Source organism: Engystomops pustulosus, chromosome 6, assembly GCF_040894005.1.
Source record: "Engystomops pustulosus chromosome 6, aEngPut4.maternal, whole genome shotgun sequence".
Taxonomy (NCBI): domain Eukaryota; kingdom Metazoa; phylum Chordata; class Amphibia; order Anura; family Leptodactylidae; genus Engystomops; species Engystomops pustulosus.
In genome coordinates, this window is record NC_092416.1 from 18,707,350 (window position 1) to 18,779,438 (window position 72,089).

The following is a 72,089-nucleotide window of genomic DNA, read 5'->3' on the forward strand; positions in this document are numbered from 1 at the left end:
AGTCACAAACCACTTGTCCGGTTGCTGCTGAGCAATTTTCCGATGCCCAGGTTTTCCACCGGTCGCAGTCTGTGGGTGATGATGACATTATTGACGTAGTGGAAGAAGTGTGTAAAGAGGTGTCGGACGATGAGGAGACACGGTTGTCAGACAGTGGTGAAGTTGTCAGGGCAGGAAGTCCGAGGGGGGAGCAGACTGAGGGATCGTAGGATGATGAGGTGACAGACCCAAGCTGGGTTGATAGGCCGGGTGAACACAGTGCTTCTGAGACGGAGGCGAGTCCTGTAACAGAACAGGTTGGAAGAGGCAGTGGTAGGGCCAGACGGAGAGGCAGGGCCAGAGCTGGTGCATCAGCGCCAAATGTTGCCCGTAGTCAAGCTCCCGTGGCGAGGGCTAGATTTTCAGAAGTCTGGAGGTTCTTTAAAGAAACACCGGATGACCGACGGACTGTGGTGTGCAACCTTTGCCAAACCAGGATCAGCAGGGGTTCCACCACTACTAGTTTAACTACCACCAGTATGCGCAGGCATATGAATGCTAAACACCCCACTCAATGGCACCAAGCCCGTTCACCTCCGGCCGGGCACACCACTGCTCCTTCACCTGTGTCATCTGCTAGTCAGCCCCCTGCCCAGGACCACGGTCCAAACACCTCACGTGCGAAAACCCCATCTTCGCCTCCACGATCCTCCACAGCATCCACCAGCGTTCAGCTCTCCATACCCCAGACGCTGGAGCGCAAAAGGAAGTATAGCGCAACCCACCCACACGCCAAAGCCCTCAACGTCCACATCTCCAAGTTGCTTAACCTGGAGATGCTGCCCTATAGGATGGTAGAGACCGAGGCCTTTCGAAAACTCATGGCGGCGGCCGCCACTCGGTATTCGGTCCCCAGCCGCCACTACTTTTCCCGATGTGCCGTCCAAGCCCTGCACAAGCACGTGTCAGAGAACATCATCCGTGCCCTGACCAACGCCGTTTCAGACAAGGTCCACCTGACCACGGACGAGTGCTGCCGGGCAGGGCCACTATGTATCGCTGACGGCACATTGGGTTAACTTGGTGGAGGCTGGGACCGAGTCTGACCCTGGGGCTGGTCAAATACTGCCGACGCCGAGGATTGCGGGGGCCTACCTCGGTCCAGGTCTCAAAGGCCTACTATGCCTCCTCCTCCTCCCACCCCTCCTCCACCTCCTCCTCCGAATTACCATCCGTAGGCATGGCGCCATCAGTCGGTAGCTCTAGGCACAGCAGCAGTGCCGTCGCTAAGCGACAGCAGGCGGTGCTTAAACTGCTGAGCCTAGGCGATAAAAGGCACACCGCCCAAGAGCTATTACAGGGCATCACAGCGCAGACTGATCTGTGGCTGGCACCGCTGAACCTGAAGCCAGGCATGGTTGTGTGTGACAACGGCCGTAACCTGGTGGCGGCTCTGCAACTCGGCAGACTGACCCACGTGCCATGCCTGGCCCATGTGTTAAATCTCATAGTTCAGCGTTTCCTCAAGACATACCCCAATCTGTCTGATTTGCTCACGAAGGTGCGCCGCATCTGTGCTCATTTCAGGAAGTCCAGCACAGATGCTGCCACTCTCAGGGCAGCGCAGCGCCGCCTCCCACTGCCCGCTCACCGACTGTTGTGCGACGTGCCCACGAGGTGGAATTCAACATTAACCATGTTATCCAGAGTTTACCAGCAGCGCAGAGCGATTGTAGATTGCCAGATGTCAACTTCCACCAGAACTGGTAGTCAGGTCAGTCAGCTTCCTCAAGTCTACAATGAGGAGTGGACGTGGATGTCTGATATCTGTCAGGTGCTGAGTAACTTTGAGGAGTCAACACAGATGGTCAGTGGCGATGCCGCCATCATCAGCCTCACCATCCCGCTGCTTGGCCTGTTGAAAAACTCTCTGGTCAGCATGAAGTTGGAAGTTTTGGGCTCGTCGCAAGAGACGGGGGAAGAAGATTCCCTTGTTGATAGCCAAAGCATCCTTAGGTCTGTTTCTCAGCGCATATCGGAGGAGGTGGAGGAGGATGAGGAGGAAGAGGAGGAGAATGTTGGCGAGACACAAGAGGGGACCATTGTTCAGTCCTTCACTGTTCAGCGTGTATCGGCAGAAGAAGAGGAGTTAGAGGAGTTGGAGGAGGAGGAAATGGAGAGTCAGGCCAGTGAGGGGAGTGAATTCTTGCGCGTTGGTACTCTGGCGCACATGGCAGATTTCATGCTAGGCTGCCTATCCCGTGACCCTCGCGTTCAAAGAATTTATTCCAGCACCGATTACTGGGAATTCACTCTCCTGGACCCACGGTACAAGCAAAATCTTTCCACTCTCATCCGTGGAGAGGAAAGGAGTGTGAGAATGCATGAATACCAGCAGGCCCTGGTGCACAAGCTGAAACAGTATTTCCCTTCTGACAGCGCTAGCGGCAGAGGGCGTACTTCTGCGGGACAAGTAGCGAGGGAGAGTAGGCGAGCAGGCAGCTTTTAGAGCACTGGCAGGGGTACGATTTACAAGGCCTTTGCCAGTTTTATGTCACCCCAGCAAGACACTGTCACCTGTCCCCAGTCTCGGCAGAGTAGGGCTGATCTTTACAGAAAGATGGTGAGGGAGTACGTAGCTGACCATACCATCGTCCTAAATGATCACACAGCTCCCTACAACTACTGGGTTTCAAAGCTGGACATGTGGCACGAACTGGTGCTGTACGACTTGGAGGTTCTTGCCTACCCTGCCGCTAGCGTGTTGTCCGAGCGGGTTTTCAGCGCAGCTGGTGGCATCATCACCGATAAGCGTACACGCCTGTCGACTGACAGCGCTGACAGGCTGACGCTTATCAAGATGAATAAAGCCTGGATTTCTGCGGATTTTCATTCTCCACCAGGTGAAAGAAGCTGAACCTGAATAATGTATGCACTCCTCCTCCTCATTGTCCTCCTTCTCCTCCTCTTTCTACACTAAAGCAGAGGAAACTGGCTATTTTTTGCCAGGGCCAACTGGCTCTAGCTATAGCACTCTATTTATTTAATTTTTCTGGAGGGCCACCTACCCGGTCCTCTGTTTTAAGCAATTTTTGGGAGTGCCACATACAGGCACTCAATCTATTTAATTTTTCTGGAGGACCACCTACCTGCTCCTCTGGTTTGAAAACTTTTTTGGACTGCCACATACAGGCACTCAATTTATTTAATTTTTCTGGAGGACCACCTACCTGCTCCTCTGGTTTGAAAACTTTTTTGGACTGCCACATACAGGCACTATCCAAATTAAATTGTCTCCATAGCAGCCTCCACATGTCGTCTTTTTAGCTGGCTCCACACGTTGTCTCCATTGCTTACTCCACACGTCATCGCCATAGCTGCCTCCAAAAGTTGTCCATATAGCTGCCTCCATACATGGTCTCCTTATCAAACGAACTATGTCAGGCAAAATTTTGGGTTGTTTTCATGGCTTCCACATAAAACTTGTTAACTTTGTCGCCACCCTGCTGTGTAATCCACAAAATATACTAGCAAACTTTTATCATTTACCGATATTATTTCAGCGCTTCTTGCGCATCTGTTTACATTCCCCTCACCCGCTATAACCCAAACTTATAAGAACACTACTACACTTGATCTTATACAATAGGTTCTTAGAAGTGCTGTTTGGGGAGTAGCCGAGAGACAGGGGCTTGGACAGGCGAAAGCTCGCCTGGCAGCGGAGCGCCAGCTCCATCTCAAGATCCAACTAACATAGTTTTAACTGCAGCACCTTTAATCTACTACTAGTTCACTGCCTCCATACATGCCCGCCTTATCAAACGAGCTGTGTCAGGCAAAATTTTGGGTTGTTTTCATGGCTTCCACATCAAACTTGTTAACTTTGTTGCCACCCTGCTGTGTAATCCACAAAATATACTGGCAAACTTTTTTCATTTACCGATATTGTTTCAGCGCTTCTTGCGCATCTGTTTACATTCCCCTCACCCGCCATATCCCAAACTTATAAGAACGCTACTACACTTGATCTTATACAAAAGGTTCTTAGAAGTGCTGTTTGGGGAGTAACCGAGAGACAGGGGCTTGGATAGGCGAAAGCTCGCCTGGCAGCGGAGCGCCAGCTCCATCCCAAGATCCAACTAACATAGTTTTAACTGCAGCACTTTTAATCTACTACTAGTTCACTGCCTCCATACATCGTCCCCTTATCAAACGAACTGTGTCAGGCAGAATTTTCAGGTGTTTCCCTAGATACATAGTGGAACTCGGCCCATCTGTCGCCGCCATGCTGGAGACCTGAAGTTGCAATCATAGCAGCGCAATATGGATGCCCCATACTGTCGCACTTAATCATGGAACCATTTCCGTAAAAACAATTAAAAATAGAACCACTATGCTATTCCATTATTCCTAGGTGAAATATTCAAACGAGCCGGCCTGCTTTAAAAATTATAATTTTTTCAAAGTAAACGCTTCTGGCCCCCAGGCCCATTTTGGGTGGGGAGGAGCTGAGAACCAGGGGCTTGGACAGGCGAAAGCTCGCCTGGCAGTGGACCGCCAGCTCCATCCCAAGATTAGGCAGCCTCAGAGGCATCCATGCATGCTGCCCCTGCTGTTTCCTGTCCATTTTGCCTCCACGATCCTCCACAGCGTCCACCAATGTCTCATTTCAACTCTCTATACCCCAGACCCTGGAGCACGAGAGGATATGCAGCACATCATCCCCTTATCAAACGTGCTGTGTCAGGCAGAATTTTCAGGTGTTTCACTAGATACATAGTGGAACTCGGCCCATCTGTCGCCGCCATGCTGGAGACCTGAAGTTGCAATCATAGCAGCGCTATATGAATGCCCCATACTGTCGCTCTTAATCATGGAAGTCGTCTCCATGGCTGCCTCCACATGTCGTCCCCTTATCAAAAGAGCTGTGTCAGGCTCATTTTTCGGGTGTTTCACCAGATACGTTATGGAACTTGGAACTATGTCACCACCATGCTGTGTTATCGACTAAATATACCGTCAACCTTTTGTTCACATAGGAAATCATTTCAGCGCTTCTTGCTCACCTCCTTTGGTGAAGCCTGAGTCCATTTAGGGTATTTCGCCATGACACTCTCTAGCCTGCCGCTGCTGCCGCTGCCTCTGCCTCTGCATGCCGTCCCCTATAGTGTCAGGGTCAATTATTGGATGTTTTAGATGCTATCTAGCCTCATTCTGTCACTCTGTCATGGCCATGCTGTTGCCCATAATTTTGGCATAATGGTGCGATTAAGCAGCCTCAGAGGCATCCATGCATGCAGCCCCTGCTGTTTCCTGTCCATTTCCGTGGGGTTTCCATCCTTTTCTGAGGTTCCCAGGTGTTTGGCCAAGCTTCCCTGTGCAGAGCCTTGGTCCCCTTGAAAAATGCTCGAGTCTCCCATTGACTTCAATGGGGCTCGTTATTCGAGACGAGCACTTGAGCATCGGGAAAAGTTCGTCTCGAATAACGAGTACCCGAGCATTTTAGTGCTCGCTCATCTCTAGTAATTTTAGGTATTCCTCCAAGCTACGTATGTTCCACCATAGTCTGGTGATGGTCTTATGTGCATTAGTTAGGTCATTGGATACCTTGGTGAAGTCACATCGACAGACGGTTCAGTCGTATCATTAAAGATGCTTGTAAATTGGTTGGTCCATGCTGCCTCACGGGCCTGTAAGTCCATCTCCTTCCCACAAACAACAGAGCTGCTGCCAACTGAAAAAATAATGAATAAAGTATATAAAAGCATCTACACCTAAAAGTCAAGGGGATGAGATCCATGGAAATCCGAAATTAGGGACCCTCGAAAAAACAGGCAATTAGAACATCCTGTTCAACACAATTAGTAAACTCACAAGAAAATGGGTCAAAGAGAGTAATGACAACATCTGAGAAATTGGATCAGAATTTAGAAAAGCGAAAAGACAGATGTTATAGACAAAAATAAACTCTTGTGAGTTGGATAATTTTTTTTCCCATTAGCAAAGAAGAAGAAGACGGGAAATGGTACAAAATCGCATCTACTGTAATGGAAAGGGACTCCTTAGAGGAAACCTACCATAAGGAATTAGATCCGATTGCATATTCCACCTGTCTCTTCCTTTATCTGTAATTTAATAATCCTGGAACATAACCTAAATTGTTTAAAAACTTTATTTTAATTGCATGTAAATTAACTGCAGAGCCTAAGGAGGCGTGTACTAGTCTGGCCGGGCACTCGGAGCTAAGGCTACTCCATTCTGTGGGTAGATCTTCTTTAAATGACATCAATTTTAGTGAGTAGTGATGTAATGATGGGTCAGTGTTATCTATATAGAGGTCATTGTACAATGAGGAGGAGATAAGCTGTGACATCATCTATTGTCAGTAGTGATGTAATGATGGGTCAGTGTTATCTATATAGAGGTCATTGTACAAGAAGGGGGAGGAGATAGGCTGTGACATCATCTATTGTCAGTAGTGATGTAATGATGGGTCAGTGTTATCTATATAGAGGTCATTGTACAGGGAGGAGGAGGTGATAAGCTGTGACATCATCTATTGTCAGTAGTGATGTAATGATGGGTCAGCGTTATCTATATAGAGGTCATTGTACAATGAGGAGGAGATAAGCTGTGACATCATCTATTGTCAGTAGTGATGTAATGATGGGTCAGTGTTATCTATATAGAGGTCATTGTACAATGAGGAGGAGATAAGCTGTGACATCATCTATTGTCAGTAGTGATGTAATGATGGGTCAGTGTTATCTATATAGAGGTCATTGTACAGGGAGGGGGAGGAGATAAGCTGTGACATCATCTATAGTCAGTAGTGATGTAATGATGGGTCAGTGATATCTATATAGAGGTCATTGTACAGGGAGGAGGAGGAGATAAGCTGTGACATCATCTATTGTCAGTAGTGATGTAATGATGGGTCAGTGTTATCTATATAGAGGTCATTGTACAGGGAGGAGGAGGAGATAAGCTGTGACAACATCTATTGTCAGTAGTGATGTAATGATGGGTCAGTGTTATCTATATAGAGGTCATTGTACAGGGATGGGGAGGGGATAAGCTGTGACATCATGTATTGTCAGTAGTGATGTAATGATGGGTCAGTGTTATCAATATAGAGGTCATTGTACAGGAAGGGGGAGGAGATAAGCTGTGACATCATCTATTGTCAGTAGTGATGTAATGATGGGCCAGTGTTATCTATATAGAGGTCATTGTACAGGGAGGAGGAGGAGATAAGCTGTGACATCATCTATTGTCAGTAGTGATGTAATGATGGGTCAGTGTTATCTATATAGAGGTCATTGTACAGGGAGGAGGAGGAGATAAGCTGTGACATCATCTATTGTCAGTAGTGATGTAATGATGGGTCAGTGTTATCTATATAGAGGTCATTGTACAGGGAGGGGGAGGAGATAAGCTGTGACACCATCTATTGTCAGTAGTGATGTAATGATGGGTCAGTGCTATCTATATAGAGGACATTGTACAGGGAGGGGGAGGGGATAAGCTGTGGCATCATCTATTGTCAGTAGTGATGTAATGATAGGTCAGTGTTATCTATATAGAGGTCATTGTACAGGGAGGAGGAGGAGATAAGATGTGACATCATCTATTGTCAGTAGTGATGTAATGATGGGTCATTGTTATCTATATACAGGTCATTGTACAGGGAGGGGGAGGAGATAAGCTGTGACATCATCTATTGTCAGTAGTGATGTAATGATGGGTCATTGTTATCTATATAGAGGTCTATAATGTAATAAATGTAGAATTGTCTGTTTAAAAAAACCCTTCGATATCACTTATTATCAGGTTATTATCTCCATCCTGGCAGTGGGTAATGCTCCGCTGATGATGATTGTAGGAGTGACGATTCCCTGGGTAGATCTCTGCATTATATCACTGCTCCGGAGGAATATGAAGTCAGCTAATGTAGATACTGAAGAGTTGCGAAAGAGAAGAGACTTTCTGGGAATCGGGCCAACAGGATGATAGACAGTGGAAGTTATTATTCCCAACAGCCTGGGGCAACTATTAAACCATGTATGAAGGTGAATTGTCTAATGCTTGAGCAGATGTATTGTGACACTTGCTCAATATTAATCATTGATGATTGTGATCATTCATCTAGAAAACAAATATTTCAACACATTCTATGGCGACAGATATTGTAGTGTGTATAGCGCTGGGTAACAGATTTTCACACTAGAAGCTTCAGTGGTTTTCTTACATAAAATCCATATTCAGAATTCTGGGAATCTTAGATCCATAGTGGGTTAGGAGAAAGGTCTATACAACAGTCAGTCCTTGGACCCATAACATAACTACAGCCATTTGACAATGGAGCTTCAAGAAGATCCCGTTGTCTTCCAAACTTTCATCAACGACATTGACTCATGGAGCCCAGTCTAGACCTAGGATCGAAAAAGATGTATCTAGGCTGTCTGATGTGATAGACCCAAGGCCGGAAGGAATAAGAACCTTTGAGTCCTTACAATCCAATTTCCATTTGCCCTTTGCAGGTATTACCACACTCCGTCCTCCATTGTACTTTTTGGACAATCTCAAGTCTTCACTCCCAACCCAATTGACAATCTACAGCTTATACAATGTTTCAATTGGGTTGGGAGTGAAGACTTGAGATTGTCCAAAAAGTACAATGGAGGACGGGGTGTGGTAATACCTGGTATTGGTGGCACTGGTGACACATTCCTCGAGCCAACCCCCTTGGCAATTGTAAGTGGTCCAATACAAGATTTTTATCGGAGTATGTCCGCATGGTAACTCATATGGCAGAAAGCAGTAAGACCTCCACTTGTGCACTCATATACTGTAGCCTCAAATGTGCATAGTATGAAGCCTTCCAAATGCATGCTGGGAACATACTATAGAAGCCGGGACACCGCATCATCTGAAGAGGATCGGGAATTCTGGTCTATAATAATGGAGGCCTCTGAGAAAGTCGTATAGTTACAAACCTTAAAGGACATCTACCACCACGATAAAAGATAGTAAACCAAGCACACTGACATACAGGTGTGTGCCCCCTCCAGCCGGGTCTGCTCTTCTTTTAGATTGGTATGCCCTTGTTTTGAAGAAAATATGGCTTTAAAAATGATGCAAATGAGCCTGAGGGGCTCTAGGCTCCATAACATCTATGCTGCCTGGAGCACCACAGGCTCCTTTGTATTATTATAAAAGCCTCTTTTTGGCATAAGAAGCTAAAAGAAGAGCACATCCTGCTAGAGGGGGCACACACCAGTATGTCAGTGTGCTTGGTTTACAATCCTCGATCCTGGTGGTAGATGACCTTTAAGATGTCTCCTTCATAGAACAACAAAAACAAGATGCCTGGTGCAGCATAATGGATGAAATCCTCCTCACTGACTGGATATGATTTATAATCACCGCCAGAGCTACTTAAAGGGAACCTGTTATCAAAAGCCCTTTTTCTGGCTCCCCCAGGTCCCCAAAGAGTGCACATTGCCAAAGAGTTTTTATAATAGTTTTTTTTCTGAATAAAAGATAAGTTAGATGAACGTTTACCTTTCTATATGCCGAGCTGTGTCTCTAGTCCCATGGGAGTGGCCAGTGAGGAGCGGGGCAGACATGTATGACGTCCTGAGGGGGGAAGCGACGGGGGTTATGGGAGTTTTTAAATTTGAAATCGATTTATGACAGAGAGGTTTTTCTGAGGGTGGAGGCGGGGCTAACACTCCTTACTGGCCACTCCCATGGGATTAGAGACACAGCTCTGCATGTAGAAAGGTAAAATTTCATCTAACTTATCTTTTATTCAGAAAAAAAATTCTATAAAAACTCTTTGGTAAATTGTGCACACTATTCTCTATGGGGACAGGGGGGAGCCAAAAAATAGGCTCCAGATGACAGGTTCCCTTTAAAAACTTGAGGCCTATGTGGGACCTTATCCACATTTGTATCAGTATGATACCAGGGACTTATGACTTGTTGCTGGTGAATTTACACAGTTTTACACAAATGTTTCCAGATAGAACATATCCCTTATTAAAGACACATTCTAGAAAACGTTTGAAGAACAGATTTCGGGGTCAGTGGAATTGTTCATGTAATTGGACAACCCCTTTAAACCTTGTAAATATGTAGAAAGACAGTCACATGCAAACTAAGATGTATTTTATTAGTTTTCCCATTAGGTTTTAACAATTATAGTTTTTTTTTAATAAAAAGCAATGACATCAATCAATTGAAAAAAAAAATCAACCAGCTTTTGTGTTCCAGCGATTATGAATTTGTTAATATGGTTTTTAATTATGCAGAATTATTCGGATATTCCATATGACCACAATTTTATAATATTTTGCACACAAGGATTAGGTTTAGCAGAAATATGCAGATTACATTGAGATGTAATGCAATTTTTTTTAAGGGAATGACCCCACCAGCGAGCCAGGTCTAAGCTTTGGTGGGACATTCACATGGTTTCACACATTTTTTGCCAGATAGGACATATCCCTTATTACAGACACATTGAGCACGACAGGGGATATCACAGTCATCAGTAGTTGTTGGGTTGTCACATGTGGGTTGGCAGCCGGATGCATAGGTCACAAGGTGCTTGTTCTCACTACACGTTATGTTACACTTTTTAGGTCGGACACATTGTACAGATGTTCCATTAGTCCCAACCTGAGCCAGGAATCCATCATTACACTTACAGGTGGATACTGCAAGCGCTATACAAATGTCTTCAGGAGAATAGGTTTCTATATTGTCGCAGCGCAAATAACAGACTCCAGTTTCTTTATATGTGCTGTTCTCAGGGCACTCAGGAGCTGGACATGAATAGGGAAATAAACCAGGAGTTAACCAGAGTTCATCTCATTATGAGCTTATTATAAAATAAACAAAAAAAAAAAAAAATAACAATAAAATAGAATAATAACAATTTTATAAGAATATAGTGATAAATAAAAGCACTAGACCAGTGATGGCGAACCTTTAAGAGACTGAGTGCCAAAACTACAACTGCAATAAAGCAGAGAATAGTCCCAGGTACAGCTGTCACTTTAAAATAGCACTGAGCACAGCGAGTCCTGGGCTGTCTGGGACTGCAGGAAGATACCTGGAATCATCTCTGGTGATGGCCTGAGTGCCCACAGAAAGGGCTCTGAGTGCCACCTCTGGCACCAGTGCCATAGGTTAGCCATCACTGCACTAGACTGAACAGACTTGCATCTCTTAGACGCCTCTTAACCTACAATGTGAACTGTAGGCCAAAGGGGATCAGCGATACAGCTTATTCCTGAATTCAAAAAGTATTGGAAATACAAATCCCAAATGGGCCTCATGGTGCTTGGATCTAAGAGATAGTGTCCCCGGTTTACGATTTAAGTGCAAGGCAAGTATCACTGACGAAAGCCCCAACTAAAATAGGTCACTTATTTGTGGCAGGTGGACGCTCACATTTTGATAATATTGCGAAATGAGAGACCAAGAGATTTATTATTTTTTTAAATATTTTTATACTACAGTACTTAGTGCCATCTCTGAGATCATGCTGCATTCTATCTATCTATCTATCTATCTATCTATCTATCTATCTATCTCCTATCTATCTATCTATCTATCTATCTATCTATCTATCTATCTATCTCATATCTATCTATCTCATATCTATCTATCTCATATCTATCTATCTATCTATCTATCTATCTATCTATCTATCCATCTATGTATCATCTCATATCTATCTATCTATCTATCTATCTATCTATCTCATATCTATCTATTATCTATGTATCATCTCATATCTATCTATCTATCTATCTATCTATCTATCTATCTATCTCATATCTATCTATCTATCTATCTATCTATCTATCTATCTATCTATCTTATATCTATCTATCTATCTATCTATCTATCTATCTATCTCATATCTATCTATCTATCTATCTATTTCATATCTATCATCTTTTTATCTATTTATAGCAATGGAATAAACGTCACCCTGGTGTTTTATGTAAGTTTGCAGAAAATATAACTCACAATCTATGTAGAAGGCATGTATGTGTGTATGTGTGTGTTTGTGTGTGTGTATGTATGTATGTGTGTGTGTGTATATATGTATGTATGTATGTGTATGTGTGTATTTGTGTGTGTGTGTGTATGTATGTATGTATGTATGTGTGTGTATGTATGTATGTGTGTGTGTATGTATGTATGTATGTATGTATGTGTGTGTATGTATGTGTGTGTGTATGTATGTATGTATGTATGTGCATGTGTGTATGTATGTGTATGTATTTGTGTGTGTATGCATGTGTGTGTGTGTGTATGTGTGTGTGTATGGAAGTGTATGTATGTATGTGTGTTTGTATGTGTGTGTGTATGTATGTATGTATGTGTGTATGTGTGTGTGTATGTACATATGTATCTATGTATGTGTATGTCCGCTAAAGGAATCTGCACTGTCGCATTTACAATCAACAAATTTTGCACAGCCGCTCTCTGTGACTCAAGGAAAGTCATAGACTTGGTTTTGATCCAAAATCTACTTACTACCCCCCATATATAAGAGCCGTTGTCTGCCGCTGCTGCTGTGGCAGCTGGAAGCTGAGCCGCGATTGGCTGCTGTTCTACCACAGGTCATAAATATGAGATTGGCTACTGTAGGCAATGAGTATAAAACACTTATGTGTGAGGTAAAAAGGAGAGAGTGAGTGACAGAGAGATAGACAGGAAGAGTGAGTGACAGAGAGACAGTCAGGGTGAGTGGTAAACAGAGAGACAGGCATGGATAGTGAAAGACCGGCAGTGAGAGAGAGTGAGAGACAGGTAGGGAGAGTGAAAGAGAAACAGACAGGGAGAGTGTGTGAGTGACAGAGAGACAGTCAGAGAGAGTTAGTGACAGGCAGGGTGAGTGAGTGACAGGCAGGGAGAGTGGGAAACAGAGAGTCATGCAGAGATACTCAAAGACAGGCAGGGAGAGAGAGTGAGATGCAGGTAGGGAGAGTGATAAACAGACAGGGAGAGTGCATGAGTGACAGAGAGACAGGCAGGCAGATAAAGTGAATGTAAACCAGGCAGAGAAAGTGAGTGAGAAACAAGTAGGGAGAGTCAGTGAAAGACAGAGAGACAAGTAGGGAGAGTGAGTAAGAGATAGAGAGATGGGCAGGAAGAGTGAGTGAGTGTGTGAGAGACAGTCATGGAGTGAGAGACAGAAGGACAGGATCTATCAGTCTCCTGTCTGAGCTTCTTTCATTACATTATTTTATTACAGAGGTACTTACTTGAATCACTTGCCACCTTCCACTGCAACACTACAAGAAAAAACACAATCAGTATTAAGAACTTCATGGGACTTCAGGAGAATCTTTTTTTATTGATTTCTAAAAGATTTGGACACAAATCTAAACTTTACTGTAATTGTGCATCCCTATGATGTACCTGTGCTGGTGCTGAGTCGGCATTCCTAAGTCATTACAGTACAGTGTCAGCATTATACATTCACATTAGATTGTTGAGTCATCCCATAATGTTAAGAATGAAGGGACTTGGCAGCAAGTATAGCAGGACTTAATATTATGTAAAGACAAATCTCTTCCTGGAGCTTCCTTGTCTCTTCTTGTGGTTATGGGATTCTGCCTAGTGCTTGGGCAATACAGAAGATATTTGACTTCCCTTAGACATGTTTTATTTGATACTTTACCTTTCAATTATTACATCACAAAATAATAATAATAATAAAATAATAATAATAAATGAAAACAAATTAGTTTAGATAAAAAACAATAACACATAAGGAAAATACTTACTGGCCACCAAGAAGACTGCAGATAACATGAAGAAGCGCATGTCTGTGCTGATAGGAGATCTCCGTGCAGCTCAAGTCACTGATAACGTAAGATAAAGACAAGATAATACAGAGAATAAAATATATCTAAAATCTAAGTGTTGGGCAATGACCCCCTTTGTGCTCCTTACCTGTTGGATTTCAGGCTTTGGGAATACTTGCTGTGCTCCTGCTGCCTCCAGGTGCGACATTTATAACCCCAAAGTTGGGTCGGACCACACATATTTACATATTTACATATTTAATATTTCCATCTTTGTTATTATGCAATTATTTCTCAGCTTTGTGAGACGCTGATGATGCAATTGACACAAACACCTTCTTCAGAAGGATCAGGGTGCCCGGGGGCTTCCGTGCGAACAAATGGCGCTGCTGTTTTTTTTTATAGAAGTCAATAAAGCCAGCGTTACGCCATCCGTACCTGACAATAAGAATAGGAGCATTGTCCATTGTCACCGGCTATAGCACCGGAGGGGGGGGGGGGTGCTGAGTATCACAGGAACTTGTCCTAAGAGAGGATCCATACTCCAAACAGACCTGAACGGATGACCTTTACATTGGATATCTCTCAGTTTTGGTGAATAAACATCAACCAATTCTTTGGATTTCGGCTTTTGGCAACCAATTGTCACCAATTTTATCTCAAATGGGTCAAACAAAAAGATTGTATAAAAATGTGATGAACTGAAGCATTTTATGGGCACAATCTCTTCTTCCCAAAAGTAATTGGACTCATTGAATACAGGCAGTCCCCGGGTTACATACAAGATAGGGTCCATAGGTTTGTTCTTAACTTGAATGTGTATGTAAGGTGAAACTGTATATTTTATATTTGTACTTTTTTTTGCTGTAACGGGACCAAGGATTATCAATAAAGCTTCATCACAGACACCTTACAGGCAATCATTTCAGTCTGGGACTATAGTAACATCCAGAGAGGTCACCAGAGGTCACAGTGGGCAGAGGGTTCTGTCTGTAACTAGGGGTCTTCTGTAAGTCGGGTGTTCTTAAGTAGGGGACCGCCTGTAATTTGAAATAAGATGTAACTTTCTAATTATTTTGACTCCCTGAAGTCTTGTACTCACGGACATCGCTCTGTCTCCTCTATTACTGCAGGTTTTAGTTGCTGTTTGTTTGTAGCCTTTCTGTCTGAAGTTTAGGGAAAAGCTCAGCCTGGTAGAGATCAGGGACTGACTTGGCCATTCTAGAATCTTCCACTTAAATTAAAGTCTTGGTTTACTTTGGTTTTATGTCTTAGGTCATTGTCCATCTGTACTATGATACACAGACCTATCAGTATGGCTGGGTTTAAGGTAGGTTTAAAGGAAACCTACCATCAGGGATGTACCTAACAAGGTAGATATGAAGGTAGGTTCCTATTATCCAGCTCATCCCCATACTGTATGTGGCTAATATTACATTTGAGCCAAATCTAAGAAAAACTGATCTTATATCTATGCAAATTATCAGGAGCAAAGGCTCCTCCTCCCTATAGACAAGGCCAATCCCTCCTATCAGCGCATCCCTGCCACGCTCCTATGTCTTTTGACATGCGCACAACCCCAGTTTTACAACTATTTAAGGGTAAGGGTGCGCTGGTAGGGGGATGACATGTTCAGCTCTGGCTTTACAATGAGAATGCAGAAAAGAAGATAGGAGTGGATCAGGGACACACTGAAAGGCGTTGTCAACCTACAGGTGCTTGGATTAGTCTTCGATCCCGCTCCACAGCTCCTAGTAGCCTGCAGCCAATAAATTGCATAAATATAAGATACAATGGGGCACATTTACTCACCCGGTCCAGTCGCGATCCAGCGGCGGGTTCTCCAACGCTGATTCGGGTCCGGCCGGGATTCACTAAGGTAGTGTGCCCAATGTCCACTAGGTGTCGCTGCTGCGTTGAAGTCCACCAGAGTTCACCATCCTATCCTGCGTACAGGTAAGCCCGTGTCAAGCGACACATTTTTTCGGGTTTTCTGACGGCCACGCTCCTCGATTCCCATCGCATGCATGCCGGCGCCAATGCGCTACAATCCAATCGCGTGCGCCAAAACCCCAGGACAATTCAGGGAAAAATGGCGCAAATCAGTAATATATAGGAAACCCGACAAAAAAATAGCGATTCGGGCCCTTAGTAAATGACCCCAAATATTTAAGATAAGATATTTTTCCTAGGTTCTGCTAAACCCTTTTATTAACTATGTATTGGGATGAGCTTGATCTACCTAATTTGGGATGAGTAGATCCCCAATGGTAGGTTTCCTTTAAGTCTCTGAATACCTTATAATTCATCTGGCTACTCCTGTCCTGTATCACATCATCAATAACCACTACTGAACCAGTGTTTCTGCCAGCCGTGCCCCAGCCTCCTCCGTGTGCCGATACATGATGTGCCTTCATCTGTCCAAATAATGTCATTCCAGAACTGTGCCGTTTTTCTAGATGTTTTTTAGGCATTTTTTTCTTGAGGCTTGTGAGTGAACCAACTGTAATTAATTTTTTTATGAAATCTTCAAGTTATGGAAAATTTGAATTTGAGCGTTGGTCTTCACCAGTTTCTCTTCACCATGGAAGTTGTTCTGTGATCATCCACCACTGTTGTCTTCTGTTGGGGCGTCCAGTTCTCTTTGCATGTACCAACTTTCAATTTTGCCACTCCTAATACTGTAGCAATTTCTTTGATGTTTTGCAGCCTAGTGATGGCTTGTTCCACCTGTAGAGCTACTTCGACTGCTGTTTTCTTCACAGAAAAATCTTCCAAATGCAACTCCACACCGCAAATCAACTCCAGGCTTTTTACCTACTTAATTAAGACATAATGAGGAATTGCCCATGAAACAACCCAAGAGCCAACTGTCTAATTACTTTTGGTCCCTTTACAAGGTATCACATGGTAAGGAGCTGAAACTCCTAAAGCCTTCATCCAATTTTAATATGGATCCCTCAATTAAAAGTTGAAAGTATTCACTTTATGTCCATGTCCATTATATAATTATAGGGGGCAGAGAGTGGCAAGGAAGGACAAGGATAGAGCGCTAATAGTGTGACACCTTTTTAGAAAATAATCACAGTAGATAGGAGGGAAATGTGCTCACCGTGTGTGGTTGTGCTAGGAATAGGCACAACACTACGTTCAGGTATTACAGGTGCTGCCTTCAGATTGAGATCTCCTACGTGTCGTTTGCCAATAACGACACGGGAGATGTGGACAGTATTTGAAGAGGGTGGTCAAATCGAATAGCGCACTCTGTGATATTGGAAAAAGTTTTTTTATTGTTATGGTCTTACAGTCACAACGCGTTTCGGGGCGCAAGGACCCCTTTATCAAGTGGAAAAGACTTGAGAATGCTGTAGTTACACTGATGCAAAATTTTTTCTTGTTTAATCCCCGAGTTGAGTTGTTTTGCAAGACCACAAGGAAGTATACCATTAATTTATTCACAAGCCTAAAATGCCAGTGAGGGGATCTTTTGCGTCTTCACTACTCTAGAGCACGATGGATGTCACCAGTCAACCGACCATCACCCCAGCTTTTCAGGCTTTTGCTCCCGCTGTGTAGTCCAGGACCTGCAGTTGGTCTTCTCTTTAGAACAACAACACCCAGCTGGGTGTTGTTGTTCTAAAGAGAAGACCAACTGCAGGTCCTGGACTACACAGCGGGAGCAAAAGCCTGAAAAGCTGGGGTGATGGTCGGTTGACTGGTGACATCCATCGTGCTCTAGAGTAGTGAAGACGCAAAAGATCCCCTCACTGGCATTTTAGGCTTGTGAATAAATTAATGGTATACTTCCTTGTGGTCTTGCAAAACAACTCAACTCGGGGATTAAACAAGAAAAAATTTTGCATCAGTGTAACTACAGCATTCTCAAGTCTTTTCCACTTGATAAAGGGGTCCTTGCGCCCCGAAACGCGTTGTGACTGTAAGACCATAACAATAAAAAAACTTTTTCCAATATCACAGAGTGCGCTATTCGATTTGACCACCCTCTTCAAATACATTATATAATTATGACTGGGACATGTTTTTTACCAAGTATACAGTTGTATATAACTTTAAACAGTTAAAAAACTTTTTTTGTGCCATTGTCCAAATATTTAAGGAACCAACTGGGTATTCTAGAATTTAGGATGTAAAAAACATAGAACACCTCCCCTCCATGTCTACGGTAGAAAGGGGCAGATTGAGTATTAAATGGATGTTTTGGATATTTTACTATTTGTCAAGTTTCATTATTGATCACAAGGAAAATTGTAGTGTGTTTTTTAGGCTCTTGGAATTGAGTGTAGTGTGTAGGGACATGATTTTTGAATTATTAGAAAGTGGTGAATTTGCTGAAGGGAGGTATAGAGTCTTGCTGATGGCAACACCATTTTAAAATTGTTGATCTGCTTCAAGAAAAATATTGAAGATTAAGGGTGTTTTATCTTGCACATCAATTCAGGATAATCTCACTTTGAAGATTTTAGGATTATTCCTGATTGTAAATACTGTATAAAAAGAGGTATAAAGTATTGTACTCAGATTTGTACAAAAGGTCAGGTGCAGAATTTTAAGGATTCGAGGAGGTTATTTGGGATGGAAGAGTCAGGAGTCTTTTCCAAAGATCGATCTCTTTGAAATCTTTCATGCGTTTTGTACAATTGATTAAAATAGGTTAAAGGAAGAGACTCATGAGTGTATTGAATTTATTAGGTTTTTGATCAGTGGTATTAAAGTTTCCTCTCGAATTAATAGATATTTGGTGGATGCACTTTTTTATTAGGATCCTTTTACCGGCAATACAGAAATGGGTCGATGGTTTGAATTCCGAGGAGTGGATTGGCGCGGATCCTTCTAAAATGGGGGTCATTTACTATTTGCGTTTTCCCGACGTGTTACCCGAATATTTCCGATTTGCGCCGATTTCCCCTGTATTGACCCGGGATTTTGGCGCACGCGATCGGATTTTGGCGCATCGGCGCTGGCATGCACGCTACAGAAATCGGGGGGGGGGGCGTGGCCAAGCGAAAACCCGACGGATTCGGAAAAACCGCCACATTTAAAACAAAATAAGTGTCGCTTGGGACGCCCTTACCTTCACTTGGTCCGGCTCGGTGAATTCCAGTGCGGAACTATGCTTTTCAGAGCAGCAGCGACACCTGGTGGACGGCGGAGGAAATACCTTAGTGAATCCCGGCCGGACCCGAATCCACCGCAGAGAACGCGCCGCTGGATCGCGAACGGACCGGGTGAGTAAATCTGCCCCATTGTGCAAAGACTGACAGAAAACTGGGGCATGGCTCTTAGGAAATGTGCCCCACTGTTTCTGGTAGACAGGGTATTCCTAGGAAATGGGGTAGGGATGTTCCACTGTCGGTTCCAGAATGGTTGTCGTTAATTAGGTAAGATATAAAGCTGTGAAATGTTTATAGCCTCCAGGGAGGGTTTGCTTGGGTAATGGGTTAGTTTGGGAGGTGGGCCAAAAGTAAGATGATCTCCCAGATGGGATTATGTGGGACCCACATAATGGATTTCTGAGACCGGAAGAGAAGGAAAGAGCTTGAATTAATTTGTGGGGGATTTTTTGACGGTCGAACAAAGAGGTGAGTTGGACACATTTTGGTGATGCTATAACATAATTTTATGGGGATTTATGATATTAAAATGGTTGCTGAGAATTGTTATTTACTGTCTTTTCATTAAAATGGTATTGTAATATTTATGTTATGTATATGAGAAAAGAAAAATTCAATAAATAAAAAGCAAAATGGAAAAAAATATTGGAAGATTATGTTAAACATTATCCAAAATAGCTTTTAGAATGACACTAGTGGGTTATGACTGCTTGGTGGTTATTTTACAGTTCCGGTTCTTGGGGCAAGCTATAGCTAGTGTGCCGTCGTGGGTGGTCCCTACCCAATCTGTGGCTCAGCGCGGCCTCTTTCTGACCCTCTTGATGTAGAGCTGGAAAAGTAGGAAACTAGTACAATCCTAAATAAAGACCCCCTGTCTTTTAATGTACTTGATAAGATTTTATCTATCTCAATATTTTATCTCAATTAGTCATTTTTTTCTTAGTATAATTTACTTAATCAATCAGTTACAGTGCCCGGGTTACATACAGGATAGGTTATGTAGGTTTATTCTTAAGTTGAATTTGTATGCAAGTTGGAACTGTATATTTTTTTGGTCACTGTGACAACTAGATTTTAACATTTTTGTTTTTTCTTAAGAACCAGGATTAACAATAAATTGCAGACACCTGTGATAACTGTTACATCTGATCATTGTAGCCCAGGGCTAAATTAACAAAATCCAGAGGTCCGTTTGTAACTAGGAGTCGGTGTTCTTAAGTCGGGGACCCCCTGTTTTGTGTTACAATGATCATTGCTTTACTAATATTATTTTTAATTATGAGTTCATTCTCATCAGATATTAGGTATTAACAAAAAAAAGTTATGTTATGGATTGATAGTTAAGAATTTTTTTTTTTACTGGAATAATTAAATAATAAATCGGTAACCCTCAGACGAAGGTGATTAATGCCGAAACGCACGTTGGGGAGGGTGTTATCCCCGATGCAGACGTGTGCTTAAAGGGGACCTACCACCACGAATCTACCTATAAAGGTAGATTGGGTGGTAGGTGGATCAATAGGACGTGAGGATAGCCCTTTTAAGGGCTAATCCTCACGTCCCCGCACTGTTTTGTGAACTTATATAAAAGGTTTATGCTAATTTTGTTATGCGGCTACTGGGGCGTGGAGTAGCCGCAGCTGTGGCTACACGGCGCGGCTACTCCACGCCCCAGTAGCCACTTTACCCCTCCTACCCACAATCTTCGGCGCGCAGCTCCTTGCAGCTGCGCGCCCTCGTCCGGCGATCCTGCCATCTGCGCAGGCGCAGAACAGCAGGCCCGCGCCTGTTTCGGAGCAGTGACCGCACAGGATTCGTGGTGGTAGGTCCCCTTTAAATTTGAAACATGGGTGAGATCATTTGTTTGCATTGATAGTGTAAATAACATTTGATATACTTCTTGGTAACCTACAAAGAAGAAATGAAAACAGAAATTGTACAGGAATGTCTATACACTTGTAATAGAGACTGTACACAAATTTGCACCAAATGTTAGGTGCCTCATATGTAGAAAAAATACACAAAAATCCTATAGTACCCCTCAGAATGAGGGGAGAAAATATGAGGCAAAGAAGATTGCTGACATAATAAAAAAATTCATGTTTTATTAAATATATGGTTAAAAAACATAGCCAAGTTAGAACAAGTTGTACAAAAAGATTACAAGATGACAGGGTCATGGAGTGAAAATGCAGCAGAAAAGAACAGTCATACCCGGACACAGCACTTTAAGCCAATGGTAAGCCAAATTGGATGCAATGTGGTATATAGGTTTGAGGGTAAGAAAAGGACAAAAATGCAAGTTTAGACGTAATGGTATAGCAGTGCTCGTGCCTTGAGTCAGCCACAGTAATGGAGCAAACAAGTCCGTTCTTACCAAAAGAATAGTTGGAAGTGCAGAGTGTCCGGGGATGACTGCCGCCCCGACGCGCGTTTCGGCTCCTACTGAGCCTTCGTCTGGGGGTGGCGTCATCCCGGTTACAGAAAGTATTTAAAGAGATGATGGACCAATAGAATCCTGGTATCCTGTGTATCGCGAGAGTCGATGTCACGTGATCAATGTCACGTGATCACGGTTGGCTTTGCGCACGCGCAGTTAAATAGGTGTGTATGTAAGACCCACTGCTGAAGCAGCGTGTCGTCATAATCGCGCATGCGCGATAGCTTCATCAGCCGGTACCCTGTATAAAGAAACCGCACGTATAGAGGAAAGCCAATATGAAACTGGATCACAGGTAAGTATGTTTAAAAAATCAAGGCCTATATGGACATTGAAAAGATTTTCTTAAAGTGACTCATGCTCAAAGTATATAATCTAAATATCTATGTTACCATGATATTGTGATAGCCAATTCTTAAGTGAAACATCATTAATAAATAAATTAATAAATAAATATATACAATATCTATGTATTCACTGTTATTGTGATTGCCAATACATAAGTGAGACATCATAAAAAAAGATATATAAAAACAAAGCTTATTATGGGGTGGACAATTTTGCTATATAGACAAAAACAAAAAAAAAAAAAAAAAAAAATTTTTTTCTTATATAAGAACATCTATAGTTGAATGAATAGCTGGAGTGGTGAAGTGCTCAGTACATGGGGGAGGGAAGATGAGGGAGGTGAGGTGGTGAGGAAGTGGTGAGGAAGGTGCTGGAGTGAAAGTGAAAAATTGGTGACAACAATTAAATTACATTCAAAATATGTAAAAGGGAAAGGTTGTTTCTGTAAATAAAGTCGAGGACAAATTAACTAGATTGAATACACTAATTATCATGAACATGACTTCCTCAGGATAAACACTTAGGTCACGTTGGTCATGGTAACAAAATTCAGAGGTCCACAAAGGCGGGTAAACGGGAAAGTTGTAGCATCTGTGTGTTTCTTGACATATAAAGATCTAAAAACTTATGTAGAAAAAAGAGACAAAAAACTTCATTAAACAAATTAAAACAATGCCAAAAAGAAAGAGATTTCTTTAATCTTAAAAGTCCTTCATTATTGGACGCCATACATGCTAAGGGAGCGCTGCGCAAAAAAGGGGGGGGGGAGGGTATTGTTATAATGAGAGGGAGATGAGAGATGGAATGGTGCCTTATTGAAGGAAGGGGGCAAAGCTGATGGTTTCATTGAGGCCCTTGGGATGGATAGTCCCAAGGGTCCATATCCACCTTGATTCGCATTGGGCCAGTTTGTTTTTGATTGGCCCCCCTCGGATTCCCAATGTGATTTTATCAATCCCTCGGACTTTTAATAGTCCTGGGTTGGAGTCATGTCTTAACTTAAAATGGGCCGCTACTGGTTTTCCTTCAGGATCAAAGTGAGGGTCGGAAGTGGCTTTGATGTCTCTCATATGCTCCCTTATCCTAGTTTTTAATGCCCTCGTTGTGAGTCCTATGTAAATAAGGTTGCATGGACATGTCGCATAGTAAACCACTCCTTTTGTATTACACGTGATTGTATGAGTGATCTTAAACTCCTTGTCACCTGCTGAGTTTGTAAAGGTAGTAGCGCATTCAACATTGGGGCATGCTACGCATTTGCCACAGGGCTTGCACCCCCATGCGGGTGGTTTGACGCCAAAAATTGTCTGCGTTTTCCCTGAGTCATAATGACTCTTTACCAAGTGGTCTCTTAAATTTTTGGCTCTCCGGGCTGTCACAGCAGGGTATGATGTAACATATTTTGTTAGGGTTGGGTCACATTTTAGAATTGGCCAATATTTTTGCAATATTTTACGCATCTGTGGCCACTGTGAGTGATAGGTAGTGATGTATCTTACCTGTTCCGATGTTCCTTCCTTGTTTTTCGTTATTAGTAGATCCTGGCGTGAAGTACCTTTTGCTCTCCAGTATGCTTTCTTAATTGCCCGGTTGCTGTATCCTCGTTGCTGGAAACGTGTCCACAAGTCTTTCGCATGTTTCTCAAAATCTTCATTTGTCGAACAATTTCTTCTAATGCGTAAAAATTGGCCAATCGGGATGGCTGAAATGGTTTGCTTTGGGTGTGCAGAGGTAGCATGGAGAAGTGCATTCACTGAAGTCTCTTTCCTATAGACTTCAGTCTGTAAATATCCTTCGGAGTCCCTTCTTATGATCACGTCTAAAAAAGGAATACTGATTTTGTCAGCACTATAGGTCAATTTAATGTTGAACGGATTTTTGTTTAGTCGTTCGAAGAAGGTGTTTAACTCCATCATGTCCCCCCTCCAAATGATCAGGATGTCGTCGATGTACCGGGCCCAAAGTAGGACCCGGTCCATCGCGACATCCCGATCATCACCCAGTAGGTCCCTCTCCCACAGCCCCAGGAACAGGTTGGCGTATGAGGGCGCACAGGCCGCCCCCATCGCCGTGCCCTGGAGCTGCAGGAAGAAGGACCCACTGAACACGAAAAAATTATGGGTCAATAAAAACTCCAGTAGCTGTAATAAGAATGTCGAAAATTGTGGTGTCAGGTTCTCCATTGCTAAAAAGTATTTAACTGCTCTCAAGCCATCTGGATGTCTGATGCTGGTGTACAGCGACTCTACGTCACATGTAACCAGCAAAGTATCGTCCTCGATGTGGATCCCATCTAATTTTCGTAGGAGGTCCATAGTATCCCGTGTGTATGATGGTAAATTTACAACCATTTGTTTCAAGTAGTGGTCAACAAACCTACTCACCTTTTCAGTCAAGCTTCCTCTCCCGGATATAATAGGTCTTCCTGGTGGTGTCTTTGCATGTTTGTGAATTTTAGGCAGAAGGTACAGGGTTGGGACTACTGGGTCATCTGTCTTCAGGCTGTCATAGACCTCGTTGTTAATTGTCTTATCCTTCTGTGCCTGTAAAAGTATATTGTTCAATTCACTCTTGAATTTTGACATAGGGTTAAATGTTAAGCGTTTATAACACTGGTTATTATTCAATTGTCTATAGGCCTCGGCCTCATACATTTCCTGCGGCCAGACAACAATATTACCACCTTTATCTGATTGCTTGATAACAATGGATTTATCCTTTTTTAGGCTGTTAATACATTGTCTTTGGATATTGGTTAAGTTGTTTTTACTCACCTGTTGGTCTAATTTAGTGAATTCGTGTGTCACTATTTTAACAAATTGGTCCACCGCAGGACACATGTTTAGACTTGGAAATTTTTTTGACCTTTTTCTTATGCATTGTGGGACAGACGTGTCCTCATTGTGTTCTCTTTGTAATTCCTCCAAGATCTTCACAGCTTCGACCTCTGTTTCCGTATCAAAGATATCACTCGGGTCCTTCGTATCAAACATGTTTTTAAATACCAAAGACCTCCCAAATAGATGGAGGTCCTTTACTGCGGAGAAAACGTCAAAATTATTACTAGGAGAGAAAGTTAGTCCTTTTTCAAGTACTACTAGTTCATTTGGGGTTAGTACCCGTTTCGAGAGGTTGATTACCTTAAGTTGGTTGTCGCTGACAACACTACGGGTTTCAGGTCTTCGTTTGTTGATGTTCTGAGGTTGACCGTATTTACGTTTAGTTCCTTGGTTGTTTTGACCCTTCAAAGTATCACTCTGATCGTGATTCGAGGTTATTGATGACATAGACGAGGAACGACTAGTTGTACGATTGGTTCTTGCCTGTCTTCTGTGACGTGCTGTCCGTCCCCAGTGATAAACTCTTTTTTGGGAATAATCATATTGATCACGTGAAAATTTTTTTGTTTTCTTATCACAGATTTCCTTTTCCCATTTTTCAAAGTCAGTCTCTAATGATTGTTCAAAAGTTTTGACTTCATCTTGAGTCTGTAGAGAAGTTAGAGTTGAGCGAGTAGACTCAATCTCTCTGTTGATATTTTCTAAGATAGTCTTGTTATTTTCAATCAGTAAACGCATAAATTTATCGGAGCATTCTGAACATGATGCTTCCCAATTCGATATAAATGACTCATTATCAATTTGAAAGGATGGAAAAACTTGAACACGTAAACCTCTCGGAATTAATTTCAGTTCTACATATTTTTCCAAGAATGCACCATTCCACCAGACTCTCAATCTCCTGTGTAATAGATTTTTTAAGGCCCCCTGCGCAGCGCTCACGTTTGCATGTACTGCCGCATCAACACCGGTTCCTGTATCTTTGAAAACATGATTCAATTTGGTTCGCCAAGTCTGTTCTCTTGACAAAAAATTCATGGTGATTTACTGTTTTCCTTGTTCTGTGGAAACCACAGTAAAAAAGTTAATTCACAAAGAAGAAATGAAAACAGAAATTGTACAGGAATGTCTATACACTTGTAATAGAGACTGTACACAAATTTGCACCAAATGTTAGGTGCCTCATATGTAGAAAAAATACACAAAAATCCTATAGTACCCCTCAGAATGAGGGGAGAAAATATGAGGCAAAGAAGATTGCTGACATAATAAAAAAATTCATGTTTTATTAAATATATGGTTAAAAAACATAGCCAAGTTAGAACAAGTTGTACAAAAAGATTACAAGATGACAGGGTCATGGAGTGAAAATGCAGCAGAAAAGAACAGTCATACCCGGACACAGCACTTTAAGCCAATGGTAAGCCAAATTGGATGCAATGTGGTATATAGGTTTGAGGGTAAGAAAAGGACAAAAATGCAAGTTTAGACGTAATGGTATAGCAGTGCTCGTGCCTTGAGTCAGCCACAGTAATGGAGCAAACAAGTCCGTTCTTACCAAAAGAATAGTTGGAAGTGCAGAGTGTCCGGGGATGACTGCCGCCCCGACGCGCGTTTCGGCTCCTACTGAGCCTTCGTCTGGGGGTGGCGTCATCCCGGTTACAGAAAGTATTTAAAGAGATGATGGACCAATAGAATCCTGGTATCCTGTGTATCGCGAGAGTCGATGTCACGTGATCAATGTCACGTGATCACGGTTGGCTTTGCGCACGCGCAGTTAAATAGGTGTGTATGTAAGACCCACTGCTGAAGCAGCGTGTCGTCATAATCGCGCATGCGCGATAGCTTCATCAGCCGGTACCCTGTATAAAGAAACCGCACGTATAGAGGAAAGCCAATATGAAACTGGATCACAGGTAAGTATGTTTAAAAAATCAAGGCCTATATGGACATTGAAAAGATTTTCTTAAAGTGACTCATGCTCAAAGTATATAATCTAAATATCTATGTTACCATGATATTGTGATAGCCAATTCTTAAGTGAAACATCATTAATAAATAAATTAATAAATAAATATATACAATATCTATGTATTCACTGTTATTGTGATTGCCAATACATAAGTGAGACATCATAAAAAAAGATATATAAAAACAAAGCTTATTATGGGGTGGACAATTTTGCTATATAGACAAAAACAAAAAAAAAAAAAAAAAAAAAAAAAAAAAAAAATTTTTTTCTTATATAAGAACAGCCCGGAGAGCCAAAAATTTAAGAGACCACTTGGTAAAGAGTCATTATGACTCAGGGAAAACGCAGACAATTTTTGGCGTCAAACCACCCGCATGGGGGTGCAAGCCCTGTGGCAAATGCGTAGCATGCCCCAATGTTGAATGCGCTACTACCTTTACAAACTCAGCAGGTGACAAGGAGTTTAAGATCACTCATACAATCACGTGTAATACAAAAGGAGTGGTTTACTATGCGACATGTCCATGCAACCTTATTTACATAGGACTCACAACGAGGGCATTAAAAACTAGGATAAGGGAGCATATGAGAGACATCAAAGCCACTTCCGACCCTCACTTTGATCCTGAAGGAAAACCAGTAGCGGCCCATTTTAAGTTAAGACATGACTCCAACCCAGGACTATTAAAAGTCCGAGGGATTGATAAAATCACATTGGGAATCCGAGGGGGGCCAATCAAAAACAAACTGGCCCAATGCGAATCAAGGTGGATATGGACCCTTGGGACTATCCATCCCAAGGGCCTCAATGAAACCATCAGCTTTGCCCCCTTCCTTCAATAAGGCACCATTCCATCTCTCATCTCCCTCTCATTATAACAATACCCTCCCCCCCCCCTTTTTTGCGCAGCGCTCCCTTAGCATGTATGGCGTCCAATAATGAAGGACTTTTAAGATTAAAGAAATCTCTTTCTTTTTGGCATTGTTTTAATTTGTTTAATGAAGTTTTTTGTCTCTTTTTTCTACATAAGTTTTTAGATCTTTATATGTCAAGAAACACACAGATGCTACAACTTTCCCGTTTACCCGCCTTTGTGGACCTCTGAATTTTGTTACCATGACCAACGTGACCTAAGTGTTTATCCTGAGGAAGTCATGTTCATGATAATTAGTGTATTCAATCTAGTTAATTTGTCCTCGACTTTATTTACAGAAACAACCTTTCCCTTTTACATATTTTGAATGTAATTTAATTGTTGTCACCAATTTTTCACTTTCACTCCAGCACCTTCCTCACCACTTCCTCACCACCTCACCTCCCTCATCTTCCCTCCCCCATGTACTGAGCACTTCACCACTCCAGCTATTCATTCAACTATAGATGTTCTTATATAAGAAAAAAATTTTTTTTTTTTTTTTTTTTTTGTTTTTGTCTATATAGCAAAATTGTCCACCCCATAATAAGCTTTGTTTTTATATATCTTTTTTTATGATGTCTCACTTATGTATTGGCAATCACAATAACAGTGAATACATAGATATTGTATATATTTATTTATTAATTTATTTATTAATGATGTTTCACTTAAGAATTGGCTATCACAATATCATGGTAACATAGATATTTAGATTATATACTTTGAGCATGAGTCACTTTAAGAAAATCTTTTCAATGTCCATATAGGCCTTGATTTTTTAAACATACTTACCTGTGATCCAGTTTCATATTGGCTTTCCTCTATACGTGCGGTTTCTTTATACAGGGTACCGGCTGATGAAGCTATCGCGCATGCGCGATTATGACGACACGCTGCTTCAGCAGTGGGTCTTACATACACACCTATTTAACTGCGCGTGCGCAAAGCCAACCGTGATCACGTGACATTGATCACGTGACATCGACTCTCGCGATACACAGGATACCAGGATTCTATTGGTCCATCATCTCTTTAAATACTTTCTGTAACCGGGATGACGCCACCCCCAGACGAAGGCTCAGTAGGAGCCGAAACGCGCGTCGGGGCGGCAGTCATCCCCGGACACTCTGCACTTCCAACTATTCTTTTGGTAAGAACGGACTTGTTTGCTCCATTACTGTGGCTGACTCAAGGCACGAGCACTGCTATACCATTACGTCTAAACTTGCATTTTTGTCCTTTTCTTACCCTCAAACCTATATACCACATTGCATCCAATTTGGCTTACCATTGGCTTAAAGTGCTGTGTCCGGGTATGACTGTTCTTTTCTGCTGCATTTTCACTCCATGACCCTGTCATCTTGTAATCTTTTTGTACAACTTGTTCTAACTTGGCTATGTTTTTTAACCATATATTTAATAAAACATGAATTTTTTTATTATGTCAGCAATCTTCTTTGCCTCATATTTTCTCCCCTCATTCTGAGGGGTACTATAGGATTTTTGTGTTTTTCTTGGTAACCTAGTCCACCGTGACTTTGACATGATGTGCATCTTGATAAATAGAGGTTTGCATTAATACCATTTTTTGGCATAGACATCACATAACGCTGACTACATATTTTTTTTACTAATATAACTCCTTGCATCCCTGTGGGATAACCCCTTGTCCTTGTACCACCACCTGTGGTTTGTATCCATTGTTTACCATTGTAAATAAAGTTTTCATATTTGTTTAGATGTTTAGCTGTATCTTTGACTTTGACAGTTTTTAGTTGCTTGTGATTATTACACATGGGGAAATAATCAGCCCTTGGTACGGATTTATTGTAAAAACATATATTTTTTATTCTACTCTCCTTGCTAAAAATTAGGAGTTATTTATGAATTGTTCAGATCTAATCAGATATTAGGTATGAACCCTTTTTTTTACAGAATAATGAAATAATAAATCAGTGAGCTCGGTCTAAGCTGTGGTGGGACATTCGCTCATTGCAGATACATTTGGGAACATAGACGCTTTTACAGACTCTGGAGGCTTCTGGATTGTCACACGTGGGTTTTAGCTTTACAGTCTTCAGGTCTGACACATTGTACAGTTAGTCCATGAGTCCCAGACTGAGCCAGAAATCCAGAATCACACTTGCAGGTGAATTTTAAAATTTCTCTACAAGGGTCTGTAGGAGAAAAGGTGTCCATATTTTCGCAAGTCAAATAACAAATTCCATATCCTGCATATGTGCTGTTCTCAGGACACTTTGGAGCTGGAGAGGGTAAGAAAAATAAACCAGAAGTCAATTGGGTTCATCACATTAACAAGAGAAATAACAATAAGGTGGGGACTCTCTAAGCAGATAATACATAATCCCTTTAGAGCTATGGGATGATGTGTGCTGAATATGTATTTAGATTATCAGGGTCCAGGGTTTATCTACACTTCTATTTAGCTTCTGAACCCTCTACTACTTTCTGACACATAGGAAAAGAGAAATCAGACAGAACAGAGATGATAAAATCCATGAGATGGATATAAAACACAATGAAGCACATGTATCATAGTTTTGTCTCTTTGTGGTGAATTTTTGAGACATTTGGCAGCTCTTTTTTGTGCCTTATGTATGATCCTGTATTTTTACTTGTGATAAATGTTCAGTTTTGCCTATCCTGACAGGAGCAAATTTTGATTTCTTTTTGAGACTTTTTGTTGCAAATGTCTCAAATCCACATGGACACAAGTCACATGAGGAGGTTATATACAGGAGAGGATACAAGCCATGTGAGGGGGTTACATACAGGAGAGGACACACGCCATGTGAGGGGGTTATATACAGGAGAGGACACAAGCCACGTGAGGGGGTTATATACCGGAGAGGATACAAGCCATGTGAGGGGGTTATATACCGGAGAGGATACAAGCCATGTGAGGGGTTATATACAGGAGAGGATACAAGCCATGTGAGGGGGTTATATACCGGAGAGGATACAAGCCATGTGAGGGGGTTATATACCGGAGAGGATACAAGCCATGTGAGGGGGTTATATACCGGAGAGGATACAAGCCATGTGAGGGGTTATATACAGGAGAGAATAGAAGCCATGTGAGGGGTTATATACAGGAGAGAATAGAAGCCATGTGAGGGGGTTATATACCGGAGAGGATACAAGCCATGTGAGGGGGTTATATACCGGAGAGGATACAAGCCATGTGAGGGGTTATATACAGGAGAGGACACAAGCCATGTAAGAGGGTTATATACAGGAGAGGACACAAGCCATGTGAGGGGTTATATACAGGAGAGAATAGAAGCCATGTGAGGGGTTATATACAGGAGAGGACACAAGCCACGTGAGGGGGTTATATACAGGAGAGAATAGAAGCCATGTGAGGGGTTATATACAGGAGAGGACACAAGCCATGTGAGCGGGTTATATACAGGAGAGGATACAAGCTATGTGAGGGGTTATATACAGGAGAGGACACAAGCCATGTGAGCGGGTTATATACAGGAGAGGAAACAAGCCACGTGAGAGGGTTATATACAGGAGTGGACACAAGCCACGTGAGGGGGTAATATACAGGAGAGGACACAAGCCACGTGAGGGGGTTATGTACAGGAGAGGATACAAGCCATGTGAGGGGGTTATATACAGGAGAGGACACAAGCCATGTGAGGGGGTTATATACAGGAGAGGACACAAGCCATGTGAGGGGGTTATATACCGGAGAGGATACAAGCCATGTGAGGGGTTATATACAGGAGAGAATAGAAGCCATGTGAGGGGTTATATACAGGAGAGGACACAAGCCATGTAAGAGGGCTATATACAGGAGAGGATACAAGCCATGTGAGGGGTTATATACAGGAGAGAATAGAAGCCATGTGAGGGGTTATATACAGTAGAGGACACAAGCCACGTGAGGGGGTTATATACAGGAGAGAATAGAAGCCATGTGAGGGGTTATATACAGGAGAGGACACAAGCCATGTGAGCGGGTTATATACAGGAGAGGATACAAGCCATGTGAGGGGGTTATATACAGGAGAGGACACAAGCCATGTGAGGGGTTATATACAAGAGAGGATACAAGCCATGTGAGGGGTTATGTTTAGGAGAGGACACAAGCCATGTGAGGGGGTTATATACAGGAGAGGATACAAGCCATGTGAGGGGGTTATATACAGGAGAGGACACAAGCCATGTGAGGGGGTTATATACAGGAGAGGACACAAGCCATGTGAGGGGGTTATATACAAGAGAGGACACAAGCCATGTGAGGGTGTTATATACAGGAGAGAATACAAGCCATGTGAGGGGTTATATACAGGAGAGGACACAAGCCACGTGAGGGGTTATATACAGGAGAGGATACAAGCCATGTGAGGGGGTTATATATAGGAGAGGATACAAGCCATGTGAGGGGTTATATACAGGAGAGGATACAAGCCATGTGAGGGGTTATATACAGGAGAGGATACAAGCCATGTGAGGGGTTATATACAGGAGAGGACACAAGCCACGTGAGGGGGTTATATGAAGGAGTGGACACTACTGTTAATTTTGGAGTTGAGGCTGTATCTTGCATTTTTAAGCACTCTAGTCACACCCCAGGGAGATGATAACATGTGAGGCTGCGGTCACATGTGCTTTAATTGCATTTTGAAACCTATTACAACAGCTGAGGAGAGGTCATTTGCCTAATTACATTACTGTTAACATTTACCTTTACAAAATGCATAGTAAATGTTATGTTAACACATGCGTTATTGTCACGTTTATATTCCATTTTGTAAACACAAATGTTAACAGTAATGTAATACAGCAAATCACCTCTGCTCAGATGTTGTAATAGGTTTCAAAATGCAATTAAAGCGCAACATGTGACCTCACCCTTAGAAGTAACCAATACATTTAAAGAAAATGTAAAAGCCAAATTCCTGAATTTTAAAAAAAACAGGCTACTGTGCAAAATGTTAAACATTTAAATCATGTTAAATTATTTCAATTTACATGTTAAAATCGGGTCCATGAAAAAAATCCTGTGCAGCGGGCAGACTGGAGAAGCTATTCATGGGAAGAATCTGCCCTTCCTGACCATAGTCAGAAGATTTATGGTCGGATCCCAGGGCAAACAAAATTGTATACACCAGGACTGATAGAGACAGGTTAGACTTATATCTGTGAAATTATGTATTTAAGTTAATAACAGTGAATTACAGAATATGTTATTTTGTTATCCTGAGTACATAAAAGAAACTTGTCTTCATGGGAATATACCCTTAAGCAACTCCAGACTGAAAGGCCCAGCTATAAGGTGTAACAGCTGAAAATCATTCTTGGGAGTCATTTACTAAGGGCCCGATTCGCGTTTTCCCGACGTGTTACCCGAATATTTCCGATTTGCGCCGATTTCCCCTGAATTGACCCGGGATTTTGGCGCACACGATCGGATTGTGGCGCATCGGCGCTGGCATGCACGCAATGTAAATCAGGGGCGTGGCCGAACGAAAACCCGACGGATTCGGAAAAACCGCCGCATTTTTAAAAAAAATGTGTCGCGAAAATTGCACTTGCCTTCACTCAGCCCAGCTCGGTGTATTCCAGTGCGTTCCAGGGAACTTCAGCGCAGCAGCGCCACCTGGTGGGCGGCGGAGGAACTGCCTTAATAAATCCCGGCCGGACCCGAATCCAGCGCAGAGAACACGCCGCTGGATCGCTGTACTAGTGTATAAATGTGTGGGATTGTAACTCAAAAGATTTACAGTCGGATCCTGGGGCAACCAATATTGTGTACAGCAGGACTGATAGAGACAGGTTGGAATTATATCAGTGAAATGCTGCATTTTTGTTAATAACAGTAATTAAAGAATGTGTTATATTGTTATCCTGTGTTATATAAACTCTGTACGTGTGTATATGTGATGTGTATATGCTGCACATGTGTGAACTTGAGTGTATTAAGGAGGGACTCACGTTTTATGGAAGCACTTTCCACATTCCACTGGAACACTACAAGAAGAATCACAGTATTAATAACTATGTAGGACTTTGTTCTTTCCAGCATGAGTAAGAGTTAGAACATTTCTAGATAAAAGTTGAGAATACTAAGTTTTTGATACCTTTTATCGGCCAGCTAAAAAGGATGACGACAACTACAAGCTTTCAAGACTGCTTCCTTAGACTTACTTCCCCAGTTACCTTCATTGTACTGAGGAGACCCAATCAGGTGGAAACAGCGCTGTCTACAGTTAGGAGTCTGTTCCTTCTGGAATAGATATACTGGTTTGGTTTTAGTCCCACATCATTTCATATGTCCTCATGTAGGTCATGCTTGATGTCAAGGGAGCTGCCTTACAAGGTAGCTAAAAGAGTCATGGTTTTTCTTATCCCATCTTGGAAAACTTTGCATATTTTCCTTAGACATACTATAAGATCTGCTAACATGGTACACAGCATCCATGGCTTTTCTAGAACTCTTTTTTAATTAATTTATAAAAATAATTAGTAAACATCTAATGTTCAGACAGGACAGTGGAGCACAAACAATGGTGTGGCAATATCTACACATTGGGGCAGATTTACTTACCTGGTCCATTCCCGATCCAGCGGCGCGTTCTCTGCGGTGGATTCGGGTCTGGTCGGGATTCACTAAGGTAGTTTCTCCGACGTCCACCAGGTGGCGCTGCTGCGATGAAGTCCGCTGAAATGCACTCAAGTACACCGGCCTATTCCTGGTGAAGGTAAGTGCAAGCTCCACGACACTTTTTGCTTTTTAAATGCGGCGGTTTTTGAGTTCGCGTGCATGCCAGCGTCCATGCGCCACAATCCGATCGCGTGCGCCAAATTCCCGGGGCAATACAGGGAAAATCGGCGCAAATCGGAAATATATCCGGGTAACACGTCGGGAAAACGCGAATCGGGCCTTTAGTAAATGACGCCCATTAACTTTGCTGTGTAGATTGGACGCTGTCTAAGGTGCCATTATACTGTGATTGTGCCATTGTGGAGCCAAGTTTTTCAGTACAGTGTCAGCATTGTAAATTCAAAGTAGGATGTTGGAGTCAGCAAAGTCGTATCATAATCATTCAAAGCTGGGGGCTGGGCAGTAAGATAGGATAAAAGTACTAAATATCATGTAAAGACAAGTCTCTGTCTGCAGCTTCATACACTCACCAGTTTCTTATGGTCAGGAGGTAACAACAAGTATATGGGCAATGCAAAAAACATGCATCATTATTTTACATGAGACGTTCTCTTTTACCTTTTAAAGACCCAGGACGTAAATGCTTGTCCAACTCAGTGGGTAATTCCTGCCCCAGGACGTGCATTTTCGTCTTGCACTGCTGTCACCGTTACAACTGTCAACAGTGACAGCAGTGTGAAGCCGGACTGTATGCCACAGTCAGGCATCCACTGTAATGGCTGGGTACTAGATAACCTCGATTCTGGCTGTTTAACCCTTTAAGAACCGTGGTCAGACATGACCACAGCATCTATAGCGGTTTCTCACCTCCCAACCCCCCCTCCTTCATGATTGGCAACCCCAGTGCCGGCTATCAGGGGGCACCAATTGTCTCCATGGCAGCCTCCGGGTTCAATGAGGGACCCCAGGACTGTCTTCAGTAAATTAACATTCATTCCGATGAAAAGAATGGCAAAAAATTTATAATGAAGAAAACAAGGAAGAAAAATACTTACTGGCCAGCAAGAAGACTGTAGATAACATGAAGAAGCCCATGTCTGTGCTGATAGGAGATCTCCGTGTAGCTCAAGTCAGTGATAAAATGAGATATAGATAAGATAATATATCTCTTCTTCTTCTATACCTGTTAGTATTATGGCTCCTATGCCTCCATCTGTGACATTTATACCACCCCAGTTGGGTTGTTTTGCATATACTTTGCATATACTTACATTTATGATTTCATATTTTTAATTGCTCAAGATTGTAAAAATGCCGGTGATGACAAATGATGATGATGATATCCACAAAGATCCAGCTGCCCAGACACTTCCTTGTGAGGAAATTGTGTATTTTTAAGGGTCAATTTATAGATTGATTTTCATTTCGTTACATTAATAGTCAATGGAAACTGCAGTTATTTAGTTGTGCCCTGATTTGGGAGCTGGTAAAGTTTCTGCTGATGGATAAACAGATTAGAACAAAAGTACCAAACTAAAGAGATCAAAGAAAAACTGAGAAAGATTCTACAGCAATCTTGGTCCATGAGGAGGTGTGGGGAATTGCTCTGGTAGTTGAGTGGTAGCAGTGCAGGAAGCAGTGACACACGCAGGTTTAAAAGTCCAACTTAAGTGTTTATTCACACTTGCAAAACAGAACACAAATTCAGCCTTGGCTTAGGCACATGCAAAAACATTATAAAAGTAATTCCTGCCCGGCTAGGCGCTGTCTAATACATTTTGAGGACCCTAGCTATCCGGGTACCAGGCTGCCTGGCACACGCTCTTGGCCAGCAGTAAGACAGGAGACCCTCAGTTACCTTTGCTGTGAGAATGCAATCTCGCTTTCAGCTCTCCAGGTAGGGCCTCTCCTACTGCTTCTGGCCTGCAGACTAAATCAGGCCCTAACGAGGTCTGTGACCCGCACCTGTGGGCAATTCACAAACCCAGGACCGAAGCCCGGGTGGAGTAGGAGTCCCACTACCAGCCTACCCCTACTCCATAATAAGCAGCCCAGTACGGACATTACAAATGTGTCTGTGTTAGCTAGGCCAACACAGACAAAACAGACTATTCCTGCTTATCATGTCTGCATTAACCCTTGGGTTACTGCAGACAAACCCAGGGCTTTTACCACATGCATTTCATCTGCCTATAGGACAGATAGCGGTTTTCCCACACAATACCTCTTACTTTCTCACAGGAGGTTAAACCCAGGACTATGGAATTACATATCTAATATATAATGTGTATATGCATATAACATATAGGTGTGTATGCGCCAAATTTACCAAATTTTGTATAGTCGCTCCCTGTGATTCAGGGAACTTTCAAAAATACACCTATTAACCACAATATATAGGAGCCATTGTCTGCTCGTTGATGTGGCCATAAGCAACCAATCACAGCTCAGTCCCTATTTGCCACAGGTCATTAATATTAGCTCTGAGGTTTAATTAGTTACTATAGGCAATGAATATAGGGCAGTTCACATCTGAAGTAATGTGGATAGAGGCAGAGACAGACAGAGAGACAGACAGAGACAGATAGACAAACATAGAGAGGGACAGATAGACAGACATAGAGTGGGACAAACGAATAGAGAGAGACAGTCAGAGAGTGGTAGACATAGACAGAGAGCCCTGGCTACGGCCAGACGTGGACACGCTCATTGGAATGAACTTGTGGACAAAGTTTTACATTAATGAAACTAGAAAGTATTACTATTACTAATGAAACTATACACATATACAATGATAGTTATTTATTATGACATTTTTTCATAAAAAAGTGAAGAAATAAAAGGTCACAAGGGTCGTAATGGGGTATACCCAGAAAGACAAGTTTTTATATGTATTCAGGATAACAAAATATCACATTCTCTAATTTACTGTTATTAACAAAAATGCAGCATTTCACAGATATAATTCCAATCTATTTCCTATCAGTCCTGCTGTACACAATTTCAGTTTTCCCTAGACACAACCCTGTAACTTCTGACTTAGGGATGGGCGGCCGCCATCTTTGATTCCTTTGTGGCAGCCTGGATTTCTGTGTCTTTTTGCTCTGAGCATGTAGCCACGCCCCCTGCACGGAGCTCAGAGCTGTCACTGATTACTTCCTGTCAGCACATCCTCAGCAGAGAGAGAGGCTGCAAACTACAAACTACAAGGAGATAAGTGATCCAGGGGAAGGGGGAGGCAGGTACATATCTGTGAGATGTAGCAGAGCTAAAAGTGTAACTGTGTAAAAGTATGTCAGCCTCTGCGTAATCGTCTCATGCATCTCTCATCTGTCTCATCTCTCTATGTGCTGTGTGTTAGTACAATGTCAGTAGCCAGATGAAAGTGTATATAACCCTGTACCCTGATAATCTAACCATATTGAATATATAACCATATTGTCACCCCACAGAACAAGATGGATTGTAATGTGTCTGCTTAGAGAGTACCTGCCCACAGCCTTGAATTTTGCCCTGTTTTTTTTTTTATTATTTTTTTATTTTGAACTGGGCATTTAAGGCTCCGAGTTGGGATTCTCATAAGGAGGTGAGGTGGATTTTATCTAAAAAGGTATTTATTTTGTCGTGGGTTTTCGTATTTTGATTGTTGGGGGGCAGCTGCAACTTCTTTTAAATCATCCATCCCCTGGGTGGGTGTGCAGAGGGATTTGTGGGATCTCTCAGATATGCTTTTGTAGACTTGGACGATTTATGCTTCATCCTTTTGGTCTGAAGGGGAAGGGGGTCGTAGAGGCATACTGCTTCATGGTGTGTCAAAAGAGCTTCTTTTATCCTGACATGTGCACTGATTGCTTCTTCATGAAAGAGCTAATGGTCAAGTTGTGGAGAGTCCATAGGGAAAATGTGGGGTATCACTAAAAGTAAAATATTCCTGCAGACTGAGCTCTAGTCCTTTCTGATATGAAGGGAGATTCATGAAGAAGGTATTATTGCGCAACAGTTTTGGAAGCAGATTAATACGGTTGGATTTCAAGGATTATTGACGTGTGATTAGATTTCACTTTAGCTAAAGGGTGTGGATTTCCGTCTAAGAAAAATAGGTCAATTCTAGAGAACGATCTGTGACATGGAGAATCAAATCTTTATTCTATGGACAAAGCATGTAAGCATCTAGAGGAGTCATAGAGGTCCTTTGTACAAAGCCAAGAGCCTAAGGTGGGAACTCTTCTTGGGCCTAAAGCTGTAGTAGCAGTGGTCATATAGGGGATCACAATGAAATTTTCCCTACAGAAATAAGCTTCTGTACTCATCTGACCCTTAAAGAAGACCTGTCTAAAGTAAGTAGCTCCAGTGCTAAAACAAACACCACAGTGTTACACTACTAGCATTATCGGAAACCTCGGATAACTCTAACTAGCACTGATGCGCTGTACACTACAAACGCTGGACCGCTTTCAAAGGGCGGGATTAGGGATGGTGGCCACTGCATCACTCAAGGCAGGCATTGCTGGCCTATGGAGCAAGTGGGGCGGTCCGGGGAAGAGGCAGCGCCTCAGCGCCTTGGACCGCCCCTTCATGAATATGCTGCACCGCTTTGAGAGCGGTACGGCGATTGTAATGTACAGCGCGGCAGTGTTAGCGTTATCGGAGGTTTCCAATAATGCTAGTAGTGTAACACCGCTGGGTTTGTTTCAGCACTAGGAGCAGCTCCTTGTGCCGTTTTTCAGGGTGACAGGTCCTCTTTAAGAACCTTGTTGAGGGATCTCACTTGGGAATTTTTTGGCACATATACACTTACTAAGGCGTGATTTAAAGAAGACCTGTCACCAGTTTTTTTTTAAATTATTTTTATTAGGTTTTCACAGAAAGCTACAAAGTTAGGCATTTTTGGCCTACAACAAATCCGAACACAGTCGAGAACATAATATCCATTGGATGGTAGACAGTATATTGTTTGCAGTTTTCATAAACTATTATAGGTTGAAAATAACAGTAGATAGTATCTCATCTAAAATACATTTAGTATTATGCATATTAAGACTACAAAGAAACTGCTCTATATATTGGGAAGTGTGCTTCTCCTCTCTTCTCGTATCCTGAGGCTCATATATCGTACAGAGAGTCAACACACGTTAGTGGTCATCAAGTGATTCAATGCATATAGATAATTCAACATACACAAGTAAATCAACATTTACAAGTTTGTCTGGCATAGATGACACATATGTATTGTGGACACATCGCACGCCCCATTTTGCATCTCTTGATATGACCTGTTTTGTAGGACCTTAGGTAGTACACATATTGCGTTTAATGCGTGAGGTATGGGGAGGAAGACCATAATCCCCATTTCTTCTGGAATGAGGCAACCTGGTGTGAGCTCGAGGCTAAGGCAAGTTCATATGCATAGTTACTGTTCTGTCACCAGTTTTGAGACGCTAAACCAACTACGGGTTCCTATGGACCTGTGGTTTAAGGTCCCAAACAGCCTTTTTTAGCACTCAAGGTGGCAGTTTTATAGAAAAATAAAACTACGCTATATACTTACCTAGATGCAGTCCAATGAGGCACATCGGACTCAAATTTGAAGTTCTCGCCACTGTGCACCTCCTCTCGCATTGCAATGCAAAAGGTAAGCATAAGGTTTGGCACTCGGAAGAAGCCACCAGGATAAATAGTCTTTAGATCATGACTAAGACGTGCTGCATCGAAACGCGTTGATCGTATGCACTAAAGCTGAGATGTTCCTGAGACTGAAATAAAGAGAAACTACATTTTATTTATCCTGGTGGCTTCTTCCGAGTGCCGAACCTTTTGCTTACCTTTTGCATTGCTTGGATCCTATGGCGTGGATGTGGTAGCGTGCACCGAGGGACCAGGGAAGCTGGGGTTGTCTCCTTTTGGGTGAGCTGGACTTTTTCACCCTTGGGTGTTCTTCTTATGTTCCTCTCGCATTGCGGAATGAAGCTGGCAGACGACTACACTTCATTGTGCATGCACTGTACCAATGGCGCATGTGCAGTGAAGCCACGGTGTATTACTTTGGTTTCATTGCTACACCATGCAACTGCTGAGAACTCTGGAGCAGGTAAGTATTAATGTTTTTTAGTTTTTTGCTGCCCCCAAACTTCACCTTACTCATACAGCGCGATTCAGGACACCAAACGCCATAAGGATCTGTGGGTGGTTTAGTGTCCCAATTCCCACTGACAGGTTCCCTTTAATTTCACACACCAGAATTGCATATCTGCCTCTAGTGTCAAGACACCTCAATTCCCTGTGTTTCTGATTGCTATTAAAGAGAACCCGTCATGCAAAATAACCCCCCTAAACTAAATATATTTTAATAAACTGCCATTAGAGAGCATTGCCTCTATCCCTTCATTGTCCCTCTACATGCCTGTAAACCTAAGCAATGAGGTCCTAAAGCTTTATGCAAATGACCTGTGAAATGTCCAATGAAGCATTAGCATATTCAAGCTGTCCACCTTATTCATGAGTGGGAGGTACAGCCACACCCCCAGTGCTTGATTGACAGCTGCTCCGTGTAATGGCTGCTCCTTGTGCTTGCTGGTGGCCACGCCTCCTGCAGCCTGTGTGTGCATGTGTGTGTCTATGTGTATGTGAAAGATACAACAGCTCCAGGCAGCCATGATATAGCAGAACATGTCAGGTACATGTGTTAGGAGGATGCAGCATGTCAGCGGATGCAGCACAGACACCAGCCATGCTTTACTATACATTACACACAGACATGAGCAGGGGGAGGAGAGGGGAGGGGTAACAGGGGTGACATCACTGCCTCTGACCATGTGACCAGCCTCATTTACATGATAAAGAATAGATGATTTTACAATGAATAATGTATGAAATAACTAGATAAAGGCTGGGATGGGATCCTTGTGACCTGCTCCAACAGGTAGAGGTGACAGGACTAGTGGCAGAGACCTGATGACAGGTGTCCTTTAACACACCAACTGTCTTTTTGGGAGCCATTGGCTGTAGAAAAAACAATCTGTGGCTCGGTGCAGCCTCCTTCATACCCACTTGGTGTGGAGGTGGCAGATGTAGAAAAATAATACAAGCCTTGATAAATGAACCACCTGTTGTGTTGCCCAAGATACACCTCAAAGTTTAATTCACCTCAATTCTAGTTATTTTTTACTTTGAAAAATTGACTTATTGCATTACAACAATCATTACTTTATTCATATTGTTTTTAATTACGAGTTAATTCATGGCAGAACTATTCAGATATTAGTTATGAAAGGAACATGCAGATTACATTGAGATACTGACCTCAATATTTTTCAACAGAATAACGCCAACAGTGACCCGGTCTAGGTTCTGATGGGACATTCACTAAGTTTTACACAGATTTTGCCAGATAGAACATATCCCTCATTACAGACACATTTGTGATGACAGATGCTGCTACATGCTCTTAGTGGATAGTCACATGTGGGTTGGCAGTCAGGATCGTATGTACAGGGCTCATAGTGCTTGTTCTCACTACACGTTACGTTACAGTCTTTAGGTCTGACACATTGTACAGATTCTCCATCAGTTCCGGTCTGGGCCAGGAATCCATCATTACACTTACGGGTCAATCTTATAATCTCTCTGTTAGAGTCTCCTGGAGAAAAGGTGTCTATATTCCCGCAAGTCAAATAGATTCCATATTCTCCATATGTGCTGTTCTTCGGACAATTAAGAGCTGGACAGGAAGAGAGAAATAAACCAGGAGTCAACTGGGTTCTTCTCATTAGGATCTTATGAAATAATAAACAAGAAGAAATTGATAGAAATTAAAATAAAGTTAAAAAAAATAAAACTTTTTTAGATGGGACCTTAGACTGCACAGACAGGGTCTATTTGACTAAAAGTAGACCTGTCACCAGAATTTTAACATTCACTTCAGTAGTACCTGCTGGTAAAGGGTTAAACCTTCTCCTTATATCACCTAAAATAATCTGCCACTGAGGCCCCATAGCTTAGTATCTGCTGTTTTTGATGAAGTAGAAAAGAGTCAGTTTGTGGATAGAAGAGTCATGGTTTCTCCAGGCTGCCAGTAAACCACTCCTACTTTTGTTGATTGACAGCTGAGTGTCTCTTCAAATCTTACCCTGAGCATACAGGAAGTCCTCCCCCTGTCCTTTCTAGAATGTTATCCCTCTCACTGAATGGTGTATTTAGCGGCAAACTCTTTGTGGGAAACTTCAGATCCTTTCCACAGTGGACGAAGCAAACATAGACACAAGCAGAAAAAATTTGGGCAACGATTTTACCGGTGGGGGGTATGTTTGCTTCATAATGCTTGCTTCATAATGCATCAACTCACATGGTAGGTTTCCTTTAATTTCCGAGACTTGTTATACTATGCAGGAATGTGTATCAAGAGAGGAATAGATCCTCATGCTAAGGACATAGGGCCACATGTATCACTCGTTTTTTCTGTTGTTTTTATGCCTTTTCATTCAGGCGCACCGTTTTTGCGCCATTTTTGCGACTAAACGCCAAACTAGCCGTGCAGCGAAAATAACCAGCTTTCCCTCATCTATCTTACCAATCCAGATGTTTTGCTGCGCCTATCTATCTATCTATCTCATATCTATCTATCTATCTATCTATCTCATATCTCCTATCTATCTCATATCTATCTATCTATCTATCTATCTATCTATCTATCTATCTATCTATCTATCTATCTATCTCCTATCTATCTATCTCCTATCTATCTATCTATCTATCTATCTCATATCTATCTATCTATCTCCTATCTATCTATCTATCTATCTATCTATCTATCTATCTATCTATCTATCTATCTATCTATCTATCTCATATCTCCTATCTATCTCATATCTATCTATCTATCTATCTATCACATATCCATCTATCTATCTCATATCTATCTATCTATCTAAAGAAAAGAAAGTCCAAGCAGCACCAGCCAGAAAAATTGAGTAAGTTGGGTGCAGGCGTCCTGGGATTGGGCGTCGGTCCCTCAGCAGTATGTTGAAGAAAGTGGGCAGCACTCCATATTATGGAGTGCTGCCCACTTTCTTCAACATATCTATCTATCTATCTATCTATCTATCTATCTATCTATCTATCTATCTCATATCTATCTATCTATCTATCTATCTATCTATCTATCTATCACATATCCATCTATCTATCTCATATCTATCTATCTATCTATCTATCTCCTATCTATCTCATATCTATCTATCTATCTATCTATCTATCTATCTATCTATCTATCTATCTATCTATCATATCCCTATCTATTATACTTCATATCCAACTTTCTACCATGATATTATTTTTATTAAAGAGGGACTTACGTTTTATGGACATACTTTCCACCTTCCACTGCAACACTACAAGAAGAAACACATTCAGTATTAATCACTATGAAGGACGAATGCTCCATGAAGAAGAACAAGAACCGTTTCAGATAAAAGCTGAGATTCATCGGTTGTTGACTTTTTATATCTAAAGTGGATGATGACAATTGTAAGCTTTCGAGACGACTTGGGTCAGGCATGATATAAGATACGCTGACACGGTACTAGAATCTTTCGGCTTTTCAAGAACTTTTTACATTATTTATTTTAAAAAAAAACTTAGTAAACATGTATTCAGACAGAACCGTGGAGCACAAACAGTGGTCTGAAAATAGCAACTTATTAACTTTACTGTGTAGATTTGGACACAGTCTAAGGTGCCATCATTCTGCAGTTGGGGACCACCATGATGTAATTGTGCTATTGTCTAGTGAAGTCATTACAGTACAGTGTCAGCATTGTAAATACATTAGAGCATTGGGTCGGCAGAGCCATTTTGTAATTATTGGAAGGTCGAGGCAAGTGGAAGGTAGGCAGGAAGATAGGACGGAAGGATTAAATATCATCTAAAGATAAATCTCTGCCTGGAGCTGACGACACTCACTCGTTTCTTTGGGTCAGGGGGTAACACTGACTGCATAGACAATACAGAACATACGTGTAATTCCTAAAAAAAAACAATTTTTGCCTTTAAAGTTTCAACATAAAAAATAATAAATAATAATATGTGGAAATGTATTAGGAAGCTAAATACTTACTTGCCACCAAGAAGACTGTAGATAATGCGAAGAAGCCCATGTCTGTTCTGATAGGTGAACTCAATGTCGTTCAAGTCACGGATAAAATATGATATAGATAGGTCTTAGGTGTCACGCCTAATCGTCAACCCATATATAAATGAGTCTTTTCCTTTTTTATTATAATGTACAGGAAATGGAGACTGATAATATTCTCAGATCTGTACAATAAGACAATAATCACTCCCAGAGATGATCCCATAGAAAGTGATGAAGTCGTTACTGGAGAAATTTTACATTTTAAAACTGCTCCGAAGTATTTTCCATGTTGCATAGAGGGAATTCTTCATTTGGGAACCTAAAATGTATGTTTTTAGTAATGAAAAGTGAAGTTTTTTGGAAGTGCAGCTGCTCAGAGTAGGTGCATTTTCTGCGCCTATTTTGTGCCTATTTTAGGCACAAATTAGTGATAGATCCCGTGCAAACATCTGTATAGGACGCACTCACTATGTCAGATAAGGCGCAGGGACTCAGAACCACTAAGTGCCGGACTTTGACGTGCGCCAGAAAATGGCGCATAAGTGCGCCTAATTAACGAGATGCGCTAAACCAGATTTTTGCGCTAAAAGACGCTCAAAACAGTCTAACAGACTATGATTAATGTCCCCCTATATATCTACAATATTCATTAGTATTAGACCATGAAGAGTTAAAGCAATAGCTATACACGCGCTGCTGACATACACAATCTATATTTGTGTAAGGGATGAGCTACTGTACATTACATCAAGTCTAAATATATAGAAATACCATGGGCCAGATGTATCGCTGTTCTGCGCTTAAGTCTAGTTGTTGCGCCTGAATTATCACAAGTTACAACCATCTGTGATGAATTGGGTTCCTGCTTCTTATTAATCACTTTACTTTAGGCGCAGTTTAGGTGCAGTTTAGGCGCAATGTTAGATTCGGGCTCTTACCCCAGCATGAGAATGACCCTCACAGCAGCACCCAGGTGTGTGACACCCTGCACCCAGTGATCTCCTCAGCAGGGGCTTCTCCTGGAGGGGATCCTCCGGTGCTGATCTTCTGCTGCACCCCTGTATCCTCCTCAGACACCAGTGTGGTCATCCTGCTACATGGGACGCTTCTTGGAAGTATCTGCAAAATCCTACAAACTTCTCTCCTGTCCTGCTCTGAGCTGAGGCTTCTGCAGAATGTTTTGTAAATAGAAGGTCATGAACTGTAAATAGAGGCTGCAGTAGTGTAATCACTGGCTGAGCTCTGCTGCGGGGGATGAGCTGCTCTGCACAAGAGCTCGGTACTGGGGGACATTTATCACACTGTGCTGCTTTTCAGTTTATGCCACCTTCGGGCTGGAGTATTTTTGAGCCCGTTTTTGCACCTGAATGAAAAGTCTCAAATGATGATTATTAGGCGCAGCAAAACATCTGGATTGGTTAGATAAAAGGGGGAAACATGGTTATTTTTGCTGCGTTGCTATTTGGTGTTTAGTCGCAAAACTGGTGCAAAGCAGTGCAACACTATGAAAAGGCGCAAAAACAACAGAAAAAACGAGTCATACATCTGGCCCAATATATAGGGGCACAGAACATCACTATAAGACAGACCTCTAGGTTAGTCCATGTTCAAGAAATTTCCTCCACAACAAAAATCCCAGTTGAAATGTTGTGTGAAGCTAAAGACCCTTCAACATGTTATGGACCATGTACTGGATTACGAGAGGAGGCTCATTTATCTGTCTCTGTGATTCTAAAGATTTACCTTCACTACATCACAACCTTGTCATGGTCTTTGTCATCTTACCCGACGTATTCGTTAAAACCGCCGCATTTAAAAACCGAAAATGTGTCGCGGACCTTGCACTTACCTTCACTCAACCGGCCTTGGTGTATTCAAGTGCGTTCCTATGCTCTTCAGCGCAGCAGCGCCACTTGGTGGACGGCGGAGGAACTGCCTTAGTGAATCCCGGCCAGACCCGAATCCACCGCAGAGAAGGCGCCGCTGGATCGCGAATGGGCCGGGTAAGTAAATCTGCCCCAATGTGCTGAAAAATGCTCGAGTCTCCCATTGATTTCAATGGGGTCCGTTACTCGAAACGAGCACTCGAGCATCGGAAGTGCTCACTCATCTCTAGTTATAAACTTCATTGAAAGAAGGAGATAGAAGCACAATCATCTCTGCTTTATTCATTCCAACATAAAGGTTCCAGACATTTGTAGGACATTATCCATCTTACACACATCTTACAGGTGACGCTAGTGATGTCATTGATCCTTGGTTTTTTCACATTCGGTTGGTTTCACACAGTCTTTACCCCTTAGAATATATCCCTTATCACAGACACATTTAGGGGATTTTTCCTCGGCACAGACTGCGGGGACAGTTGGATTTTCACATGTGGGTTGGCAGCCGGGTGCGTCGGGCACAAAGGTCTTATTAGGGCTACATGTAACGTTACAGTCTTTAGGTCTGACACATTGTACATATTCTTCTTTAGTTCCAGTCTGCTCCAGGAATCCTTCATCACATAAACAGGTGTACTTCAGGAGCAAAATACAAGGATCATTAGGAGAATAGGTGTCTATATTGCCGCAGCGCAAATAACAAACTCCAGATCCATCATATTTGCTGTTCTCAGGGCACTCAGGAGCTGGTAAAAGAGAGGATTAAAGGAGGAGTCAAATTGGGTCATCTAATTATAATAAGGGAGCAAAATAATTAAACATAATAATAATAATAATAATCAATGTCACAAATACAAAGAGATGGAGAGCACCTCAAATCTATCTATTTATCTATCCATCTATCATCTATCATCTATCTCCTATATATCTATCTATCTATATATCTATCTATCTATCTATCTATCTATCTATCTATCATCTATCTATCTCCTATCTATCTCCTATCTATCTCCTATCTATCTATCTCCTATCTATCTCCTATCTATCTATCTCTCTATCTTTCTATCATCTATCTATCTATCTATCTATCTATCTATCTATCTATCTATCTATCTATCTATCTATCTATCTCATATCTATCTATCTCCTATCTATCTATCTCCTATCTATCTCCTATCTATCTATCTCTCTATCTTTCTATCATCTATCTATCTATCTATCTATCTATCTCATATCTATCTATCTCCTATCTATCTATCTATCTATCTATCTATCTATCTATCTTCTATCTATCTATCTCCTATCTATCTATCTATCTCCTATCTATCTATCTATCTATCTATCTATCTATCTTTGTATCGAGAGGCTAGTAAAGTCCAAGGCAGTTCTGTGTATATAAAACTATCCTTTTATTCATCCATCCATCATCACATTGTGGTATAATAGTGGAATAACTCTCGTATTATTAATCACTTACGTGGTACGCTTTTACTTTCCACCATCCCCTTCAGGACTAAAAGACAAAACAACATATAAATAACTTTCCAAGGCTTAGGCTAAAAAAACAGCAGTTTTCATCGTGATTCCTGCACAAGAAGGAACCAGACAAAAACTTGATAAAGTCTAAAAACTTTTGTTATATCAACATAAATTCAAGGTTAAAGAACCTTTCTTATAGGGAACCTGTCAGCATAAATTGCCCTAATAAACTGTTACCAGTATGTTGTCAAGCAGCTGAGAAGTTTCTAGATCATGGGCCACATGTATCACTCGTTTTTTCTGTTGTTTTCGCGTCATTTCATTCAGCCGCACCGTTTTTGCGCCATTTTTGCGATTAAACGCCAAAGTAGCCGCGCAGCAAAAATAACCAACTTTCTCTCATCTATCTTACCAATCCAGATGTTTTGCTGCGCCTAATGATATTCATCACTTGCAACTTTTCATTTAGGCGCAAAAACGGGCGCAAAAACACTCCAGCCCGAAGGTGGCGTTATCTGAGAGGAAAGCACTGAGCCCCTTTGCAGAACAGCTCATTTCTAGCAGCAAAGCTCAGCCAGACACTGGAACAGATAATACACACACTACATACACTGCAGACACTAGAACAAATAATACAGACATGAGATACTCTGCAGACACTAGTACAGATAATACAGACACTACATACACTGCAGACACTAGTACAGATAATACACACACTACATACACTGCAGACACTAGTACAGATAATACAGACATTACATACACTGCAGACACTAGTACAGATAATACAGACATTACATACACTGCAGACACTAGTACAGATAATACAGACATTACATACACTGCAGACACTAGTACAGATAATACAGACATTACATACACTGCATACACTAGTACAGATAATACAGACACTACATACACTGCAGACACTAGTACTGATAATACACACACTACATACACTGCAGACACTAGTACAGATAATACACACATTACCTACACTGCAGACACTAGTACAGATAATACAGACACTACATACACTGCAGACACTAGTACAGATAATACAGACATTACATACACTGCAGACACTAGTACAGATAATACAGACATTACATACACTGCAGACACTAGTACAGATAATACAGACATTACAGACACTGCAGACACTAGTACAGATAATACAGACATTACATACACTGCAGACACTAGTACAGATAATACAGACATTACATACACTGCAGACACTAGTACAGATAATACAGATACTACATACACTGCAGACACTATTACAGATAATACAGACACTACATACACTGCAGACACTAGTACAGATAATACAGACACTACATACACTGCAGACACTAGTACAGATAATACAGACATTACATACACTGCAGACACTAGTACAGATAATACAGATACTACATACACTGCAGACACTAGTACAGATAATACAGACATTACATACACTGCAGACACTAGTACAGATAATACAGATACTACATACACTGCAGACACTATTACAGATAATACAGACACTACATACACTGCAGACACTAGTACAGATAATACAGACACTACATACACTGCAGACACTAGTACAGATAATACAGACATTACATACACTACAGACACTAGTACAGATAATGCAGACACTACATACACTGCAGACACTAGTACAGATAATACAGACACTACATACACTGCAGACACTAGTACAGATAATACAGACACTACATACACTGCAGACACTAGTACAGATAATACAGACATTACATACACTGCAGACACTGGAACATATAATAGATACATTAGATACTCTGCAGACAGGAGCTGCAGACTCTATTTACAGTTCATCACCTTCTATTTACAAAACATTCTGCAAAACGCTGAGCTCACAGCAAAAGCAAGAGAAGTTTGCAGAATGTTGCAGATACTGCAGACAAGTGTCCCCCATGTAATTCTGCACAGTATCACCAGTGTATCGGAGGAGGATACTGTGCAGAATTACAGGGGTGCAGCAGGAGACCAGCACTGGGGGATCCCCTCCAGGAGAAGCCCCTGCTGAGGAGGTCACTGGGTGCTGGGTGTCACACACCTGGGTGCTGCTGTGAGTGTTATCTTCACTCTGGGCTGTGGGAGAAGCAGAGAGGAGCTTGTAGCAGGATGACATGTAACTGCCCGAATCTAACATTGCGCCTAAACTGCGCCAAAATTGCGCCTAAACTGTGTTAAAGTAAAGTGATTAACCCCTTCCCGGGTCCCGGTGCATGGAGAGGGCTCGCGGGCCGAGCCCTCTCCATAGCCGGCAAGTCTTTGCTGCATATTGCAGCAAAGGCTTACCGGTAACACCCGCGATCGGTGCTAGCACCGATCGTGGGTGCTTTCACGGCCACCGCCGCCGGCAACGCTGCCGGAGGCTCCAAAAAGATGGCGCTGCATGGGCGCCGCCATCTTGCCGCGGATCGCCGCTCCCCGATGACGTCACGGGGAGCGGTGATCCATTGCCATGACAGCTTTGGGTCTCACGAAGGCCCGAAGCTGTCTCGTTTTAACCCATTCATTACAATGTGCTATCAGCACATTGTAATGAATGAGGAGTAAAATCCCCATATACTGCCATATTCCAGTATGGCAGTATATGGTAGGATCTATCAGACAACCTAGGGTTAAAGTACCCAAGGGAGTCTGAAAAATAGTAAAAGTAAAAGTTAAAAAAAGTTAAAAAAAAAAAATTATAATAAAAAAACCTAAAAATTCAAATCACCCCCCTTTCCCTAGAACTGATATTAATATTAATAAACAGTAAAAATCATAAACACATTAGGTATCACCGCGTCCGAAAATGTCCGATCTATCAAAATATAACAACAGTTTTTCACTGCGTTTAATCCCGTAACGGAAAATAGCGTCCAAAGTCAAAAATGACATTTTTTTGCCATTTTGGAAAATATAAAAAAATTAATAAAAAGTGATCAAAAGGTCACACAGTCCTAACAATGATAGCAATGAAAACGCCATCAAAAGTCGCAAAAAATGACACCATGGAAGTGAAAAAACTAAAAAAGGCCAAGTCAATAAGGGGTTAATAAGAGGCAGAAAATATACTTATCACAGATGGTTGTAGCTTGTGATAATTCTGGCAAAACAGTGCGTTAGAATTTAGGCGCAACTACTACACGTAGGCGCAGTTTAGGCGCAATGTTAGATTCAGGCAGTTACATGTGATCCTGCTACAAGCTCCTCTCTGCTTCTCCCACAGCCCAGAATGAAGATAACACTCACAGCAGCACCCAGGTGTGTGACACCCAGCACCCAGTGACCTCCTCAGCAGGGGCTTCTCCTGGAGGGGATCCCCCAGTGCTGGTTTCCTGCTGCACCCCTGTAATTCTGCACAGTATCCCCCTCAGACACACTGGTGATACTGTGCAGAATTACATGGGGGACACTTGTTTGTAGTATCTGCAAACTTCTGCAAACTTGTACAAACTTCTCTTGCTGTGAGCTCAGGGTTTGCAGAATATTTTGTAAATAGAAGGTGATGAACTGTAAATAGAGTCTGCAGCTCCTGTCTGCAGTGTATCTAATTGTATCTATTATATGTTCTAGTGTCTGCAGAGTATCTCATGTATCTATTATATGTTCCAGTGTCTGCAGTGTATCTAATGTATCTATTATATGTTCCAGTGTCTGTAATGTATCTAATGTATCTATTATATGTTCCAGTGTCTGCAGTGTTTGTAATGTATCTATTATATGTTCCAGTGTCTGCAGTGTATCTAATGTATCTATTATATGTTCCAGTGTCTGTAATGTATCTAATGTATCTATTATATGTTCCAGTGTCTGCAGTGTATCTAATGTATCTATTATATGTTCCAGTGTCTGTAATGTATCTAATGTATCTATTATATGTTCCAGTGTCTGGCTGAGCTTTGCTGCTAGAAATGAGCTCTTCTGCAAAGGGGCTCAGTGCTTTCTTCTCAGATAACGCCACCTTCGGGCTGGATTGTTTTTGCGCCCGTTTTTGTGCCTAAATGCAAAAGTCGCACGTGAATGAATATCATTAGGCGCAGCAAAACATCTGGAATTGAACGATAGATGAGGGAAAGGTGGTTATTTTAGCTGCGCGGCTAATTTGACGTTTAATCGCAAAAATGGCGCAAAAACGGTGCGCCTGAATGAAAAGGCGCAAAAACAACAGAAAAAACAAGTGATAAATGTGGCCCAATAGATCCTGTTTTTTTTATCTTTGTGGCCTCAGCCACAAAATCAACTTTGAAAAGATTATTTAAACTGGTTCTAAAAAAGTCATGAAGGCAAGGAGTTAAGCACTGAAGTCAAGCTCTCCCTGAACTAGAAAATTCATTCTGCTGTAAATGACAAGCATCCAAAGATTTCACTAAAAAACACTCTCCTAAATTCCTATGTAGGCGCTCGCACGGTCGCGCGCATGGTGTGCCAATTGCTTACCACTGTGCGCCGAAGCAGCTTCGGCTATGAAGTTTATAAAGTGTTTTAAACCGCGATGCAGTGGTTTAGGACACTAACAAAAATAAGCTCCGGCACCAGCTCACCCTGACCTGGTCCTCGGTATTCCCATCTTACACCTACCATATCATGCGGTAGGTTTCCTTTAAATATATCACAGTCAGAGAATCCAAACAAAGTTCAAAATACAGCACCAGGTTTATGCACTTTTCAGCTTTGCCCTATAGATTGGGACACTGTCTAAAGAGCCATTTCACTATGTCTAAAGATAAAGAAAGTTAGCGTAAGAAAAAAAATACTTACGTGCCACTAACAAAACGGTAGATAATGTGAGGAAGCCCATGTCTGTGGTGAGTAGAGATCTTGGTGTAGTACAAGTCACTGAAAACATGAAACATATACAAGTTATTGCAGAACATTAATATATTCAGTGTATACAGCATAAGTACTACTGCATATCAGTGGTAGGTACTCTACCTGTGGAGATCCGGGCTCTGGGAATGTCTCCTGCAGGTGTGACATTTATATGGGTCTGGTTAGGTTGGGTCGCCAAGATTTACATGTATAATTATGTATATTTCACAACATGTCCCAGTATAATAATAGCCGGATTATAGTGTCCAGAGGAAATATTACACTCATGACTTAATGTACATGACACATCAGAGTTACCACATCAGCGGAGGCCAATGGAAACCAATAAGAACATCGGGAGGGATGATGCTTAATTGCTGTTTTATCAACTTTATGCCTTAAAATTGTCACTATATCTATGGCCACTCCACTTTTTCCCTACAGATAATTGACTCCAGATCTACCATGAGACTCCAGATATGATGGATGAAGTGTGAGAGTACACTGGTGTACACCCCCTGTTCTTTGCCCCCATTAAGGGTATAATACTAACATGTGAGGGTGGATTTATCACAGCTTGTAGGCCTGAAGACAGATGTAGAAGCTATAATTTACAGTAGTTGCAATTCCCAGAGCAGAGGTGGTAACTAGTCCTCCCTCTTCACTGGTTGGGTGGGTTGGGGGTCATGCCAGGCAGAGAAGTGGTGTCCACAACTAGATTCAGGCGCAGGCTATAGGGCAGGTCTATGCCAGGCCGAACCTGACAAACCTGGCTCATTTACTAAGGGTCGCGCTGCTCACTTTTGTCGGACTGTTCACTTTTTTTGGAGATTACACAGCTTGCACAGGTATGAAAGAAGTGTCTGCGCTGGGATTTTCCCACATGTGGACCTTATTTGGCGCGGCTGCACTGCTTTCATGCGACACAAATTGGGGGTCGTGCCCTCGGACGATCTGACTGATATGGACTTTAACTTTTGTCCTCAATGGCAGCCAAGGTTGAGGTACAGGAACGGCAGGCAAACTCTGAGTCGGGAACAGGCAGGAGGTCAGGATGGGCAGCACAGGATCAGAGTCAGAGACATAGCAACAGGTCAGGGCAGGCGGCAAAGGAGCAAAGTCAGAAACAAAACCAGGGTCACAAAGATCCAGCAGGGTTAGTAGGAAGGGGCAGGCTTACATAAAAATTAGTGAAATTGACCAGCGCCAATTAATGGTGTGGTGGACAGGATCATGACAGGGGCCAGGACGCGTAAGGTGTGCGCGTGACGCGCAGGCGGGGGCGATATGGGTCGCGGAACCACCCGTGACACTTATTATTATTATTTAACATGATCATTAATTCCATTGTGCTGTGAAATCAATAGGGGATTCACATATGTTACATTAAGAAAAGAACAAAACTACAAAAACTACAGAGGTCTGAAGCACGTGAAAATAGGATCCTGCCCAAGAGGCTTCACAATTTATATAAGAGGGTAGATGGAGACAGGAGGTGAGGGAGCAGAGAAGTTATTCTGTGTTGTAGTTGATCCTAAACAAGCGAGTGTTAAGTTTATGTTTGAAGGATTGGAAAGTAGGGGACAGTCTGACACATTTTGGTAGAGAGTTCCAGAGTATGGGGGAAGCACGGGAGAAGTCCTAGAGACAGATGTGAGAGGAGCTGATGGTTATAGAGTGAAAATAAACGACCTTTGAAAATAAGAGATAATAGGGGTCATTTACTAAGGGCCTGATTCGCGTTTCCCCGACGTGTTACCCGAATATTTCCGATTTGCGCCGATTTCCCCTGAATTGCCCTGGGATTTTGGCGCACGCGATCGGATTGTGGCACATCGGCGGCAGCATGCACGTGATGGAAATCGGGGGGCGTGGCCGAACGAAAACCCGATGGATTTGGAAAAAACGCTCGGTGTATTCCAGTGCATTCCGGGGAACTTCAGCGCAGCAGCACCACCTGGTGGACGTCGGACGAACTGCCTTAATGAATCCCAGTCGGACCCGAATCCACCGCAGAGAACGCGCCGCTGGATCGCGAATGGACCGGGTAAGTAAATCTGCCCCAATGTGTGGGACTTTATTGGCTGATGAGTTCAGAGATATATGGAGGGGACAGGGTGTGGACGGCTTTGTAGGTCATGGTTTGTATTTTAAATTGAATTCCCTGTGCAATGTGTAACCAGTGGAGGGACTGGCAGAGAGGAGAAGCAGAGGAGAAGCCAGGAGACAGATGGATTATCTGAGCAGCAGGGGTAAAGGTAGATTGGAGGGGTGTTAGAGAGTTAGCTGGGAGACCACAGAGAAGAATATTGCAGTAGTCATGGACATGGACTAGTAATTTTGTAGACTCTGGATTAAGGAAGGATCAGATGTGAGAGATATTCAAAAGACGGAGATAGCAGGTTGTAGTAGGAGACTGGATGTGAGGCCTAAAGAATAAGGCAAAAGATGACTCTAAGGCAGCGGACTATTTGGACCGGTGAGAGTGAAGTGCCTTGGGTTGTGTCTCTTAGGCCTGGTGGGTGATGCATTAGATGGAGGAAAGAGTATTGGTTCCATTTTGTCCATGTTTAGGGGCTACTGTGTACATAACATAAGCCTCTTTGGCTCTGGGTCATAAAAGAAACAAGATCTGGAAGGTGTCAATCTGCTTGATAACTTCTTGCAAGTGGTTCATTGGCTCAAATTCTGCTGACTGGTTCCCTTTAAGTCTTCACATACCTGCAGAGGTGGCCTATAATGGCAGGTCTCATCAGGGATCCGTCTCACTTCCTTGAAGGATTCCATTGTCCTACTGTTTTCTCATGAAGTAATATGGTGACGCAAGTGTCCAGAGGTTCCTTATGATGAAATATTTGCATCGTTTTACATATGATTCATTAGTGTTATGACATCTGCTGCAACCAGTCACATTATAATTAGAAACATACATCAGGTGATACCGAGAACATAACATTCTTAAACATTAACCCAATTTTAAAAATATATTTTTTAGAACTTTCGTCCATGGATTATACACTTCCCTATTACTTTCTCACCTCTGAAGACTTCCAGGCCCTGCTATTACTTATAAAAATTCAAACGAATGCAGCACCTTATCCGTGGGAAGAGCTCAACCAACGTTCCCGGATGGATCCAAAACATCCGAAGATCTCTGTAGAAGAATATTATGTAGTGTGACCGGAGCTCTATATAGTCTTCTAGTCCCTCAGTTTCCTTCCAGATTCATATTACAGGCAGTCCCCGGGTTACATACAAGATAGGGTCTGTAGGTTTGTTCTTAAGTTGAATTTGTATGTAAGTCGGAACTGTATATTTTATCATTGTAATCCCAGCCAGAACTTTTTAGGTCTCTGTGACAATTGGATTTTAAAAATGTTGGGTTGTCATAAGAACCAGGATTAACAATAAAGCTTCTTTACAGACACCTGTGATAACTGTTACAGCTGTTTATTGTAGCCTAGGACTAAAGTACAATAAATTACCAATATCCAGAGGTCCGTATGTAACTAGGGGTCGTATGTAAGTCGAGTGTTCTTAAGTAGGGGATCGCCTGTATATGTATACACTTCAATAAAATCACTTGAACTGTTGAACGGCTCAGACAACGGATAAGGCGCCATACAGACACGGAACCGCTTAAGTGTCTTTTTAATCCTCAAAATCTCCTGGTAGCATACTCCGCTATACAGAGAAAGTAAGAATCAGACATAGCGTAGACAGTTCCAAAATCCAAAAGTTTTATTTTTAAAATCTACTCACATAGAGCCAAATAAAATGCGCATAACAGATCCACGAGGACACCAAGTCACCGCCGGACCCAGGGTTTCGCTGGTTAGCTTCTTCCGGGGCATGACTGGCATCATTGTAGCGACAATTGGGCGCTTAAATTGTCCCTTACTTGCACCTAATGGGGCACATTTACTTACCAGGTCTGCGCAATCCCTGATTCGGAATGTCCGCCGGAATGCCCATCTGCCACGATTTATGAAGATCGTGGGTCTGGTATCCTGCATGTGTCACTTCCCCGATCAGGTCTGCTGGAGTTCACCATCTTATTCCTGGTGCATGTAAGTGCTTGGCTTGCAACGCAAATGAAATTGTTAAATCCTGCACATAGTCTGAATTCGCCGGCTTTTGTTGCGTGAAAGCCAGCACAAAGCGATCATGTGCAGCACAATCCCTGGCGCGATCCCTGAAAAGTCGATGCTGCCGCGGGACCCTTGGTCTCAAAACAGAGCATGCCAGACCCAGACCTACTTAAGGGAGCTACTATGTGGGACTAAAATGTTGCACACCACAAAAAGTTGCAAAAGTAAGACTAAACAGGCAACTCATCACATGTATCAAAAAGGGAAAGGACTTACATTGCAATGATTCAGTAACCAACTTCAGGAAACTTGAAAAAACTATGTTACATTAGACCCACTGACCCACATTTATTGAAGGGTTTGCGTCAGTACTGACAAAAAATGTGCTAAGGCTTGCACCCTCCCCCCTTCTATTCCTGTTTATGGTGCTCCTCGATTTACACGAAGATGCAATATTTATCCTCCATGCATGGTTTTATGGAGGTATGAGAAGTGCTGCATTACTTGTTGCACAGAGCAGATTGCATAAAACATTTTTGAGCACTCTCTTCAGCTTTTTGCATTACGGCCAGTGGTACATGCGGACCATGCATTTTCTCTGATTATACTCTAATTACTCTATATTATATTATTGAAGCCTGCGCACCTCATTGTATTAGCATACATTAAAAGTTACGTTTTAGTTGTATTTTTCTTGTCTCTACTTTGGAGTGGAGAGGCCAGGGAGTGAGATTACCCGACTTTTGGTGTATCTAAATGTGATTGGAGATTCCTGTATTAAGAAGATACAGGCAGAAGGAAAATTGTGTAAGAAATTAGAATTGTCATAAAGATTATTTCAAAAATCCACACAATATTAAATTTCATGCACATTTCCCATATTCATGGGATTTCCTTAACAACACCAACCAATTGACATGTTGGGGCAGATTTACTTACCTGGTCCATTCGCGATCCAGCGGCGCGTTCTGTGCGGTGGATTCGGGTCTTCCGGCGATTCACTAAGGTAGTTTCTCCGTCGTCCACCAGGTGGCGCTGCTGCGCTGAAGTTCCCCGAGGCGCGCTGGAATGCCCTGAAATTCCCCGGCCTATACCTGGTGAAGGTAAGTGCAATTTACGCGATACATTTTTTTTTTAAAATGCGGCGGTTTTTCCAAATCCGTCGGGTTTTTTGTTCGGCCACGCCCCCGATTTCCATCGCGTGCATGCCGGCGCCGATGCGCCACAATCCGATCACGTGTGCCAAAATCCCGGGGCAATACAGGGAAAATCGGCGCAAATCGGAAATATTCGGGTAACACGTCGGGAAAACGCAAATCGGACCCTTAGTAAATGACCCCCGTTGTGTGAAGCTCAATCTAGTTTATGGACCATGTACTGGATTACGAGAGGAGGCTCATTTATCCCTCTGTGACTCCGAGGATCTTCCCTACACCCAACCTTGTCACGGTCTTTGTCACCTTATAGTCTGTGTTATAAAATGTATTACAAGAAGGAGATAGAAGCACAATCATCTCTGCTTTATTCATTCCCACATCAAGGTTCCAGACATTTGTAGGACATTATCCTCACATCTTACAGGTGACGCTAGTGACATTATTGATCCTTGGTTTTTTCACATTCGGTTGGTTTCACACAGTTTTTTCCGCTTAGAATATATCCATCATTACAGACACATTTAGGGGATCTTTGCTGGTAACAGATTTTGGGAACAATTGGTTCGTCACATGTGGGTTGGCAGCCGTATGCATTGGGCACAAAGGTCTTATTGGGGCCACATGTAACGTTACAGTCTTTAGGTCTGACGCATTGTAAAGGTTCTCCTGAAGTCCTGGTCTGCTCAAGGAATCCATCATCACAAGTACAGCCAAACGCTAATGGCAAGATACAAACGTCTTCAGGAGAAAATGTGTCTATATTGTCGCAGCGCAAATAACAGAATCCGTGATCTCTATATGTGCTGTTCTCAGGACACTTCGGAGCTGGTTACATAGAGAGGAAGGAAGGAGGAGTCAAATGGGGTCATCTAATTATGATATGAGGGCAAAATAAGCAAAAATCTTAATCATTAATACAAAGAGATGGAAATCAAAATATGGAGCACAAAAGCTATAACTCTTTCTTAAAGGGTTTTTTTGAGACTGTCTAAAAAAAACATTGGTGGCCGGGAGGGGGCTGCTTAATAAAATAAACATTTACTTCCTGAGTGTCCTCAGATGTCATTGCGCGGTTCCGTGCCCCAAGTAAACAAACAGGGGCATGATAGCGCTGCATTCAGCTTCCGGCCGGGCGGGAGTGGACGGCCACCTTGGCCGGCCAGAAGCTAAATGCAGCACGGCTTCTATGCCCCTGTTTGGGCACGGGCTGGAGTGATGACATCGCTGGACACCAGTAGGGACCGCAAGGTAAGTAAATGTTTATTTTTTAAAGCAGTCCCATCCCGGACACCATCATTTTTTTTAGACAGTCTCGGGCAACACCTTTAACATCAGTCTATCTATCTATCTATCTATCTCACATCTTTCTATCATCAGTCCATCACCTCTTTCTGGAATCTATCCATTTAGGGGCTAGGAAAGTCCAAGTCAGCTCTTTGTATATAACGCTCCAACAAAAGAGGGTTGTAAGGCCAACAGGCAAAGGCAGGACCTCTAGTAGCTGTGTAGTAATAAATCTACTTTTATTCTCTTCATCCATCATCACATTGTGGTATAGCAGTGGTCACTCTCGTATTATTAATCACTTACGTGTTACGCTTTCACTTTCCACCATCCCCTTCAGGACTAAAAGACAAAACAACATATAAATAACTTTCCAAGGCTTAGAAGTTTTCTCTTTCAGATTGTGATTCCTGCGGAAGACGGGACAAGATAAAAACTTGTTAAAGTCCATAAACTTTTGCCATTTGGACATAGATTCAAGGTTAAAGAACATTTTTTTTTATGGGGAACCTATAGCATTAATTGACCTTATAAACACTTTCCAGTATTTTGTCAACATCATCCAAAAAAACAGTTTAGCACTGAAGTCAAGCTCTCCCTAGCTTTACTGTATTTGATGCCCTTATGTACAGGATCATCACTCATAGGTTTTCCTGAAGTCTAGTACATGATGTGAATGATATTGGAGCTGGTGTTCTGAGGCAGGAGAGCTTGACTTCAGTGCTAATCTCTCTGCTTCTACTATATTATAGACGCAATTTACATCTCATTTCAAAGTTGGTTTCCTGGAAGATGCCACCACACTGGGCCATGAAAGATACAAGATCTGGAAGACGTCAATCTGCTGGACAACATACTAGTAATGTTTATTAAGTCAATTTCTGCTGACAAGTTCTTTTAAATCCCTTAGGAACTAAGCTTTTTTTGTTCATTTTTCGCTCCCCACATTCAAAAATCAAAAACTTTTTCATATTTCCATATACAGACCTGTATTAGGGCTTACTTTCTCCGTAAAAAATTGTGCTTCTTAGTGATGCTTTTTATTTTTTCACGCCTTGTACTAGGAATCAGGCAGATAAAAATGTACCCCTGGACAATCACAGGGATACTAAATTTATACAGGTTTTATTGTGTTTTCTAATTTTACTTGTTTCTCTTTATTTTAGTTCTAGGGAAAGGAGGTGATTTGAAATTTTAGGTTTTGTTAATTTTTTTTCACTTTTTTTCTTAAAATAATTTTTTACTATTTTTTAGACCTCCTCGGGTAGGTTGTCCCACATCATCTATTACAATGTGCACATGAGATAGCGTCAGGCCCTGTAAAGACACAAGGCTGTCATGGTGAGGGATTGTCACTTCCCGATGACGTTACGGGAAGTAAGAGTAGCAAAACGGAGTTCAAGATGCAGAAACTACTTACTGCAGTTTACTTTTGAACTTTACCATGTAGATTGTGACACCGTCTAAAGAGCCATTTCACTATGTTCAGAGATGATCGAGGTCATCTCCCTTATTTATGCACAATGAGAAGGAACGGGAACCACCGGTGATGGGTGTGATGTGGCTCAGCGTACTCTTCTCTATGTAAGAAAAGGTCTTCCTGTATCTAAAAATTATTATAGAAAATCATTAGGAAAGGAAGAAAAATACTTACTTGCCACTAAGCAGACAGTAGATAATGTGAGGAAGCCCATGTCGCAGTGTAGCACAAGTTACTAATAACATAAAAAATACACAAGTTCATTATAGTTTATACGGATGAAAAAGACACATGTCCATCAAGTTCAACCAAAGAAGGGATTAAGGAGAAATGATTCTATAATTTATAATCATCAATGTTATTTAGGTTTAAGAAAGTTATTACAGAATGTTACAATATAAATCATAAATATTCTAAACTAATACATCAGTAAGATCCTTTACCTGGGGAGGTCCTGGCTCTGGGGAATGTCTCCTGCGGGTGTGACATTTATATGAGTCGCCGAGATTTACATATATCATTTTTCATATATCATTTTGCAATATTTCCTCAATTCCCCAATATAATAATGGCCTGATGATAGCGTCCAGATGCTTTCCTCAGAGAAAGTGTTACATTCATTATTTTATGTAAATATCATTGTAACCGGTCAATCAAGTGAAGCTTGTAATTAGGTGAAAACTTTGGCAGGGGTGTCCATTTTGTAAATTTTTTGTCTTAAAATGGTCACTTAATGTATGGCCACTCCACTTTTCGCTACAAACATTTTACTCCAGATCTACCAGGTGACTCCAGATATGATGGATGAAGTGCACAGACCTGGAGGGGGGGGGTGCCATGGCTTATACGACTGAAAACAGGCATAATAGCCATGATTTAATCACAATTCCAGAAGCAGACAGAATTGCGACTACTCCGCCCTCCTTATTGATTGGATGGATGAGAGCAGTGCCGGGCAGCCGAGTCAGTCAATGGGGCACATTTACTAAGGGTCCGTCGGACGCATTTCCATCGGGTTTCCCGAATATTTCCGTCTTTCATGCGACACAAATCGGGGGCATGGCCGTCGGACAACCAGACTGATTCGGACAAACCGCGGAAATTAACTTTCAAAATTGTGTTGCAATATCAGCACGTACATACACCGGGAAAAAGAAGGTGAACTCCGGCAGACCTCAGTGGGGGAAGCGACACATGCAGGAACTTGGACGCATCTTAGTGAATTGCGGCAGCTCCGAATCCTCGTCGGACATTTTGGATCGGCGGCGTCAACGGGACGGATAAGTAAATGTGCCCCAATGTGTGGCAGGGACGACCCACATTTGAATACTAACTGTTCTAGCTATCCTGACACAGTTCTACAATAGCATAGAACTGGCGTAGAACTGAGCCAATCACACAATGCACCCGGCAATCGCACGTACTTTGCTGCATATCTATCAGGAGGCCAGAGGCTAATGTTAAATTTGGCAGGTGCACTGAGGCGGGGTTTCATATTGACATTGTTCTAGTCTGTCCCTGCACTATTGGTCCTCAGCACCCATACTGGCAGAATAGACCCTATGGTTCTGAGCCTTAGGTCCCCACCAGCACAGTGTATAAGGCTTCATTCACACAACACTGTGCCCGCCATAGCACGCCGTGCACAGGTCGGTGCCCGGAATAGGAGGTGGTGAGCGCTGCTTACCCTCGCCCCTCTCCATAGTGATATATGGCGCACGACACCATATTCTGGCAGCAGATAGGACACATACTATCTTTCTCCCATGTACGGAATGGTATGATGCCGCATGTGTGCTGCACCACTCCTGTGCGTCGCTGTGTGCCCATTGCTATCTATGGGGGACATATATATATACGGCCTTGTGTATGTGGCCTAATACTGTAAGGCCAGTTCCCCACTTGCGAGTGTGATGCCAGGATCTACCGGCCCGAACGCTGCAAGCCGGAACTGAACTGACATGCTGAGTTCAGTCCCGGTGTGAAGTGTTCGGGCCGGGACATCCCGGCAGCAAACGTTGCAAGTGTGATGTGAATTCATCGCATCACACTCGCAAGTGGGGAACGGGCCTAAGTAGAGTCCATCAAGTTCAGCCTGTTACATCGATGAAGGTGAAAAGAGCATGAGGTAGATGTAAAGGCTAAAAAATTTTTTAAGAAAGTTAGAAGATATTTTCACACTAATAAAGCTCATCTGCCCCCATCATGACTTTCTATGATCAGGAATTCCATCGATCTCCTTCAGAGTCTTACCTTACTGGTAATTTCTTCTGAAGATGACCTAGTCTAAAGCCTCTTAATATAAAGATGCCCTGAATTGGCTGTTATCCAGCATCATGTCCGTAGATAATTAGCAGCCGGTGAAGATAGAATTGGTTTCTGTGACGTACTCAGGATCCCCTGATGTGCATTTGCCCTTTTTGTGACTTCAAACAACCAATTCATATCTATTTACAAAGTTTTTTTTGGTTGTTGCGACCTCACACCAGGGCACAGTAACATAACATGCTGCTTCATTGGCTTAATTACTGCTGACAAGTAAATGACAAATTCTCATTAAGAAATCTTCTTACTTCCTTCCTTGAAGGAGCTCCATAGTCACACTGTTTTCTCATAAATTAATTGTCTTCTGTGACGCAAGTGTCCAGAGGTTCCTTATGAAGAAATACATCAGGATTGCATTGATTTACATATGATTCATCGGTGTTAGGGCATTGGCTGCAACCAGTCAATTTATAATTAGCAACATTCATCAGGCAATACCTAAAACATGGATTTTCTGAACTAAGTACCCAATTTTTAATGTTTTTTAGGACTTTAGTCCACTGATTTTATACTCAGTAGATACTTTGGTTTCTCACCTTTGAAGACTTCCCGGCTCTGCTATTGCTTTCATGTGCACTGGTGCCCAAGACCGGTGATAATTTATCATGTTTGATCTTGCTAATGAGATGTAAAATAGCAGAACATGGATGAAGATTGTAATGGAAATAAGAAGAAGCAGTGGATCAGAAATGGAGCTAAGAAAGTCTGGGATAAACGAAGACGACAATCTGACTCCTGAATCGGGAGCAATGTTTTGTAGACGGCTGTGACCGATGCAAAAAGTTATCAACAGCGCGTTCTTCTTCAACTTATTCTGGAGGGCCTGACGTAAATATAAATTAGGAGGTCCAGGTCTCTAAATCCTATTCCTTTGTATACATCCTCAGGGTCACTAAGCACCTGTTGGGGTATGCAATCACCTGGGGCGCCTTAGTGGAGGGGGTGCTGACACAACTGCTGCTCAAAACCTGCGCTCCATCTCCTATCTGACGCTTTGCCTTCTGATAAGGTTCTGCCAGGTTCTGCAGCAGCTGAGGAATATTGTAATGTTTTCCAGCTGCTGTGGTGTGTACTGCGATGTTCTGCAGTAGCTAAGGCATTATGAGGCTCCGCAGCAGCTAAACTATGAATTTTGGTGGTTCTGTGACAGCTTTTTACACAACTTTGAGCAGGAAGCAAATGTTGAGGTTTGCACTGTTGGCCTAATAACTTAGAAACTGCCCAGTTCATACTCACCTGCTGGGGATTGCAGTTTGCCAACACGACAGGGAAACCTCCTCTGGTGTTATTGTGTAATGACCCAGAGGACATTATTTTAATTTGTGACTCCATATTTTGTGGACAATCTTTTCAGCAGTAAAATAAGATCTGGCTTTACCTTACTGTGTTATCCCTGAGAGGAAGAAGTAATCAATCCCTGCACTGCCCCCAGCTGCTGTGTATGAGTCATCCAGCTCAGGTTGATTAGTCCTGTCTGGATTGTTCAGAAAGCTCCGTGTAACATGTAGGCTGAAGGCAATCCTGCTCTCCCAAGATTCTGAATGTTTTTTTTTAGCAAAACCAGCTGGGAATACACAAGATATGATCCTGCATCAGTGTAGCTACAGCATTCTCAACATATGTTTGCTTCATAATGCATCAAATCACATTGTAGATTTCCTTTAATAGAATTTTTACTGGTTTTGATTATTATTATTATTATTTACAATATTCAATTACACTTAAATTTGGAGATCAGTAAGCAGAATTTGGAGGAGACAAAGCAGTTGTGTTCCTGAGGTGGGCAGTGTCCAAAGAAAGGTTCTGAAAGAATATCTGGGGCCCGCAGGACACTGCAAATATATCCATCGCATAACTAGAAGCTGATGGGCCCCAGTGCAACGTCTGTGCCAGGCCCCTGCTTCCAGTGTGTCCCACTCTGAACTCCGTCGGTGTACCAATGCTGTACCAGGTGCAAGGACAGGAGGCGGGTGGATGTGCCAGGCTGCCTGGAAGTTGTCTAAGCGGAGCTGCTGTGTCCCTGGCCATGTCCCATGGCTCCTACGGACATTGGGAGTACCAGAGGAGGTGTAGTACCAGCCCGGGTGCTTAGTTTTTATTACAGTTGGGTGACCCTTTTAATGCTGATAAGAATTTTGATTTTTTTTTTATTAGTGTTTATTATTTAGTTTTATTTCCCCATGTCGTTGCATTGTGCTTTGAAAAACAAACTTAGCACATTGGGGGCATCCATTATGTGGCAAGTTAGACTATGATTTTAGATTGTGGCACATGAGATTTATGAATTGGTGCATGGCCAAAAAAGGTTCTGAATAGACTCCACATTCCTGGCCGTGAAATAGAACTTGTTAGACAAGCTATTGTCTTGTATAATTGTGAGCCAAAAAGAATGTGGGAACCTAGAGACACAGGAAAAGTGTCAGGATTCCCTTGCTGGGCCCAAATTGAGTGACCAAAAGGTGTGAACGTTGGAAAAGGAAAGCGTGGTGCTGACACTTTATAAATATAGTGCACAATGCGCAGCAAGTAAAGAAAAAAGGGCAAAAAACTATTGGAAAGCCATCTCTTAGTGTTGCCCTATTCATATTATGAGCTCCCTTTCATCCCCCTCTCGTATTTTGGCCCCCTCTCAACCCCTCTTATTGTGGGTTCCTCCTCATCTCCCTATCATGGCCCCCTCTCATCTTCCTCTGCTGTTGTGACCTCCACATCTCCTCTCATATTGTAGCCCCTCATTTCTCTCTTAAATCCGGGGCCCCCCTACATTCTCCCTTTCCTTTCCTCCTCATATTGTGACCCCTTCTTATCTCCCCCTCTTATTGTGTGTCCCTATCTACCCCTCCAATTGTGGCCCCCACATCTCCCCTGCATATTGTGGTCCCTCTCATCTCCTTCTAATGTGACATCTCGTTTCCCCCTCATATTGTGGTTCCTCTCATCTTCTCCTCCAATTGGGGCCTCCAACCTCATATAGTGGCCCCTTTCATCTCTCTCTCATAATGTGGGCTGTCATCTCCTCTTATATTGTGGCCATTCTTATCTCTTCCTCATATTGTGGCCCCCCATCTCCCCCACATGTTGTGGCCTCCTCCCCTTCTCCTTACAGTGTAATTATAAAAATAAAAAACATCAGTTACTCACCTCTACCCGTTCCCACGCACTAGGTCTCTGCTCCTCTTCTTCACTGGCTGTGATGCAGCTAAACACAATCACATTTCTCCTGCCGTCCTCTGCATCATCAGCCGATGTTGATGTGCGTGGAATCACCAAGTATCGGAGGGTAACAGCAGAGGAGTCAGCAAGTATCAGGGCCCGCAGTTGGATTCATCAATACACTATTGGGCCAGTCCAAACCTCTGTGTCCCCAATATCTCATAATTTTATTCATATCTATCTTACCAATCATACTGCTAATCAGCGCATTGTTGTATTATACTGATAATTACATGATGTGTCCTGGCTTTCCACTTTCCACTGCAAGACTATAAGGGAAAAAAAGTATGTCCATGTCAATAACTCATATGATATGATAGTCCGTGAACATTTGCCGTTGATAAGAGTTTAAATCATTTCTTAAAGGTCAAGTGTCACCATAAATTAAATAATATAGTAATATAAATAATCTCCCCCAAAGTCAGGAAATATGACTCTTCGCATCTAATTTACAAATGAGATGAGTCAAGTTTATTAGTCGCAGGGAGAGTGTCAGTTCAGTAGACCCTATCTTCTGTTCTGTAGCACCTACAATTGTGCTGCTGGTGTCATATAAGATAAGAATATCTCATTTTAGATTCAATAAGGCTTATGGTTCTGTGAGCTACAGAACTGGACATTCACGAAGTTAAAAGATAAGCGGGAATCGGATCTTTATCTGCTTCTCACATTTCCAACTAGGTTGGAATATGGATTTATATGGAGTTATTTACTTCAGCCTCTTGATGTATCCGGTGTGTCCTAGAAAAAGTTTATCGTCCTGTGCCGGCCCACTCCTCACCGGCCGCGCCAATCCACCGCATTTGCGATTGTTTCAGGGCTTCTGTCGGGATCAGGGGTAGTGGACGCACTGTACAACCGCAAACGACTATGTAAGCCGACACCTGGGAGCGGAGTCTAAGTGGTACTCGGTTTTCACCAGAGCCCACCGCAAAGAGGGTATGACTTGCTGTGGCGGGATACTACCAGGTCGCTTCACAGGTGCAACTTTGCTCGAGGTGGTGGCCAAGACGAGGTACAGAATCGTAAGGCTGAGACAGAGTCGTGGACAGGCAGGAGGTCAGGACAGGCGGCACGGGATCAGAGTCAGGAACAAAGCAGAAGGTCAGGGCAGGCAGCAGAGGAGAGTAGTCAGGAACGGATCCAAAGTCACAACAGGACATCGCACTAAACGCACTGGGAACGGGAGACAAGCTTTCTCTAAGGCACAGGGCTCAAAGATCTGGCAGGAGATACAGGAAGGGGCTGTCAATTAACAGAGAAGACGGCTGGCCAGCGCCAATCATTGGCATGCTGAGCCTTTAAAACTTAGAGAGCCAACTTGTGCGCACCCTGAGAGGCGGTAATGCGCGCGCCGCAGCGTGGGGACCGCCGCTGGAGTGAGGGAAGGTAAGAGAAGCTGCAGCCGGGCTCCAGGGGCACAGGGAGGCACACGGGTGCGCCTGTGACCCGGGACATGCGTTGCAGGAGCACCCGTGACAGCTTCCACGCCACTGAGGTGCAGGGGCCACAATAAATATCCCCCTATGTCTTTATGGCTCACAATGTGACACAAAATCATGTTCATAGGTAACAGAAGAAAGGGACTTCTGATTTGACACTGCCCTGGCAACCACTAAACTTGACAAATCGAATGTCAGAATTGAGTGAGATTTCACATAAAAGACTGAATTCTACAAAGGACATTTCATCCCCGACCTGAGGGGGCAGGTAGTTTAGTGACCCAAAATCTGGTGACGGGTTTTCTTTAAGCCTGTAAGAAAATGTTTCATTTTTGTAAACTCATCTGCATTGGAATTTTGCAATCATGCGAAAACTCTAAAGTTCTGTGGTATTAATGTGTACAATATATATATTGGGAAAATAAAGTGAAAATCATTATTTTTAACACTTAGGGGCACATTCACTAAGGGCTTTGTGCCACTTAGCGCCATTCTTTAGTCGGACTGTGCCTGTTGTCCAATGTTAAAACGGCTTTCAGAGGCATTTAAGTAGTGGGTGCGCTGGGATTGTGTCACAAGTAACCCTTTTTTTGGCACATCTGCGCTGACTTCCATGCGACACAAATTAGGGGGTTTGCAGTCGGATGATCCGACTGATTTCGACTCAGCACGGGATTTAACTTTCAAATTGTGTCGCAAGCCCAAGCACTTACATGCACCGGGAGGAAGAAGGTGAAGTCCGTCGGACCTCAGCGACACATGCAGGATATCCGGCGTACGATCTTAGTGAATCATTATCGACAATGCACTTTCTGTGAACTCCAGTGACCGGGTAAGTAAATGTGCCCCACATTGTACCTACAGTATTATAGAGATACATGTTAAAACCTGTACAGTGACACAGGCACATAAGCTGCTGCAGATCTCCCCAACTCCAAAGACTCACCACAAGCTGCTGGCAGGGAGCCAGGTAATGTGAAACAAAGTTTGCCTGGGTACTATGCTCCCTGCATTGGCCATGATGACAGAATGGACATTGGATGCTCATATATTCAAATCTTGGTGAACTGATCGATGTTATCACATCCAACATTGATGCATCCGTCAAAGTAAAAATACCTGCAATATCTTGGCCATGATATATAAGACAGTCACTGGTTCTCTTAAAGCAAACCTTTCACTTGGAATGTCGTTTTTAGCTGGTGACAGGTTCCAATAGCCTATGCCAGTGATGGCAAACCTTTTAGAGGCCGAGTGCCCAAACTACAACAAAGACCCACTTATTTATTGCAAAGTGCCAACACAGAAATTTAATTTGTGATTTATACTCCGTTCTCTGTCACAGTTTTCATTGATAGCAGCACCTGAGGCACCAATAAAGCAGAAAATAGTCCCAGGTACAGCTGTCACTTTAAAATACCTCTGTGCACAGCAAGTCCTGGGCTGTCTTGGACTGCAGGAATATACCTGGAGTCATCTCTGGTGATGGCCTGAGTGCCCACAGAAAGGTCTCTGAGTGCCACCTCTGGCACTAGTGCCATAGGTTAGCCATCACTGGCCTATGCTGATGCCTTTGTCAGCATTGTGAATAATTTCAGTACTTTATAAAACATTATTTCACATTACATGGCTCCCTGTCAGCAGTTTGTGGTGAGACTTGGGGGGAAGGCAGATGCAGCAGTCTGTGTGTCTGTGTCTCAGTCTCCTCATGCATTCTTCCTCTACTTCACACCATCCTACTTCCTCCCCTGCCTGCTCAATGCATATGACAGGATGTGGGGTCAGAGATGGATAAGAGTGGAGGGGTAGAGATTGTGACAAAGGCATACAGGCTGCTGCAGCTGCCCCCTACTCCCGAGACTCACCACACACTGCTGGCAGGGAGCCATGTAATGTGAAATTAAGTTTTATAAAGTACTGCTGACAACGGCCTTTTTAAAATTAGCATAGCAGAAGCTATTGGAATCAGTCAACAGTTAAAAATGGCATTCTTGGTGACAGGTTCGATTTAAAGACACCTATTGAGATCATCTACAATTATATGCTTGGTTTCTTAATAATTGTATTGAAAAATGATAAAAAAAATCTCGGTAATGAAATTAAAATATGGGAGTGAAAATACTTACTTGCCACCAAGAAGGCTGTAGATAATGTGAAGATACCCATGTTTATACTGGTGGGAGAGTTTAGTATTGTACAAGTCACTAATACATTTGACAAAGACAAGATAAAGCATAAAAAATATGTAAAATAAATCTTAGACATAAAAATACTAATAGTAATGCAGATAAACAGTAATGTAAGACCAAGACATCTTCCTATGCTCACCTGGTGATATCCAGGATCTGAAGCTCCTCCTTTAGATGTGACAGGTATAAAGTCCAGACCAGGACAGTCCTCATAAATTTACATATGATAATGGACGTAATTTAATATTTTGTATATTGTGCAACATTTCCTCCGAGATAATAAAAGGCTGATGCTTACAGACAATGACGCACTTTCACCTCCCTTAATAAAGATCAGGGCGTCCAAAGGTGTCACAATATTGTAGGCGTCGTCTTATGCTAATTCATGTGTGAATATGAACAAGTGTCAAATTAATGTCACTGCACCAAAGCTCATGTATATTAATAGAGCAACATCATCTCCAATATTACCTGTGATTGCTTTTCTAAACTGTTATATAAACTAGAACCTGAAATTTGGATTTACAGTCACGTATGGCTTATACATTGTCCCAGATCTATTATTGTGGCTGCGCCAGTTTTCTGTCTGACTTTGCACTAGAAATAATGTTTTTGTGCCGGTTTTGCTTCGCGGCCGCACTGTGTCGGACAAGACCTAAGACTTATGCAGCTAAAGTGGTCCTGGTGGGAATGAGGTGCTTTATGTGCCTCCTCCTCCAGAAAAGGGACAGAGAAATCTTAGTAAATCTCCCCCAGGTAAATAGAACGTTTTCTTAGTGGAGACTAGTGATGAGCAGACCCGAGCCATGGTGTTTGGGTTTGCAATGAACATTGGGGGTTTGGGTGGGGGTGGAGCATGGTCCGTGCAGCGCGCTGCGTGATATCGTAGCGCGTGCTGCACGTGTCTGGAGGCGGGATGCCGCGCCTTGAAGCCGGGACGCTCTCTCCTCTCTAAGGCTTCCTACTGAGACCGCAATGTGGAGGAAGGTAGCGGTACATGCCGCAGCCTGAAGCTGGGTCGCTCTCTCCTTTCTAAGGATAGCGGGCAACTGAGGATTTGGCTGGCGCTGGCCCTTTTCTTGTCGGCAGCGAGGGGCGAAAGTGTATGTCGGACTTGAGTTAGACCGGTAAGGTACGCTGCTCGGTGCCCCTGGAGGAGCACTGTCTGGTGCGCTGGGAGGGAGTCCGAGGCTGAAGAGGAGTCAGTGTTTCGGGACCCGGTGTTGTGTCGGTCTTCGTGTGAGCAAGGCTCGGTAGAGGCTAGTGGGCCAAAGTTAAGGTCAAGATTGGCGGAGGACACAGCGTTTTTGGAGCACAGAGAGCGCTGATGTGCTGCGGGTTTGGATGTCAAAGTGAGAGTCTCTTGAGTGCAGCAAGAGGTCTGGAGATGTCCAACTGCTACTGAACTTCAAGCTGGTAAAGTTTTATTTCTTTATATCTGTTGAAACTTAAGCCGCTGCCTCCTTGCTATCTAACATAAAAGCTACACTGCTGTTCCAGGACCATTTAACATCGACTGTGTGTTATTGCCTTCTTTTCGCTTTAATGTCAAGTCTATTACAGTGACTTTAACGTTATCTAACATCTAACATAAAGGCGATACTGTTGCTCCGCTGCTACCTAACTGTATCTTATGCTGCCGCCCCTCGTTGCTCTGCTGCTACCTAACTGCGCTTTTACACTACCGCTCCTCGCTTGCTGAACATCAAGATTACATCAAGACCGCAACGATCTACCCCGGTGTCCTATTTCCTAGCTATCATTGAGCGAATATAATTGCTGTTTTTTTTTTTTGTTTTTTTTTTTCTCCTTTTTGGTTGCTGCTGCTTCTCTGCTGTCTAATTAACAAGGCTATAACAGTGACGCTAACATCATCGAACATAAAGGATCCATTGCTGCTTCATTGTTACTAACATTGTTTCTACACTATTGTCTATCTAAGGCTGCATTCACACTACCGCAAGGGGGACGTATATACGGCCGACGTATATACGGCCGATATACGTCCCCCATAGACGGCAATGGGCGCACGGCGCCCTACGGGAGCGGTACGGTGCAGCACACGTGCGGCACCGTACTGCTCCGTGCCCCGTGAAAAAATAGGACATGTCCTATTTTTTCAGGGCATACGGCGCCGTGCGCCATATATCCCTATGGAGAGGGGCGGGGGTGAGCAGCGCTCTCCCCCTCCTCCTCTCCCCGCGCGCTGCCGTGTGCCCGCCGTGCTACGGTACGGCGGGCACCGGTCGTGTGAATCCAGCCTAACATCAAGACTGTGGCGTATTGTTGCTAAATAATAAGCTAATCTAATAACTCTTTGGCTTGCTTACTAATATTAAGTCGATACGGTTGCTTTATTTTTCAGTCATCATTGTGCCTGCATAACTGCTGTACTGTCATCCAAACAATGCTTAACAGCGAATTCTTAACAGCTGCTAAATATCAAGCATATTTATT

At 42.6% G+C, this 72,089-nt stretch overlaps 3 protein-coding genes and 1 long non-coding RNA gene across 4 annotated transcripts; all 4 read right to left on the bottom strand.

The window, feature by feature from the left end:
* Positions 1-10,138: 10,138 nt before the first annotated feature.
* LOC140065541 (serine protease inhibitor swm-1-like) lies at positions 10,139-14,037 on the bottom strand. The gene is made up of 4 exons (XM_072113139.1): positions 13,969-14,037; positions 13,800-13,877; positions 13,275-13,304; positions 10,139-10,814 (listed from the first exon to the last, which is right to left on the bottom strand). The coding sequence occupies exons 2-4, from the start codon at positions 13,837-13,839 to the stop codon at positions 10,435-10,437; spliced, it is 450 nt and encodes a 149-aa protein (XP_071969240.1). The 5' UTR covers positions 13,840-13,877; positions 13,969-14,037; the 3' UTR covers positions 10,139-10,434.
* Positions 14,038-29,390: 15,353 nt separating this feature from the next.
* Positions 29,391-35,291, bottom strand: LOC140065542 (uncharacterized). Its single transcript, XR_011847945.1, has 3 exons — positions 35,168-35,291; positions 33,443-33,478; positions 29,391-29,733 (listed from the first exon to the last, which is right to left on the bottom strand). It is a non-coding gene; the product is annotated as an uncharacterized lncRNA (long non-coding RNA).
* Positions 35,292-46,383: 11,092 nt separating this feature from the next.
* LOC140065543 (alpha-tectorin-like) lies at positions 46,384-52,615 on the bottom strand. Its single transcript, XM_072113141.1, has 4 exons — positions 52,575-52,615; positions 52,401-52,478; positions 47,605-47,640; positions 46,384-46,873 (listed from the first exon to the last, which is right to left on the bottom strand). The coding sequence occupies exons 2-4, from the start codon at positions 52,438-52,440 to the stop codon at positions 46,488-46,490; spliced, it is 462 nt and encodes a 153-aa protein (XP_071969242.1). The 5' UTR covers positions 52,441-52,478; positions 52,575-52,615; the 3' UTR covers positions 46,384-46,487.
* Positions 52,616-58,047: 5,432 nt separating this feature from the next.
* LOC140065544 (IgGFc-binding protein-like) lies at positions 58,048-60,963 on the bottom strand. Its single transcript, XM_072113142.1, has 4 exons — positions 60,907-60,963; positions 60,638-60,698; positions 59,290-59,325; positions 58,048-58,524 (listed from the first exon to the last, which is right to left on the bottom strand). Exons 2-4 carry the CDS (start codon positions 60,675-60,677, stop codon positions 58,139-58,141), a joined length of 462 nt encoding a protein of 153 aa, XP_071969243.1. The 5' UTR covers positions 60,678-60,698; positions 60,907-60,963; the 3' UTR covers positions 58,048-58,138.
* Between the last annotated feature and the right edge of the window lie 11,126 nt (positions 60,964-72,089).

Excerpts from the sequence above, each read along its gene's own strand:
- LOC140065541 (XM_072113139.1), bottom strand. The coding sequence starts at position 13,839 with ATGCGCTTCTTCATGTTATCTGCAGTCTTCTTGGTGGCCA. Across the intron at positions 13,305-13,799 it reads TGCAGTCTTCTTGGTGGCCA|TGTTGCAGTGGAAGGTGGCA; the intron begins GTAAGTATTTTC and ends TTTTTCTTGTAG. Across the intron at positions 10,815-13,274 it reads GAAGGTGGCAAGTGATTCAA|CTCCTGAGTGCCCTGAGAAC; the intron begins GTAAGTACCTCT and ends ATTCATGTCCAG.
- LOC140065544 (XM_072113142.1), bottom strand. The coding sequence starts at position 60,677 with ATGGGCTTCCTCACATTATCTACTGTCTGCTTAGTGGCAA. Across the intron at positions 59,326-60,637 it reads TACTGTCTGCTTAGTGGCAA|TCCTGAAGGGGATGGTGGAA; the intron begins GTAAGTATTTTT and ends TTTGTCTTTTAG. Across the intron at positions 58,525-59,289 it reads GGAAAGTGAAAGCGTAACAC|CTCCGAAGTGTCCTGAGAAC; the intron begins GTAAGTGATTAA and ends CTATGTAACCAG.
- LOC140065543 (XM_072113141.1), bottom strand. The coding sequence starts at position 52,440 with ATGGGCTTCCTCACATTATCTACCGTTTTGTTAGTGGCAC. Across the intron at positions 47,641-52,400 it reads TACCGTTTTGTTAGTGGCAC|TCCTGAAGGGGATGGTGGAA; the intron begins GTAAGTATTTTT and ends TTTGTCTTTTAG. Across the intron at positions 46,874-47,604 it reads GGAAAGTAAAAGCGTACCAC|CTCCTGAGTGCCCTGAGAAC; the intron begins GTAAGTGATTAA and ends CTCTTTTACCAG.